At 43.8% G+C, this 71,933-nt stretch overlaps 1 protein-coding gene and 2 long non-coding RNA genes across 4 annotated transcripts; 2 read left to right on the top strand and 1 right to left on the bottom strand.

The window, feature by feature from the left end:
* Nucleotides 1–38,594: 38,594 nt before the first annotated feature.
* On the bottom strand, nucleotides 38,595–39,542 carry LOC135328652 (uncharacterized). The gene is made up of 2 exons (XR_010389610.1): nucleotides 39,506–39,542; nucleotides 38,595–39,232 (listed from the first exon to the last, which is right to left on the bottom strand). It is a non-coding gene; the product is annotated as an uncharacterized LOC135328652 (long non-coding RNA).
* A 1,765-nt stretch (nucleotides 39,543–41,307) lies between these two features.
* FOXG1 (forkhead box G1) lies at nucleotides 41,308–43,703 on the top strand. The gene has a single exon (XM_026100251.2). It carries the CDS (start codon nucleotides 41,347–41,349, stop codon nucleotides 42,736–42,738), a length of 1,392 nt encoding a protein of 463 aa, XP_025956036.1. The 5' UTR covers nucleotides 41,308–41,346; the 3' UTR covers nucleotides 42,739–43,703.
* A 3,740-nt stretch (nucleotides 43,704–47,443) lies between these two features.
* On the top strand, nucleotides 47,444–55,394 carry LOC112983261 (uncharacterized). Of its 2 annotated transcripts, none has more exons than XR_003259189.2 (4): nucleotides 47,444–47,506; nucleotides 47,921–47,997; nucleotides 53,165–53,209; nucleotides 54,365–55,394. It is a non-coding gene; the product is annotated as an uncharacterized LOC112983261 (long non-coding RNA). The 2 variants fall into 2 exon arrangements; XR_003259188.2 differs by lacking the exon at nucleotides 47,444–47,506 and adding an exon at nucleotides 47,510–47,775.
* The last annotated feature ends 16,539 nt before the right edge of the window (nucleotides 55,395–71,933 follow it).

Genomic DNA, 71,933 nt, shown 5'->3' with positions numbered 1-71,933 from the left:
TAATTTACAGTGGGATCCCTAATCAAATGTCAGATTCAACACTGTACTATACTGTATTACACTTAGTAGAAATCAAGGCAGCTCATAGAAGTTTAGTTCATGGAAACTAAAAGCAATGAATGGTGAAGAAAAGAAGTCAGCAATGGAAACTTCAGACTGCTGAAGGGCAAAGGTTATATCCCACAGGAAACCACTCTTCCAGAGCTGCTATGTGCCTGCAAAAAAAAGAAAAAAAAAGAAAAAAGAAAAAAAGAAAAAAAAAGAAAAAAGAAAAAAGAAAGAAAAGAAAAAATACTATTAAGGAAGTCGCCAGGAGAGAACCATATTTGCAGGCAGTAAGAAATCAGCCAGCAGGAATGAAAAACATGAAGTGATCCCAAACAAATGAAGACTGAGCTATATTCATCTGGACTGCACACTTTCTTCCCAAGAAGAAAGAGGCAGTCTTGGAGCAGTCATCAGGGTTTTAATGGAAATGAATGGCTGCAAGATTTTTTGCAATAACCAGAGAAGGATAAACTGAATTTAGACTTTCCAGGCATCTAGGCTTGGTCCAGACTGTCTGAGCTACAGGGTGTTTCCCAGGAGAGATTGCAGTTATGTATGGATCACAATAGCTGCTACATAATTTGTGAATCCTTTGTTCTACTGTATGTAGGATTTCAAGTAACCCCCAGCTTCCCTGACACTTTTGGACCATGTAACTAGCCAGAAAGTGTAGCCAGGGTAGTCAGGGGACATATCCCTGGCACAGATTTTGTAGGAGATAGGAATAGGTATGGGGGAGGAGTGGGGAAGGCTCATATTGGTAAATCTGGCCAGTCTCAGAGTGCCACGCAGTATGCCAAGCACTGGTCCCAGAAGTTACCGGGTTTGCACTCACATTGCAGAACTACCATTCCTTTTCTGCTTCTTTCTTGTCCTGCATACTATTCACTCAATTCAGGAATGAATGATGGCTCTTTCCCTTTCCTTCCTTCCTCTCTCCCACCCACTTTGCCTTCCCTTGCTGGTGGGGAGATGCGCACTCGCTTGAATCATCCGTACCCTGTAAGAACACAGTCAAGGTTCTGTGCACAAAAATAGAACCTTGCAAATTGGGTATGTGTAAGAGGGTGACTGAGTCATCACTGATATCAGCAGATACAGGAACCCCTAGCCTATAAATCCTAATAGCTTCTTCTCAGTCTAGATTTCTTGGTGTTATTCGTGTGCACATGGTTTTTCATTAAAAAGATCTGCTCATTTCAAGCTATTTTTAGGATATGAAGTGACCCACGCACAGCTATACTGCTTGTGATGCATGCAGGTTAATCTTTAGAACTTCTTCAAGATCTCTAAATAGGTGTTTTGCTAGACTTCCAGATCTTTTTTAGATTCTTTATCTCAACACAGTCCGTATACAGTTAGTCTGTGGCTTTTCTGAGGTCCTTAGGTCTCTTTTTCTGTTTCTCAGTCTCTCTGAACTCTCATTTTTACTTCTTTCCAAAATTCTCTCTAGTCTTTCTCTTTTAAAGACCCACTGTGAACACTGACACGCCAATAGAGGGGCATACGGGATTCTTTCAGATTCCAGGATTAGTCACACTGAAATGAAGAGATCGTCATTTGTTAAGTATTGAATTTATTAGAGCCAAGTAGTTCTACACATATGATGGACGCTGGACAACACTAAACAATTAACACCAGACAACCTACGAGTATAACAAAGCTAAAAAGTATAGTAAAGGTAGAAACATAACAGAACTAAAAACAGAATACATAACAGAGCTCTACAGTTAAGCCACAGATGCATGGTACAATGACCATGCTTACCCTTTTCTTGTCCTTATGGGCCACCCCTCCAGTACAGTTTTCCCCAGATTGTTCTCATCACGCTCAAGCTGCACCAAGGCGATTCAGGCTCTCCCTGGCAGTTGGCATCAGGCGCACCCCTGCTGATGGGTGGGTTGTCAGGCCTACAGGCCAGCTGACAGTGAGTCCAAGTCCACACAGAGTTATGCAGCTTACTTTCTTTTATCCTTCCCGGGCTTAGCTCATTAGCCATTCAAACAATGCCAGACCAGTTACACAACAGAACAGATAGCCTCGGCCAATAGCAGTACGTATACCAACAGGGAACAGCACTCATGTTCAACAGATAACACTACACATATCAACAGATATCAATGCGGATGTTCACCAGATAACAGCACACATATTCAACAGATAACCCAGTGCAAAATTCCACAGTACCTAGATGCTTACGGTGTGAGTCTGCAGTGTCACTTCCCCTTTGCTGACTAGGTTTGTTCGGCACTCATGGGGTCATTGGAGAGCTACAGCAAGCCCCAGTGTGGTGACACCAGCCATGGTACACCTGGGTTTCCTAAACTCTTGGGGAGCACCCCAGAACAAAACCCCTCTTCTATGTGCTGTACCATCCTGAGCCCCACGCTCGTCTGTGCAGCACCTAGCAAACATAAAGAAGGCATCCATTAATCTAACATTCTTCTGCTGCTGCTGTGCAGCATCAGACAACCTTAGCACTTCAAAGAACACATTGCCTCACCAGTACACACCTATCCAAAACCTTTGATCAACAAAATGCTTCCAAAATACTTTGATTCTTCCTCATGTCAGTCTCCAATCTAATGATATGATCAGTTTGAGAGGACAATATCAAGTAAGAATACAGGAATTACTACCTAACGTATTAAATTAAAAGAAAAGCCTTATTGCAAAGCACAAAAGGGTATCAGTTATGAATTTCAATCTCTGTTACTGAAAATGTGGTTGGCAGTTAGGAATATTCATTTCAGCAGGATAAACTTCAGAAAGCTCATTTTGGAATTTTTCTCTGTGTGTCCTTCCCACTGCTTTGATTGTCCTGTATAGCAGAAGCCTAAGGTAAACATTCATAATCAGATTACATGGCCCAGTGCTTATGAATATTACCTGATTACTTCGCTTCCCAGACACAATGACATTCTTCAGAATTAATTGAGAAGTACAGATAGACAGTCAATAATGCATGGTTGGGAGAGGGAGAGATTTGGAAAAATCCTGAAAGACAGTTTTCCGAAAGGCATATGAGAATGATATGGTTGCCCCTCAGTAAATGGCATCAAGGAATAAGGCCATCAAACTGACCATCGCTATGCCTTGATGTTGTAACATAACTACAAAATGTGCAACTAATGCGTCCTGGAGCAACACCATGGAACAGAACTAATTCTTATTTTCTGAGCTAATCCATGAGCATTTTCATTGCCCTGTTTATGGCAATATCATACGAGAGTTTTTATGAAAAACGTAAGCTGGAGAAGATGTTCACACATATAAGATACTGGGATGAAATGCTTAAAACATTGTGAGATTCTATTCTCAGCCTTACCTGAAATCTCTTGTGTTACTTTGGACAGTTTGGTGACACACACTATATTGCATTGCAATGAATTTTACGGGAAAGGTCAGTTAAGCTTGTAAATAAACTACATTTCAATAAGAAAAGACAATTGAAAAAAATAATGCAGTGTGCAATTGACTGGAAGGATCAATGGCCTTCAAGTAAAACCAAGAGAAAGTGATATTCTAGAATTAGAATATTAATGAAAAGTTCAACTAAAGTCTAGAAGGGAAATATCTACATCATCAACCTTTAGGGCCTTTCCTGGCTTGTGCTTACAAAACTCCACAAAATAAGCCTTGCTAGTATACTATGCAGGAATAAGAACTAGGTGTAAAAACATTTCTTTCTCAAGGAAAAATACACAGTAATTTCTGTCTCTGTGATTTTGAAATCTACATTTTTGAGAAGTAAGCTACCAGATATCAAGTGTATCTAAATTAGATTAATATCAAAATACAATGTCAAATTCAGGCCTGATGCAAGTAAGTGTGGTTCCACTTTTGCCAATAGACTGTTTTGAAACTGGTGTACTGTTATTATTATATATTATAAAGATAATTTTTTAGCACACTAAGTTAAGTGGTGAATACACTCCTAACAAAATGTTCTTCTCTTTGAAAATCTCCATTGAAATTCAGGGAGTGGGCAGCTCATACTGCTAGGTGAATGTGATATGAATTACTTTAAGATACAGTGACTCTGAAATTATCGTCAATTAAAGTTGCCAAATTAAGTAAGAAAAAATAATGGACAAGATGTGGAGGTGGGAGTTAAGGAGATATAGTTGTTACTAAAAATATATGCAAAGCTGTAAAGGCATCATGACACAGTACCTAATGATTTCCTTATTATTCAGCATCTATTAAAATATCAACTTTTTAAGAACTTATATTCTCTTTGTTTCCTAGAGCTGATGGTTGGTAGATTATTTCTCTACTGGTCCCAGTACTAAATAGCTTCTTATAATGCTAAGATTTTAATGTGATAGTGCTAAAACATTTATTATTTTGACAAAAATTTATCTAACGGATATATATATGCTGACTGCACAAGTTTTATCAGCCTAAAATGATTATTTTAAAATCTGTCCATCTGAGCACCTCTTGAAGAGCTGAAACTAATCAAATTCATCAGGGTCAGTACTTTTACCAGCTGTCTGGATTTCTTCAACAGGATTCATCATGCATTTCCTTATGCCACTGTCTGCTAAAGGCAAACATAAATTTGGACTCTTTTGAATGGCTCTACCATTTCAAGCTATTGCCTCTGCTGCAGAAAATTTCCTCATAAAAAAGCAAATTTTTTCATCAGTTTATTTGCAGAAAGCTCTTTTTTGTTTAACACCACTAGAAATGACTTTAAATTACTTACCTAGAGACTTGAAGTGAAATATATGCCCAAGTTTTTGCAATATCAGGATTCCAAACAGTAAGCTTCTCGGGGCAGAGACCGTTAGAAGATTTTATTTGTACATAGTGTTTAGCACAGTAAGACCCCAGTTTTTGACTGCAGCCCCTGAGTGCTACTATAATTGAAATAACAAATGGTAATAATAAGAAAGACTGCCTATTAACTTAACAGGCAATTTTTGAAATAATGAGTCATCAGGGAAACTAATTTTTTTCCCAATAAGCAATTCAGCCATTTCCTCTCATCACTGATAAAATACATCTGTCCTCTGCGCTGTTTGCAGAAATTCTGTAGATGTGCTGTGTCTTCTTATGAGAAAATTGGTTCATGAAATGGAACAATTTTTCTCAGGCTCATGATTTCTTCTTTACTGAGGGCCAAATTGAGCCTGTGCTCAATTGCCCATGTCTGGGACAGCGAGTAGTTATAGCCCTTCCAGAGCAGTCTGCGGAAGAAGCTGTGACTCAGAGAGTTCCAATTCCTGCCTCGGGCTCAGCTCCCTACTTGCTCCAGAAAGAAAGTAACCTGCAAATGTACAGTATAGACTATTTACCATCCCTGCCAGCTCAGCTCAGCTGGCTGCCGTGTTGAGGGGCCAGAGCCAAGATTACATTCACACCCTGCTCATGTGTGTAGAGGACATAAAAAAGAAAGGAGCTCTAAGTGAAGAGAGTCTATTCTCCATTCTGTGGCAGATTCAAAATCTTTGGAGGCCATGTGGAGACCTACTTATATACTTATTTCTAGTACACCAATAAAGCCAGATAAGCCTAGGCATCAGTCTGACCCTTCATTAACAGTTAAAAGCATGTGATTAAGCAAACAAAAACCCCAAAAGTGGTAAAGCCAAATCCTTTCTCTACCTAATCAAAATAATCTTAAAGGCTTTTTAAGTTTCCCTTTGAGTTGAGACTTCACCTGTTTTAACCCCGGAAAGCATACTAGCTCCAAGCACACAATGTTATGTTGGCATGCTTGACATGTTTCCATGACAATGTTCTATGGTGAAGCACAAATGTTTATAGCCTCTTCTTTCAGAGATTCTAAAGTTGCCAGCGGCAACTGAAGTGCCTCTGATTGCCTTTATTTGTTATGTGGATCCATATTAATGACTAAGTAAAATAGCCAGATGATTTGAGCTCTCTCAAAAAAATCACCTCTGATTTTGGATCAAAGACATGTTTAACAATAACCACAGTCCTCCTGCATCCACACCACACAATTTTACCTACTCATCATCAATCATATGCCTTATGATTAATTTGAGTCGTTATGAGTAATGTCTGTCACCACAATCCTGGCACGAATAATTATTGTTCTGCACCCTGCTGAGATAACTCATTTCTGACAAAGATCTGCAATTTGATATCTGCATAAAAAGAAAGATGAAAGACGAATACTTTATTAGAATGTCCAGAATTCTCATAATAAACTTTTTTACATCCTAGGAATTGATAATTACTTCAAAAAAAATGTGAGATAAACTTCAATAACTTGGAGTTATGGTCTTTGCAATTATCCCTAGATCTTTCCATCAACGTGTGGGATCTGTATAACAAAAATAGTAACAGGAATTTTAGTACCTGCTGGTTTCCTGGAGGCTTGTGCAGCAAATAACAATCACAGTTAGAAACAAAGCCAGGTCATTCTGAGGAAGACAGGATAACACAGGCAGGAAAAGAAGAACAAATCCACTAATGTATAAAGGTTAAGAGGCAGGCTAGAGAAAGAATAGACAACGCAGACACACAGGAGCTGGGAAGCAAGTGAGCAAACCTGGCACCAGCAAACCAAATGGTGGGCCCAGAGAGGTCCAAAGTGTGATCCACACTGGCAAAAGAAAGAAACTTTACCAGCAACCTACTTTGGCCAAAGCTACAGTTTGAATACCACCAAAAGGTTTCAGCCTTGTATGTCATCAACAAGTTGCTCCTCTGGCAAGGTCAGTGGTGCTGCCTTGAGCAGCAGCCCTGGTGAGAGCAATACCCTGGTGCTCTCAAATACTGAGGAGTGAGAGCAAGTGGACACAGACCCTGTTTGTATCTGTCATTAAGTCAAACAGGCCCAAAAACTCAGGTTCTCCATTTTACAGGCAGGTGTTCCAGCCACTAGATAGCTATTTTTGCTCTAACTCGAAGAACATTTAAGTGTGACATGTGAAATGAAAAAGAATTAACAGAAGAGACTGAGAACTTCTCAATTTCAGAATACCCTACAGTCTGGCAATTGAGTTTCTTCTTACCAAGAAAATGGTAAGAATTCATATTTTCTACTCATATATTCTACTCTTCCAACAGCAGAAGAGGGAATTGAGCCCAGGTTTCCCACAGGCTGTATGAGAGCCTTTACTAGTATGCTACTGAGTAAAGCAGACAGTGCCTTCTGCTGTGTGAATCTAGATTTTGAAGCCATAACAAGACATTCTGGCAGTTGGGGCAGGATGTCAGTTTAGTACCATCCTGCCTTCTTTTCACATGAGCATGTAATGAAAGTGGGAAAAATAAGTGGGAAAAGCTTCTTACCTTTGCTATCACATAAATGGCTACTCAAAAAGTCAGCATATGGGCCGCTTGCCCCAGACTTGCAATGGTTTTGCTTTTCTTCTTTTTTTCTCTTTTTTCCCCACCATTTGAAACTGCAGTTCATCAGCTCTTCTAGAACCTGAATAGACCAAGCTGTTTTAAACACATCCTCTAGTGATTCAGTCTTAGTATGATGGCTCTGGTACAAATTCTGCCTACAACTGTTAAGGAAAGACAGTTTCCTTCTTTCTTGGCCTGTCTCTACAACAGCATCCCTTCCCCAGAAAAAACAGTGCCTGCTTCACCCTTCTTCTTTTCTAAGCTAGGAACTTTTTTACTAGATATGACCTTAATTATTTAGTCCTTAATTTCAGGTCTTGTAAAAATAAGCCTGTTACTTTTCAAACAGCCAGTAAGCATCCATTTTGCAATTACTCTTTTCCACAGGTTGTCCCAAAAAAAATCCTGCATATCTCTTGTGGAGACATATTTTCTCTGACACATTTGCAGTTTCTGACTGATTCCCCTAATAATGCCCATCAGTTTAATGTATGTGATATGTATACTATATTTATAGTATATTAGTATTATTTCAAAAAAAAAAAAAGTAGAATCTGCATTATTTTATAGTGCTTTATAGAGATACCTTCCCCTTATTCTCCACAGAATTGTATACCAACATATACCTGTCTCCTTGAGTTTGTAAGGACTCTGAAACAATAGCAAGCAGTAGGGTCTGTCCTTTAGATCTTGGTGGAGCACTAGTTCTCAGGCTTAAAGATGACCTGTCATATTTATATACAGAATACTTTCATTCTTGGGTTTTTAAGAAATATATCTAGAATAAGAATCTATTCCACATTTTAACAGCCTCCCATGGATTCTCAAGTAAGAGACTTCAAAAAAACAGCAAAGTTGTCAATTATATTTTCTAATATATTGGTAGAGTTTAAGGTCAAAAAAAGACCAATAGATCACTTGATCTGTTCTTTCATACCTCACAGCCCAATAAAGGTACATTTGCATTGAGGTAATTACTTTGGTAATTAGACGACTCGCTGGAACAATTTGCATGAATCATCCTTACTGTTAAATATATCTTCTCCTTTCTGACTTGAATTTGTCTGTCTTCAACTTTTAATCACTGATTTTGCCATCCCTTTCTCAGATTTCGCTTCACTCTGTGAAATTACTTACACTAAAAGTCACTGTCCAGTTATCTTACTGGTAAGTACACTCACTAAGTTTTTAAATCCTTCACTGTCCAGCATTTACTCCATCTCTTTAATCCTTCTGGTGCCTCTTTCCTGTATTTAAACAAACTTCTCTGCATAAATGGCACTGATATTTCTATGCTGCTACTGCTAATACTTTAACTGATAAAACTGTGCTTGCCTTTTCACAGCTGCTCAGGCCAGTAGTTACATTGTGGTCAGCCGGGTCTCCCTTATCATCACAATAATCCACCAAATATTAGAATCTAAACCTCATTTTACTGCCTCCCACCCACAAACAGCTGAAAATAGCCTAGATTTGATAAGCTTCTAGGCACCCTGCAAGGACAGGAAGAACTTTTAAACAAAGTTCAAGAAACGCTTGCTAATAAATGCTTGATGAAGGGGTAAAAATTAGTAACTCCAAATGTTTACCTCCATGGGTTTCTGCTGGAATCAGTTACTGATATGGTGATTTTTGTAGAAACAATGTTATTACTGTACAACAGTGAAGTGGTAAGTTATTGTCTTAAATAGTTTTGCTTCCAAGTGAAAATATCAAGATTTACAAAGTATCATTAGGGAATTATTCTTAATCTAAGTAGAGTTATATTTCTTTTATAGCACAGAAATGTCTGATGAATTTTATGCAAAGTAAATGACTTAATTTTTTTTTTAATTCTATATTTTACCTGTGCACATATATCCTTGAGCCTTTGGACCTAAAATTTTCTGTGTCACTTTTCTTTGATATTTGTCCACTACACTGACAAGGGAATGACTATAGTACAGTTAATAAAATATTAAACTCAAATTTTAGGAGATTGAAAAAGTAAACATCTTTCAATTCCCAAATCATGAATATCAACATAGCAGCTTGCTTCACAGTGTCAAGGTTTGAGTTCAAAAAGCAGACAAAGATTCCCATCCCATGAATAACTTATCTAGAACTGAAAAAATAAGAAGAGGCATGATCATTGGGTTATCAGTTCAATCATCCCACATCACCCCATCATGTTTGAATTCAGAAGGTAATAGTGATATCTTTGAAACAGGTATGCAGTTTTGCTGCATAGTCACTAAGTGTTACCGAATTCCGAATATATTTGATAGTTTTAATTAAAAAACAAATAGTTAAGACCAAAAAATAGGAACAACTTCATCACAAGGGTATGCTTTATCCTACATTTTCAGCTATTAGTCAAAAATGCATTTACTTTGTATGGTTTTTGTGCTCTTGTAGCAGTTGCATCTTCAATCTCCTGACTTGTTAACATCTAGTTTCTGGTCACTAGGAAGCACAGGGGGACTGCAGCTGAGAAGCCTGATCAGGCTGAGTGCTGGGGGAGTCTGAACCTCCCTACCACAGACCAGGCATCTGCTTGAGTAGATTCTCCCCTCACTGAAGTGATGCTCCTTTGGCACGAAAATTGTGTGTGTTCATTTGTTTGGGTTTTCTTCATTCCAGAATGGAAATGAAACTAAAAGAAGATCCAGATGTACCCACAGATTTTATCACAGTGAAAGATTTTCTAGTGTTAATTCCATGTTGATCCAGAATCCTAAGTTTCAAAAACTTCAATTAAATGTTTTCTCAAATGATTTCTTACCAGCTCACTGTTGCTGCCTGGCTACTCACTTGCCACTCTTCTCAGCATAGGCAATGACATACCTAGGGTATCTGAAGGAGCAATGGTATGAGCCATATAAAGCCCCAAAGGTGGGTGACTTTCTCTCTTAGGAAGAATATTATGCATATAGAAGTTTCTCTTGAGGTACATACAGGAAAGGAGCAACTAGAACAACAAACCCAACCTAACAGCAAATGCTGTTTCAAGTTTTGTGTTAAAAGGCTAAAGCCTGAACATCCCATCTAATTTTAAGACTCTAAGTGAGCTTCCTAAAAGGAGTTTAGGCTCAGTGTAAGCCTTAAAATTCGGTTGCACCCACCCTCCATACTGCAGGAAGCCCTCTGGAATTCACCATTGCACTCCTTGCGCCTAGATTTGCATGGGAAGGAAAAACGAGCATGCAAGTAGGAGGGAAATGTAGCGCTCTCCAGCCACGGTCCTAAACTGGATGAGTGGAAGATGCTAGGAAGCCTCACAGCATCCATCTGCCTTATAGTTCAGACATAGCCTTACTAGGTTAATAATCTCCCTTCATAGCCAAGACCAGAAAAGGCATTCTGATTTTTTCTGCCTCTGGTTCAGTTCTTAAAAACCTGCAACAGTAAAGAGAACTTGCCCTTTGCCTTTCAAAAGTGATTATCACCTTGATGCAAGAACTGACAGCGGTTTTTCTCATCCAGTATCATAAAATAAAACTAAACAAATAGAAGGGATTTTTGTTTAGCTATTTCAATGACTCTGTATTAAAATACCCTTCATATATATGTATGTATGTACATATATATATATATATATATATAGTACCTTAAATAGTATATAGAAAAGTGTTCAGACATTAGTGCCTTTTAGATAAAACTGTGATGAGGAAACTCTGGAGGTGCCAATGAGAAATAAGTACCTTAAGCTCCTTTGCAAAACCTTACTTATGATAGTATATTCTTTAACATTAAGCATTATTTCATGCAGGCTACAGTTTTATATATTTAAAATATAATTTACATTTATTTTAAAGCTTTTGAGTCATTCTAGTGAGAACTTAACTATTCAACTCATTTTCTGAAAAACTAACCATCCTGAAATTCCAAGCTTTGGTGCAACGTAGACAGCGGCTTTTAAGGGTGCAGACTTTAAATTACAGGAAAGGCAGCTAAGGTTTAGTTTCAGGGGAGTATTGATTTTTCTCACTTCTTGCTATGAACAGGCTAAATGCCATATCTTTCAATAGACATCAGTTTAACAACATAGAAGAAATCATAGATGTTCCTGAACAGTGAAACTTAAAAAACATGTGCAGCAAGATTGGAAGGAAAGAAAATCCAACCCTAATGAATTTAATCTGGGTTTATTTCAAAGAGCAGGAACAAGTTTGCATCACAAGTCTGTAACCTTATGTCTAGCCCAGTCTCTCTGGTCCTGTAGTAGGACCCAGTATCTGGGAGTTCTCTTCTCATGGCCAGCTTTACACCCTACTTTGGTACCCACAAGCTCAAGGGCAAGGAAAGGGTACATTGGGAGCATTTTGCACTCCAGCTATTCAGGACAGCATACATCAGAGCACCTTGGGACTGCTAAGCAACAGATATTCTCAAAGAATGGGGTGAGGTAGAAGAAAAACATTAAATAAAATGAAAGAGGAGATTAAATGAATAAGCACTTATCACCTATACTCTTTCCCTTTACTACTGTATATTTGCTTTAACCTCTCCCTTTCTCCTTTTTTCTGTAAGACGTGTTCACTCCTAATAAAATGCATAATACATGAACATTGAAGAATGTCAGATTTGTTTTTCAAATGAATATTGTGAAGACCCAATGACTGCTGCAAAACAAATCATTATTAATTGATCTATACCACACCACAAGGATTAGCAGTTTCCTTTGCAGATAGTTCTCTTGTTCTGCACCTACAGTTTATTATTTTAAGGTCTCAACACCTACACCTTTTAATTTTGCTATGAAATGTTCTGCAACTTCACTTTTCTGTTATCACTTTGTGTTTCGCAGGCAGAGTATTGATTTAATTTAGAAGCATTCCAGTTTTCTATAGCTGCAGTGCTTCATTTTGTATCCTTTTTATATAAATACATCTGAATCTCTAGAAATGTTACACCGGTAATACTTGCTTCTACTTGATATGTCAAAAATGTACTTTTATAACTGAGCATAAAAAAGACATTCAGATTATTGACATTTAACTGTAAGGAATATGAGACTGCCATTATTTACAAGTGGTTTATTACTTTCTTTTATGAATAGGTTTAAAGAACTTTGTTAATTATATGCTGTATGAGTACAAAAATGCCTCTACTTATACATTTTAAATGCCCCTTTTTCTATATAATTACCTTTAAAGTAAGATGAGCATTGCTGCATTGCATTAAATTTATACTCTGATATGTTCTCTGAATATGCTATAAATGCGGAGGTTCTTTCTTTCTTAATAGAATTTCACTTTTCTCATCTACAGTTTCAATATTTCAGAGGTCTTTTCATTTGATTATACATGCAAATCACCTGGGAGACCTAATACACTGATCTAAAAATTACTCATTCCTGTATAACGAACTTAACAATCTCATCTACAGCGAACAAGACTTTCAAAACCGTTTCCAATTCCTCCACAGAATTTCTCTGCTTCTCTTACATACAGTCCTACTGATCCTGACATCCAGCTAAGCTGTAGCCAGTGCCCTGTAAGGTCACAGGCAGAATGATGTTTATGTAAAGTAATACAAAAAAATACAAAGACTTGAGTTGCCTCTGAGTATTTTGCTCTTCCTGGTTTGGGGGTTCTTGTGTACAGGGCTGATTCCTATCTATGACTGGCTTGTGTTAACCTGGAAACAGTACACCCAGGCAAATATTACCATCAAGGCCTGTCATGGTAGCAGGTTATCACAGCCGTGCCCCCTTGTTCTGCCTCCAACAGAGAGCATGGCGGGGTAGCGAGATGCCCAGACAAGGCAGGCTGCCGTGCGTAGCCTACAAGCAGTGCCGTATCAAGAAGCCATGTCGTGCCTGGGAAAATCACCAGTGTGGTGAGGAAGGCAACCTTCTAGTAGGAGCGCAAAGAAAAGACTTAGGGCACTAAGTAATTTTATCGAAGATTTGGAGATTAATACCATTTCAGATTAAAAGTATTAAGGATAATCATTAACCATCTGCCTTCTTATTATTGCCAGTGTTTAACTGGCCAGGTTCACGTAGGCTAATTTTTTCTACCCTTGTTCTGAGTAGTATTTTCTGCCCCTGGTATCAGTGAACCTACACACTGTGTAAGATGCTCCCCAAAGTAAGCAGAATTATATCACACACCACTGAAACCCAAGCTGTGAGGAAACCATAGGTAACTACAATTAAGATGTGCAAACCCCAGAACAAAAACTAGAAGCAAAGTGCTAAAGAATAAAATATATTAACTTGGAATCCTGGAATTTTTCCAAAATGAAGTAAGCACCTGAAAACTTGAAAAGCAACTCAAAGGTGTCTAATCCAATAGAAATGCAAATTTAAATAGGCAATATGGCTAAATCAAAAATCCGAAGCTAGTTCCAGGCTGCAAAAAGTGTAAGAACTGTCGGATGTAAAAAGCCTGGGGCAGGAAATTATTGGGGGCTCATAAAATATGGGAAAACAGGAGATAATAGCTATCTAATGGGCCTTTCTATATACAATTTTTCTTTGAATCTCACAGAATTATTCTTAAACATCATAGTTCCTAGAGTCCTCAGATTATGTGAGATGTCATTTTATTTATTTGAATTTTTCTTTGGAAAAGTGTTACAAAGTTCAGCATAGTCCAATAAAGAAGGAATTATGCCATTTGGTCTGTTAAACAACCAAACTGTATAACTAGTAGAAACACTATCACCTAGACTATGACCTGGGACAGAACAGAAAAAGTACAGTTGGACATGGAGCTGGTTTCCTCTTGGAGAAGCATCAGTGTGGACTGAAGGGACAATGATACCCATCCAAAACATACTTCAACTATAGCTCTTCCTTCACCTAAAGGAGAACATCAAAACACATTACCATCTTTACGTTTTAGAGAAGTTGCTTTTAATCTTTTTTACATGGAAAAAAATTGTTCCACTTCCTTACAAAGAACTAGGATGAATAGGGCTACTGCATATGGAGGGCTAACTTTACTGTTATGAAAGAATAAAAATCTTTTCTTAAAATCTTCTTCTTTCTTGAAGAGAGTAGAAATATGCCTCAAAATAGAATATTGATTGCAATGGTAACTATGTAGAAATTATTAGACTCTCTGATGAAGGGCTATAACCTGAGAAAGCACATGTTTTCCCCAGGAAAATGACTGTAGTAATTTGCTTATCTTCCAAATTTTATAGTGTTCTTATGCCTCTTTTTTTTTTAATTCTGATGTTATTAAGAATCTCATTACATTTTACAATATGAAATATTTAATTGTTTTTTTTTTTTTCCTTAGGTAGAAAAAAAGATTATTTCTTGGTGACATCTGGATGGTAAAAAAGGGCTATTAATGGGTGAATGAATGTCACTTGGCTGAGGGTAAAACAGATGATCCAATCATTTCTAAACGGACTACTTTCTGTTCTGAGAAAGTGCTAACAGAACTAAATAGAGATGACCGGAAAAAATGAAAGAAGAGTACATATTGGATACTTTCAAATTGCCTACAGCTCATTGTACTTTTGAATTTATGGCAGTTTGTGATAAGCTAGGATCCCTTCACATTAAAAAAGTTAAAATTATCAGTATATTCTAGAAGATACACTTGAAACTTCAACAAGTGAGCAGCAGTCAAAAAGAAGTACAGAAAAGCTGTTGATATTAGAGGAAATGGTACTAAAAAAGGTAAAGATATAGATACACTGAAAGTGTTCAGGACAGGCAAAAAGTTTGATAGTGTATGAGACAAAATTAAAATGACAGATTCTAGTGGAAAAGGGCTAAAATAATTGAGGACTAAAAATAAAATAAAAATGATCAAAATAACTGAAAAATGTGATTGAGTTTAAAGAAATTACAGTAAACAGAGTGGAAGTGCAAAGATTTCACAGTTATAGCCAATTAATTCAATAGATGATTTCAAATATTTTATAAATATTTTATTTGATTGTTTGTTTGTGCTTTTTTACAGCATAAAATTGCTCTCCTCTGTGTTCCATTTCCCTCTATTTGTGGCTAAGAGCTCAAAAGCATTGGCTGATAAATTATGTTCAGTTTAACATGCCTCTAGGGTGTCCTTGAGCACTTTTGTGGGCAACCATGCTTCCTTCCACCTCTCATGCTCCAGGTCACTATATAGGACCTACAGTAGCAGCCACACATTTTCTAAGTTCAGGCTGCTATAGCTGGACCCATCTTTGTACTTAGGTCTCAATGGTCATGCAATTAACTTGGGGGAGACTTTGTTGTTGGTCAGCTGCTCATGCTGCCTATACAGCCTTTTTCAAAGTAAAGAAGCATCTCTGGTGCCAGTTTTCTAGTTGATGCATGTGCCTTGTCTATCAAATCCAGGTTTCATGTCTGCATGACACCAAACAGAGCTTTGTGCCAATTTTTTTATGGAGTTCTTGTAAAATGCAGTCCGAGTTAATAAATCAATACAAAATACCTTTTTTAATGGGACCATTTGGGGGATACAAAATAGTGGTTGTCCCCAGTCATTAAGAAATGCAAGAACTGAAATGTTTTTGGAACTTCATTAGGCATCCTTGTGTCTAAGATTTATGATACAATGCTTAATTAGAAAATCACATCTGTTTTTAATAGGATTCTTGGCTGACCAGTACGCAGTATGGGTAAGCTGGTAAGGCATCTTTGTCTATAAAGCACTTTTTCCTTTGCAGTACTACCTCAGTGACTGAAGAAAAAGTGAAAAGAAAAGAGAGGGTCTTAATGCTAAGGCCACTAAATATTGCCCCCCCCAAACTTTATTTTCTATTCCCGCTAAGGTCAGAAGGTAGAAGAAACACACCTTTTCACATGTTTTATATGTAGGGAAAGTATTTTACTACATCTTTTGGTGCACTTTAATACAAAGTATTTCTGTATTGTGCAGTGGTGTTTGGTGCAAAGATACTACCTTGGGTTCTGAAAGCTGTATGTTCTAGTAGACCTCAGCTAACACTCAACATACACTTGTTCTTGCTGTCATATGTTGGCTACCACTCCTGAGCTAGTAAGTTCCCTACAAACTTGCATGTGTTATTGTCCAAAAGAGATTTTGTTCTGTATTAAAGGTGTAGAAGAATGTTCACTTTCCCTAAGACTACACCACAGGAGCAGGAAACTATCATGTCTGTCAAGCTTTAGCACTGTGAGATACTTCTGCCAATGCATTGCCCTGTTTCTAAATGAAGACTGAGCTATTCACTAAAAATACTTTGTTGTTCTGGTTGTTTTTCCTTTTTTTTTTCTTTTTTTTTTAATTAGTTTGAATCCCTTTTAGAACAACAAAGAGTCCAAGGAAAGCATACTTGAATGTTAAAAAATTACAGGATTTGAGCATCTTTCTTTGTAAGTATTGTTCTACTTCAGTAATGTATTTTAAAATGAATCACTTGAAAAACTGCCTACAGTAGAGTTAATGGATTTAAGTACATATAATACTGTTCTGACCTTTCTCCATCTAGATGTAGACATTGCACTCTCTGGTAACTGCCTTTTTAAAATTCACTGATGACTTATTGTTATTAATAGACAAAAGACCATTGATGATATCCACAGATCTAAAGCTTTTGATTTAATCATCGTGTTCCCTTGATTAAAGAAACTGCTATTCTTTGGTCAATTATTCCTGCTATTAACTTGTGTAGATTTTCTTGGACCATCATATAAATGTTAGAAAGACAAATTCTAATAAGACTGGTATTTGAAAATGTTGATTGACCCTTATTTGTGCTGGAAGAAACAAACCATTCAGTAAGAAACAGTGCTCTGAACTAAACACAGAGGCCCAGGAGTCTCTGTTTCACCCAGCACTGTTCAGTTCAGCAGAACAGCTGTATGTAACCCTGCGTCTCAGCAGAGGTGAGAGGAACCTCAGGGCTGCTCTAAACGATGCCAGGTAATTACATTTCTGAAAGAACTATCCGCTAGCTGAACTTTCTTGCACACAATTTATGCTGACAACATGATGTCTGAGCTACAACTGAATAGCATGAGTCTGTCAGAAGATGGCCTGAGCTTCATCTCAGAAAAAGATCTTTCCACTTGGCCTGAGCACTGCCCGGCAATCCCTGGTCGTGTCTTTACCTCACAAAGCTCTTAGCAAAGCAGCCTAGTGCACCTGACAGGACAAGGTTTTACCTCTCCAAATACCCGCTCAGCTGTGTCCTTCAGGACCAAGAAGTACCACTGCAGGAAGTTTCTACCTCTGTGTTGGCCTGTTTGGGTCACCTGTGCAACACGTCTTCTGTACTAGGAGGTCTCACATGACCAAGCCTATCAGCCCTATTTATTGCCTCAGACAGCAGAGCTCAAAACCCAATCAAAAAAATCTGTCTGCAAATTTCAGAAACTTTCTAAAATCTTCCATGAGCCTCTGTACCCACTAAAGGTAATGACAAATCCAAATGACATCAATGAAGCCAGTATCTGTTGTGTAACTAGTTATGTGACACTATGCCAAGCAACCAACAGGCTGTAATCCCAGCAGAAAGTTACATTTGCATCCTACCTGTTTACGTGAGCCTATTTTCCAGTGAAATCTCTGACAGTGCAAATACATTATTTCTGCTTTGAAAAGCTCAGTAAGATTTTACAAGCTTACTCACTTACCCTTACTGAATTAAACTACATCTGATTCAAAAGTCTTATTTTTCCTGTTATGAACTGACACTCTTCTTCACTTCATGTGCCATGAAAACATTTCTGAATCAAGTGAGTTTAGTCATGTGGATTTGTTTAATATATTGCATGTTTAGAAACCTTCAGTTATATTTTTGCTGCCTTTGTTCCTGCATCTTGCAGCTGACCCTGTACCTTTCCCACAAGAAATCATTTACTTTTAGTTATACTAAATTATCATCTATAATGATAAATCTGAATATAGAGATGTGTATACACATACAGGTGTGTGTGTGTGTGTGCGCGCGCATGCACTCGCATGCAATTTGCGCTTTCAGAAAGATTTCTGAAGAAGCTGGGTTCTTGCACATTTCCCTCGGATGTGTTCACAGCACATCAGGACATAATATTCACAGGCTATAATATAACTCACATTAAATACAGAATTTGAAAAGAAATATACAGACTGTTGTCCTAACAGCAAAATGCTCGGGGGCCAAGAAATGCAAACACTAACCTGACTGCTTCTATCCCATAATACACACACTATATTATATATACAGTCATCTCTCTGCTAGCTAGCTTCAAAAGAGGCAAATGACCTCATCACACAATTCAGTCATAGAATCATACAAATTAGAGCAGTTAATTGCTAATGAGACCATCTAAGCTATCTTGCTCCAAAGCTAAATTACGTCTTAGCATATTATCTTTGGTAATTTAGCCAAACATTTTTCAAATTTCGCAGATGATAAAACTTTTACTGTTATTTTTCAAATTATTTTGCTTTCTAATAGATTCTACCCATTAGCAGTGTTTCAGATACTCAGTTTAAATTTTCACGCATTTTCTTCCTTCATCCTATGGATATATGTGCCTTAAAAACTGCTGACTTAAAAGGGTTACCCTTATATATATATATGTGCAAACTGCCACCATGTCCCCTTAGTCATTGTTTAATCAAACTAGACATATTCAGCTTCAAAATGCTTCCCAGATGATAGTTCCCATTGGTCAAAGTGAATTATATTTTTAGGAGTGGTTTTAAAAACTTGAAAATTTTGCATGAATTTTTCTTTGGTTAATTTGCCACTTACTTCCGTATGGAAAATACTTGTCCAGGTTAGTAGTGAATGAAATGCATTATCATATAATGGCAGCTGGTATTACTACAGATTCCTTTCCCTGTGGCATATGCATTCAATACTGCTATTTATGATACAGCTTGAGTGCTCTAACAGATAGTCAAAATTACGCAGCAAGTGTGCGAGGTTCTGAGCCAGACTCAAATTTAAAACAAAGAAAACATTTCAGTGTCAGTACCATGATTCAAATGCTCTTTTCTCAGCTAAGATGGACTCATAACTAGCATATTTTGTTATCGTGCCTTCAGCAGATGTATCCAAAGTGTTTCTGTCACACTCCACAGGCTAAAAGCTTAGTGGAATTTTCAGGAGTATTTATATGCATTAGGAATATAAGTTCCATTAATTTTCAATTAACATCAATTTTACTTCAGAGTGACAATTTTTTTGCATATTTATATACTCTTGCAAATTAGTTCTTATAGCTACTGCACCACTGATCCATCTGACTCTTTGTCTGTCAGTCCGCCCTCCCCACAATGTCTGAAATTGTTGGCCAATTTCAGCCAAAGATTACAAGAAGGTCAGAGCCTCAACGAGAATTCTCACAACTGTCCATGGAACTGGTGGCTGAGTAGAGGCACGGACCCAGGTTAATGCCCCACTAAGAATAAAACATCAGTCACAGCTCAACAGTTGTCTTTTTTGTCTGACTTCTTGCTAACGAGTCAGCACGTAGTCTGCCAGCACATCAGTGCAAATGTAGCTCTGAGCTACTGACAGCGTATCATCTCTTCTGTGTAGCTAATGTCTGCAGACATGGAAGACTGCTGAGGGGCCTGGAAAGGGAGGTCTAAGGGAGCTGGGCATAAAGTCGAGCATAAATAGGCAAAACTGTCTCCATAGGGCAAAGGAGGAAATGTAAGAATATCAAATACAAATCCTCAAGAGATCACACTTTCTTACCTCTGCTGTTCACAGAACAATTTGTTTTGTCTTTTTCTATTAACACAACAGAAGCCAAAACACAACCAAGCAACTGTGACAATAAAATGACTCCTTATTACAAAGAATTTTGAACAACGATAGGAACGGGAAATAACTTCAGTGCCTAAAAGAAAATGCATTCTCATTTTAGATTGTACAGCTGGAACACGACCAGCTAAGTGATCACACTATAGAATTATGTAGAGCTTGAAGGAGGTCTACAGCTACATGATATTGCTGTTAATGTGATAGCATCTGAGGAGTCTGTCTCACCACCCCAGTGCACTCAGTGCAGTGCATGCACACAAAGAAAACAAATGTTTTCCACTTCCCATGTGATTTTTCACCCATCTTCTTTTATGTCTCCTGAATCTATACATAAGGATAATTCCAGTGGCTGAAGAGGAAAACCTCATTCACCGGAAACACCTAAAGAAATGTACCATTAAGTCAGTTCCCTGTAATAGCTATTCTGGTGACTATTTTACTAGTTTTTTAGTGGTATAGAGATAAGATGACTGTGTGAGGAACCTCGGAGTGGTCCCAGTAGTATTCTGTCAACTTGCTGTCAATTTTCACTCCTTCTTATGCCACCACTGTCAAGCTAGTAAAACCGGATGCTCTGTTACTGATGCGGTGAGATCAAGTTGCTCTGATATTGCAGTGCTAGGTTTGTGAGTAATCAGAGAACACTGGACTGCTGGGCTTCCTGAGTGGTACCATCTCAGGCAGTAAATGCATCTCAGAGCAGAATTAAAACAAAATTGAGTTGGTTTGTTTGTCTCTTCTTAAGAAAAGAAAAAAGTGTTTGTTTCAGGACAGAAAATAAAAAAAAGGAAGACTTAAAAGTTTTAGAAATAAAACCCATAAAAAGCCCACAGGAGTTCACACTACATATTGGTTTTTCAGAATGTAGTAAGACATAAGACAGAGCCACTCAATCAAGAAAAGATTTTGAGAGTTTGGTTTTTTTTTAATTTTGGATAATATGAGAAAACTTAATTTCTATGGACACTAAAAAAGCCTAAATCAGGCATCCTCTCCACTCAAAAATTGTCATGAGATTACTTAAAAACCACTGATTTTTAGGAAACAACATCATTTGAGTCTTCACTTCTGTTTTCTGGGAGTTTCAGAAAACTTTGAGTAGTAAACTAAAAACTTCCTTATAATTCAGTCATAGAGTCCCACGTCCTAAAGGCTTCCAGGGGCCAGAACTGCAGCAAGCAGCACGTATGTCTCAGGCCTGTGGTGAGGTTGTGAGAAATCCATTCCCAGGAATCTTTCAGTGCTGCATTGTTTCACAGGTATCTCATCACTTTCCCTTTGTCCTCTGTGTTTTAAGGGTAGCAGTAATTCGGTAGGAGCCTCTACCTGCAAGACTGAAAGGCTCCTTTATCTGAGAGGTTAGGAAAGCGAACTGTAGAGTAGTCTTCATTAATCTCCTAGTCTCCTCCAACCGCTGTTGCAATGTATTTTGCGAGCAGGTAAACAGTGTCTTACCGCTAAAGCTGAAGCCCAGGCAGCCCTTTCTCACCCTCAGCAATGGCATAACAGTAGATCCTAACCTCCTGCATAGATGTGGGCTGGAACACATCCTTATTCTTACCTAGTACAGAAGAAACATTTTATCCATTTTGTGTCACTTCGATACTATATGAAAAAGAGAAAAAATGGCAGACTAGCTCCAGACAGTATCAAAAAATCGGCACGGTAAGACATTATTCAAAGTACTTCCTTTAAAAACTTCCTGGGAATAAGAACCTTCCACACTCAACAGAAAATAGCTATAGCTTGGTCACAACTGAGGAAACGCAGCGGAGAACTGTTTGTGATAAAGCAAGAGATCTCTTTTTTCCTGCTTTCATGGCCCCTTCCTTTTGTGCTCTGGAGGTTCTTAATGAAAAATGTGCACTCAAAAGATACATATGAGCTTTTTACAGTCTAGCATGAGCAAAGAAGTAGCTATTCATAGAGGCAAATACCCAGCAGCTTATTTGAAATACTGTTCCTGCTGATAGCAGAGTGGCATTCAGAACAGGGAGTTTGTGTTTGGACAAAGCATTTTCTATAGTTACTGTGTGATATGGCAAGAAGAGAATACAAAGGCAAGCAATGAGAGGAAGGCAAGGACAGAGCTGATGTGGTTCCATCAGAATTACTGTAATTACCAAAGTTTTCAGGAGTACTGTGTAGATTAGTGCACTATTCTTGACTGAATACTTGAAATATATCACCGACACCCCTAATAATGCTGACAGCAAATTCAGTACTGGCAGGAAGGTATGGGGACCTGATGTCATTGCAAAGCAGGCTGTGATACTTTCTTGATCATCATGGTTTCTTCTGCTGCTCTTATGCACCATGTTCCAGGTCTCTAAGTGGAGTCAAGCCTTCCAAAGCCACTTTCAAAAATGTGTCTGTAGCAAAGCAATTAAGTCTCAGCAATAGCCTTGCTGGCTCTGGAAGACGTAAAGGTGGGTAGGTGTTTCACTGCTCTCTGAATCCAGACCAGTCGAGTACTCTCATCTTCATGCATAAAGATGCCACAAAACATTTCCAGTGAACACTTGTCTATTTTTAAAAAAATGTGTTTAGCCAAAGAAACATAATAAGGAAACCATATTTGGACTTTAGTTAGTTTTCAGCCAGATTTCAAGGAAAACCAAGCTATATAATTTTTCCAAGTCCGGAGCAATAGAGCCAGAGGAAACCATATTATGACATTCTCACAATTCAGTACTGCCCCTAAACATCCAGAAAAGGGGGCAATTCCATTCACTAAAATGCTGTTCTTTCTTGCTTAAATGAGCATGTGTTTAAGTATACTGTAAAGTGTGACACTGGAGTGGCCTTATTTGCGTTCTGTTTTTTAAGGAAGGGACACAGCTTTCTTAACTTGTCATCTTGACTTGTCATAGCAGCTAACAGAGGAGTCATCTCTGTAGTCAGCTCACTTGATTTTGTCTTGGGTAAGTCATACAACCAGCTAGTAACATGTCATTTCAAAAATGTACCACGGAATAATTTTTTCAAAATAATTATAACTTCTTTTTTTTCTCTCTGTCCAAGCACTAAGGGTCTTGTATGCTGGTTCGATTAATGTAGCTACTTATGCCGTGCAACACTACTGAAATCAATGGGACTATTTATGGAGTCATTTACTATTCAAAGGGCTTGATTCTCGGATTATTTATTCTGGTTTTTCACTAGTGTTACTCTGCTTAGCTGAACAGAGTTACTTCTATTTAAGCTGACACAAAAAGACTACACTCAAAAGGTGATAGAGTCTGGCATGAAACTGCTGTGTAAATAGTTGCTTCAAAATAAAGAAAAATAATGTCTTTGGATAACTGCAAATCACAGTTTAGCAAAAGAGCCCAATCTTGATTTTGCAAGTTCAGTGGGATATTCCAAACAAAAATCAGTGCTCAAAGTTAGCATTATTTTTGAAGCTCGAACAGTTTCTACATTTGACAAATAGCATCTGTCTGGAATTAAGTCTTGCCTAGTTGATGTCATTAAGGGACCTCAAACAGAGATCAGATTTCTTTCCGGGGAAGCAGTCTTACTGAGGCATTTGTTAACAAAGTTCTTCATTTCATAATGCAGGGGTGCCCATCTCAGCCTACTTAAATTATTTAACCGAGTCCACAGTCTACCCCAGCTACTTCCTTTCCCAAGGACCTCTCGGATGTGGGTGGAGACCAAGCAGCAGGCAAGGTGGATAATTCTGACAGTAGCAGCCTCCTGTTTCACAGCCTTCCTAACAGTTTGGTCCCCTGCCCAAAACGCAGGTGTCCTGACTGCCTGGCAGCTACGGAGCTTGTCCCCTTGCAGGGTGAGGGTGCAAAAGCTCCCCTCTTGGCAGGTTCCTTTCAGAGGCAGGCGGAGAACAAGAGGCGATCTAGAACTGCCTCTCTGTGAACAGTGCAGAAAACAAAAAGGTTTCTAAGAAGCACCGGATTTAGTATGTGTGCCTTGCACAGTCCCTGTGTGAATATGTGCATACTTCCAGCATTTTCTGCACATGTGAAGATCAGCTCTCCTGGGCATGCATGGTGGGTGGCAGGCTGTGGCAGGAAGACTGGGCTCCACGGTCGTAATTGGTAAGCTTCTGACGAGCTGACTGAGCACAGTACACATCATGTAGCACTTTTCACATTGCCAAGTTAACAGCTATCACCAGAGGTAGAATTTAAACTGCTGGAATAAACAAAGTCAAGGGGAAGTATCTAGCTGAAATGTCACCTCCCACAGAGCTTGTGGAAATCCATTACTATTGTAAAGATGCATATATGGGATTTCAAAATGTATATTATGCCTTAAAAGATATACTCCAAGAATGCAAAATATACAGCAAGGGCAAACAATCATCTTTCCTGGAGTTTAAATAAGATTGCCATTTTCTATAGGTTGAAAACTTCTCGGTAGCTTTCAGATGGTTTATTATTATACAAAGTAAGCTGTCTACCTCAACTAAAATTTGAGGAATTTTCTCACTCGAGAAAAAAAAATGAAGTAATTTGTGGTTATAAACTTTATAGAGGTTTAACTTGTCTGCCTCACTTTGTCTGAAAGGTAGGGCTATAATCTCAGACAGCTACCAGGAGAATTAACAGGCTCACCAACTGGAAGCACTTTTATCTAAGTGCCAGGTATAACATTGCTGGAGGTAGGGCTTCTCTAGCAATAACCCTGCAGCAGACCCTGCACCCCAGAACTGTGGGTCTCAAGAACAAGCATCTTCCTTCTCTGTTCTTCCCTGCTTTCAGGACTGTAAACGGAAAGATATGGTTGCCTCCAGACACCACACTTTTGTTACGGCCCATCTTTCCTGAGAGGATGGAGGACTCCTCCAGCCAGCCCAGCTGGCTCCGATGGGCTTTGGAAAGGTGGACTCAATGGCAGAGCAGGGAACGGAGCGCCCTGTGCAACCTCAGCCCTGCGGGTTGCCTGGGGCTGCCCGGTGCCAGGCTGTGCTGCAGGGGGGATGCGAAGCCGCACAGAGGGAGCTGCAGGGCTGCGACGGTGGCCCGTGCAGAGCTGCCCTACTCCCCGCCACAGCACGCTTCGCTCCAGGCACCTCCTGGGTTGGTGGGACCTTTGGGGTAGCCCCGACCACACAACAAGGAGGAAGATGTTGAAGACTCTGACTTCAGCTAATGCTGGCTGCTTCACTGTCTATGGGCACTGAACAAAGACTAGGTAAATAGGGAAAGGGGAAGGACAGTGCTATTCCAGAAAAAAGAAAAAGCCCGGAGGGTGCATGTTTCATGGAGGATGATACAAAAAACATATTTCCAGAAAACTCAACCATAGTGACTGATCAGCTGCCCTGTCCTCAGGATATTTTGCTCGTGCCCTGACAGAGCCAGGAGTGAGGTGCTTCAGCCCAAAAGAGGTGTCGGTTTCATCTGAGCAGCAGCCAGAGGGGGACCGCTGCAGAAGGGTGGCTGCTGCTCAGCGAGCTCCCGGCCCTGCAGCCCGCCCGAGGGGCACTGGCTGCTCCGTGCGAATGGGACAGATTGAGCCGTTGTGCAACTCGCTTACAAGCCAATTTGGGGCTATGTGTGTTTGCTGGCAATCTTGGCCCTGCCAAGAGCCTTTTTTCTTTTTCCTTGCCCATTGCTAGCGCAGGTTACTTAACCCGTGGCACAATCGTCGGCGATAAAATAAATAACTGGGAAGTGGGAAGTGAAGCACTTCAGGGGAGACCAAGGGCCGGCACTGAGAAAATGTTACCTTGGAACCACTACTCTACTTGAAATCCCTGACACACATGCAGGGGCGTTTCATAGTCCCCCCCTCCACCGCTGCCCCATCCCTGCGGTGACGCTGCCGGCTGCGATGTGTGACACCAGGATGCGAAGCGCAGTTACCGCCCCTGCGGGCTTCTCCCGGGTGCGCGTATCGCCCTGGTCCTGGCACTGTTTTTTCCCCGCACTGGGGCGTGTGGGGGGGCAACCGAAGTGAGGCCGGCAAATTAGGGAAGCAAGCGGCCGACGGCAGGGCGGGAGGGGTTAGAGCGGGCGCAGCCCTGCGCCGGGGGGAGGCGAGATCCGGCGAGGCGGGCGGCAGGGGGAGAGCGGCGCCCGCGGGGCCGGGAGAGCGGGGAGCCGGGGCCGCACCCTCGTGCGACCCGGCGGGGTTCCTGCCCTCCTGGCTGCTCTGCTCTTCAGCCGTTCTGCATCCCCGGTTTGACGAAAAAAAAGTATTCTTTTACGAAGGGGCCAGACAAGTAAATGATTATTTCGCCGTTTGTTTTTGCCTTGAGGGCTAGAGACTAGACTTTCATTAGTTTGAATTAACGTCAGGAGGAAGAAACTCACCCGGGAAAATTAGGCAGGAGAAGGATCTCCTTTTGCTAAAAACATATTTTCGTTACTTTAATTTATTTGTGCCTATTTTTTCCCAGGTCGGTTCTCCGATTGTAAGGAAATATACCAAGTGTGAAATAAACGCTTCGACAGGGCAAATAACTGTTATTACTTCTCCCCGTCCATAAATATGGTATAAAAATAATAATTGATCGCATTACTTTTCATTTCCCTGCTCCCACTTGCTGAAGGACACCGTGCAACGGATGCCGCCGAGAGCGCGGAAGAAACGCAGGGCGCGCTGCCGCGAGGGCGGCCCTGCTCCCGGGCCGGGCTCCCGGGGCGGGGGAGCGGCCGGACCCGCGGAGGTGCAGCAGCGGGACACGCGAAGGGGCGCGGGGAAGAGGAGGAAGAAGAGCAGGAGAGCTGCGGGCGTGAGCTGGGAAACGCCGCCGCCGGGGAGCCGCGGGGGAGCCGAGGCCGCCGGGCCGCTGCCGGGGCCCGCGGACCCCCCGACGGCGGCGCGGCCCTCCCGGGCTCAGCCCGGCCGGGCCGCTGCGGCGGGGCCCGCGGGGAGGCCGGCGGACTCTGCCCAGCCTCGCCAGGCGCCGGGCGTCTAAGGCCGGCTGTCTGGGAGCGCGTCGGGGTACTCCCTCGGGGACACGGGAATACGTGGCCTTCTGTGGTAGCCCCTCTATATTTTATTCCCCTTCTCTCCAAAGTACTCGAGGACAAGGATTTGTTTCCTTATAGTCCTAGTAAAAGCAGACATACTGGCTCGCTCTTCACACTCCTGCAGAGGGAGAAGCTGGCACGACGGCTGGGGTATGCCGTCCAGTGCAGACCCCTCCCCTTGCGAGGGACCAGTGCTCTCGTCCTCCTCCCGTCCGCGGTTGCAGCACGAGGCTGCCGAAGCGGTTTGTCATCTGGGGAAACAGGCACGCAAGTCTACCTGGTTCTGCGGGAAGCGGGGACCCGGAGGGGATAGCCAAAAAGAAAAGAAAGAAAGAAAGAAGAAAGAAGAAAAAGAGGAGGAGAGATTACAGGTCTCAAGTTTTCCTTAGTGCATCTGCCAACGCTTCTACGCAGCGGGAAATAGGAGCCTTTGGTTTTTTCCTAGAGGAATCTCTATACATTCCCACCCAGAAAGAGGTCTCTGTGCCGCCAAACACTTGTCTTTCGAATATGTTCACATTAGGTATGATGATCATAATAATAACAACAACCCCGAGAATTATGAGACAAGAGCACGTTTGACAGTATTTGAGAAATTCAAATACAGCTGCATCGGCTTTGTCTTTGGTTCAGTCACATTTATTTCCTTACGCTAGGCAGACAGCCTGAGTGAAGCATGACAATGAGTTTTGTAAATAGCAAATGGAAGGGTTTGCTGGGCTGCTGGTTTTGTGGGCTTTTTTTTCCTCCCCTCCCTGTTTGGTTTTACTAGCAATCCAAATAACCTTCCTCAGTGAGTATTTCAAACAAGAGAACGTGAGCGGGAGGGGACGAGGGGGGGCTCATAATTGCCGGTTCCCTTTGGAGCTGGAATTAAAACGCTGACGGCGTGTGTTGCAGAGGAGAGGTGCAGAGGCAGCCTCCGCTCTGACTGCAGGACGGCTGTGTTGTTATTTCCATAGCGTTTATTTACTGCCAAGCCCTGGAGAGCAACCGCCGCCTCCAAAGCGGGAAAGTTTGGGGCTCCGCTCGCACGGCCGAGGCGCCGCTGCCCCGGCGGCAGGGCCCTGCCCTCCGCGCTGCGGCGCAGCAGCCGGACTCCGCAGCCGCGCAGCGAGCGCCTCCGGGCGCGGTGCTGGCTCCGGCTGGCTCACAGGCGTGCGGGCCCTCTCGAGACCCGCAAGGAACAAAGCGGGGGGGAAAATATAGTGGTCAGCTTATGACTTAAAAACATGTAGGTCGAGTAGAGCAAACAGGTGAGTATTAGGACAGCTCGTCTCGATCGTTCACTCTTGTCAGCTTCAGGCGTCCTGTGCGCGGAGCTGCGTGCAGAGCCGTGCCGAGCCGTGCCGAGCCGTGCCCTGGCAGGGCCGCCGAGGCAGGGGGAAACGAATCGGTGCTCTTCCTGCACCGCAATCCTCTCCCTTATTCAGGGCAGGTCGCCGCCCCTGCGGACCGCTCCTGCTTTCGCTGGGTGAGAAATGTATTCCCCCCTTTTATAGAGCTGTTACTCTCACCATCCCCCCTCCATTGTCTCAAGAAAAAAGCTTATTCTGCAGAGACAAGTTAAAATGTATTTGCAAGAGCATCTGCAGCTTTTCAAAACTTTCTCTGCTTCCTTTTCCTGCCACCTTCCCGGTGGGAGAGTGGGGCGAGCTTGTTTGTTTGTTTGGGGTTGGCTCGAAACTCTCAGTCTGTTGCTGGTTATTGCCTGGCGCGCTCGTCCCCTCACGGCCGGCTTCCCCGAGCCATGCCGTGGTCCTAGCAGTTAGATCCGAGCAGCTGAGCACTTCACCTGACGCACAAATAACCCCCAAAGTTCCCCGCAGAGACTATTGTGCTTTGCTAAGTTTGGCTGAACATGCGAGTAACTATTTTTCTTGGACTCTTGTAGCCTCCGCGTTTTCAGTCAAAGCCTTCCCTTCTGGCTGCCACCGCAGCTCCTATTCATGAGGCAGGACAGGAGACGGACGCCGGATTTCTTCACTTTTCTTGGGAGGGCAGCGGGAGGAGCAAGGAGAAGCGCTCTCGCCTGGGAAAGCCCATCACCATGCAGGCGAAGTCTGCCCTGCTTTTCGCAAGGCAGCGATCGAGATTGCAATAATAGAGTACAAACATGTGTTTTGTTTTCTATTAAGTCGATAGACCAGACAAGGTCTGCCCGGGGGAAAAGATGACTTGAGCTGTTAATGAGAGCTGACACTAAGATTTAGATAGTATGGGCTCTTTTCGCCCCTGGTGTCTCAACAATATCGCTTCCTCCCCCCCCTCCCCCCCCCCCCAGCTCCAGGGAGGGCCGCGCTGGGCTGGGGCGCTGGGTGCAGGCAGACGGCAGGCCCGGCGTCACACCTTGAAACGGGAGGAATCGCCCCTGCCAGGCTTCTGGTTTGTTTTCGTGGAGGTCTTTTGTGGGGAGAAGGGAAGGAGAAAGCGTTTAATTTTTTTTCTCAGGGCCTGGGGGCGTAAATGCGCAAATACGACGCCCGGAAAAGGGCACACGCGTTTCGCACCGATTTTAACCTTGCGCCGAAAGCTTTGGGGCGTTTGTGCACGGTGCCCGAGCCTTAGCAAATCAGCGGGGAAATCGCGTGCTGTGCCGGGGCGGGGGGAGAGCCGTGCCGCCGTGCACGCGCGGCCGTGAAACACCAGGCCCCTCCGCGGGGCGCGGGGCAGCGGCGCGCTGCAGCGGAGCGGAGCGGCGCGGAGCGGCGGTGGCGGCCCGCGGCCGCTAGATGTCGCCGGCGCTGTGCGCATCGCCCCGCCGCGGCTGCGCCCGCCGCCCGGCCCGGCCGGGCCGCGGTGCCGGCGCCGCCGCGGCCCCGCGCCCCCCGGCGCTGGTCTGGGACCCTCGGTCCCGTGGTCAAGCGGGGATTTGAGGAGTCCGTGTTTCGGGCGGCTTGCGCGGAGGCCGGGGGACGGCGAGGCACCGGGGGTGCTCAGCCCCCGGGGGGGTCAGGGCTCCCGTGGCCGCCCCCCCGCAGCCCCGCGTCCTCCAGCGACAGAGGCGACGCACGAAGTCCGCGGCGGGCCCCGGGAGAGGCTGCAGAGATGAGCATTTCTGTTGTGTGAAGCGGCCCGCATTAGCAGCCCGAACACGTAGAGAAAGGCTGACATCTGCGGTTTCGTAAAAGGCACCCGAGAAATGATAGACCTTCTGGTTCAGATGGGAGCCGTCGCCTCGGCTCCTGGCAGAGAGACCCGCCGGGCTCTCCACTGTGTCTGCGGGGAGCGGCGGCGGGCGGGGAGGGGGGCGGGAGGGCGGGGAGGGAGAAGCCTCCCCTCTCAAGACTTTACGAAGTTTAGAAGCGGGGATATGACACAGCCTCTTGGTTTGGGACCTCCAGTGCCCAGAAGCAGGCGATGGAGGAGACCTTCGGTAAAACTTTGAGTCTGGTTGCATTGCGAGCACAGATAATAATAAAGTTTCCAGGCTTTTATCCCCGTGTTTCAAAATAACGTATCCAGCTAACCAGTATCAGGGGCGCACCGTGGGGGACTCTCCTCAGCCTTTATGTCATCGCCTCGTTGCCTTTGACTCCTCGTTGCATAGTTTAATCCACACCTGCACTTTCCAAGCCCATCCAGATCTGTGGCCTGAGTAAAAGAGAAAGAAGCCCGAGCCCCAAGCCACTGTGTTTGTAAACCCGCATGCGAAGCAGGGACACCTTTGGGAGCCGGCTGTAACCGCGCGGTCAGGCGGCGGTGCGCTCCGCCGACGCGGGAGTCCAGAGCTCCGCGAGTCGGTGTGGGATCGGCCCGCTTACTGACACACATTAAAAAAAAGAGCAGAAATGTGGGAAATGGTCGAGAGTGGAAGGTAAATAAGAAATAGAAAAAGAAAAAGAAATATCCGTTCGGAATTAAAACAAAACTCGGGGGGGGGGGGGAAGAAAAAGCAGAAGCAGGAGTTTTGGAAGTTTTCTCTCGCTTTCCTTGTATTTTCTATAGTTTGAGCAGGGGTGCTGGCATCACGGAGGGTATAAACTGTCTCCACAGGTTTGTATTTGTACGATCAAAATATTAAGCAGCACTCTTTCGTCTTCGATGGGCTTCTCAGCAAGGGCTCGGAAAGGAGCGACACAGCTAAATGGTACCTATAAGTACCAAGCTCTGGAGCAAACGATGTATTGTATGAACAGGTGAGAGTGTGCTTGGGATAGCTGATATTTATTGACATTATCCAAAAGAGAACTGGCTAAATTAAAGATAACGAAATGTTAGTTTTTCCATGACCCAATTGTTGCACGAACCGCTTGCAATCAAGTTGTTCCGTTGTTCCAGGGCTCTTTGCAAGCATCTTCCACACACTTGGTTTGAAGGGAGAGAGCTCACGGGCTACTCTGCATTTTCAGGAACGATCAAGTCAATCGTGAGGGAAAAGAGCTTGCTTTAGGAGGAGAAAAAGTGATTCTCCGTGGCGTTTAATTTATCTTTTCAACACCGTGTTTCCAAGAAAAGGTATCTTGTAACAGATTCTTAGATCGTGTCAAATTATAACACACTGTATCGCAAGAAGCAATTACAAAGCAAATATTGTGATCGGTGTTGTGGTTAAAATCGGAGCCGGGTTTATAGAGGAATATTAACTCCGATTTTTTTTTTTTAATCAACAGTGATTAGATTTGTGTTAAGCCTAACGACCTTTTCCTGTAGATGGCGTCCTTTGGGTACTGAGTAATCAATAATAATACAGTCATACTCAGGAGACTTTACTAAGCCTTGGATAGTAAAACAATTAATAATCTCTTTTAGATATGTATTTATTGAAAGGGAAAAGTCATTGATTTCTCGTAGGCAAAAGTGTGTTTCTCCTTCACGTGGATGCAAATAAAAACTGTTTGAATAAATAAGTTCTTTCTGAACATTTTGTTGTCAAAGTGTTAAATGTCCCCGTCATTTTTATTCAAACACTAACATGATTACAGCCAATTATATATTCACCAGTGTTCTTTATTTTAGAGTAATTGTACTTGTCACTAATAAAACAGAGACATAATGGATCGCTACTGTTCTGAATTTTAAGGCAATTTTCTGTAATTTGATTGAATTATACATCGTCTCCGCTACTTTTTTTATTTCTATATTTTGAAATCCTATTTTCTTGAAAATTGCAGCTCTATTCCTGTTTTGTTGTTCCTGAAGTAACGAAACCTTCTGTAACATTTATAAATAGAGCCTCGTCCCTTTTGAAATGTGGAAAATCATAATTTCATCCCGTACATACTGAAAGCTTTAGACTTAAAATCTGGAAGTCCAGAGAAGCGCTTAAACCAGAACACTTGGCTCAACGAGATGTCCTTTGAGATGAGCAGCCGAACATAAACAGAGAAAACAAAGCCCCGTGCCATGCATAATAAAGTTCGATCACTTTATTGTAATGATTTGGTGTGCTTCTTGGGGTATAAAAGCAGGAACACGTCAAGACAAGGAGTTCAATTGCTAATATTTACCACGGCAGAATAGGTATAGACACAGAAAAATATGACGCCGATTACATTCCTCCAAGCAATTAGAGCAATTATCTATATAATGTTCATATGGTCTTTTGCGCGTCGGTTATAGGCAACAAGTTCAAGAGTTACTTGAATATCTTTAGGCATAGACATTGGAGAGGCAAATGATACAGAAGCATATGCAGGTATCTTACACACACGAAAATATTGCGCTATGATACTACACGGTTCTTTGGGTTATTTTGCTGAAGATGAGCTCTCAGAGGGTTGTTTTTGTTGTTGTTTTTCAAACCTGAAAGCATGCCTTTAATTTGGCAATTGTATCCACCACCACCAACATGATATGATCCACGTTGTCGCCAAACACAAATCAAAAAATGATACAAAGGCTTTCACAAGTTAATTTCATATGACAAAACACGTGCCCACCACAACAGAAAAAGTTAAGTATCATTTGCAAACTGTGCGATTGCTTGAAAAGGTAGCTGCTAGGGACATTTAGCATAGACAGACCCGAATGGTCTTTCGCAATTCTTTGTATCATAAGGTAGAAATAAGCTAAGGCACCGCAATCCAAGTGGCTCACTGTGAACGCCTTTTAATGAAGTCTCACTAAGCAATGGCGGTAAACCTGAGTGTGAAAATGTTTCTTCTTTTTGCGGATCCACTATATTATAATACCATAAAAATTAACTTGCAGTCGCCCCGGAGAAAAAAAATATATATGATCTATTTCTAAAGGAATATCGCTCTATCCATTCCACCGTGGACAAGGATGTGCGACACATTTCTCTACATCTCTTTTATTGACGTTTTGAAATGAGCATGAGAATAGAGTAATGCCTTCCTCTGCTAGTATTTTGCTAGCAGGCAAATGGGGAATATTTATTTGCTGGAGTTCCCGAAGCTACAGCATGATTTCATTATTTAGGTGGAGTTTATAGTTCGATGATAAGCATTGTTTCCCAAAAACTCCCTAGGAAACATAACCTCTGTGTGTGTGTGCGTGTGTGTGTGTGTGCGCGTGTGTGTGCGTGCGTGTGTGTGCACGCGTGCCTATGCGAGCGCCCCATCCGAAAGATGGAGAGAAGAAAACACACAAAGGAGACGCATCCCGGGAGAACTGCTTCCTTCAACATTTTTCTCTCTACATTGTCACTGCACGGAGTCTGTCTGCAGCCGCTTCGCTTTCTTGGACAAATTACTGTTGAGGCAAAACTACACACTCCGGGCTTTAGCGAGACACCGTCCGTGCTCGGTGGGAGGGACGCAAATAGGATTTAACTTGTTGCCAGTCATTTTTGTGTGTTTGTTTGTTTGTGCTGGTGCTTTAAAAGCGAAACAAATTCCAGAAACAAAGCGGGGGGGCTGGGAAAGGAGGGAGGAGGAAAACAAGCTCTGTATAAAAGACATATCATATTAAATTAATACATGAGCACACCCACTGTTATCAAGGGTAGGATATCAGCCCTTCCCCAAGAAAATTCTTTATAAGTGGTAGCAGTTCTAATCATCCAACAAGCCCCCTTACCATCACTCCCCACTCCCTCCGAGAAAGAAAGAAAGAAAGAAAGAAAGAAAGAAAGAAAGAAAGAAAGAAAGAAAGAAAGAAAGAGAGAAAGAGAGAAAGAGAGAAAGAAAGAAAGAAAGAAAGAAAGAAAGAAAGAAAGAAAGAAAGAAAGAAAGAAAGAAAGAAAGAAAGAAACATGGAGACCACACTGTCTGAGATGTGTTCAGAACAGCCTACAGAAAGAGCCTGCTCCTGCGAGCCTTACTCGTGCGAGGAGACCCAGGAGCAAGCAAGCTCTGCTTCCCAGACAGCCTCATTGGAGCTAGAGCAAGTCCCATCCCGGCACTCGCCAAGTGCAGGTCCCACCGCGACCGTGCGGCGCCCGAAACGGGCACCAGCACCTCGCTCAGGCACCTCCGCCTCCCGCCCGAGCCCCGGGCACGGAGCAAGCTGAAATCGGCTTTGCCCCGAGGTTCGCCAAACGCCTGCTCCTAGGCGGGTGTATGGGTTTTTGCGCCTTTTGTGCTATCTCGAGTATTTTGCTATGGTTACACGGCCTGGGGGGGGGGGAGAAAGAGAGGGGAGGATGTTGCGCTTCTCTAGGCCCTAAAAATGGGGTCCACGGCTGATCTTGCCGCGCGGGACTGCGCTGAGCAGAGGGCGGCGGCGGCGCGGCCAGGTAGGACGGGCCCCCCAGGCGTCGGTGCTCCCTGCGCCCGCCCGGCCACTGCGGAGCGCCGCGGTGAAACAGCACCCGCACAAAGCATGTATCCGTCCCTGTGCTGGGGGAAGGGGAGAAGGCGCGGGGGGGTCGTCTTTTCTCTCGAGTTACCAAAAAAACCTGCCAAAACAGATACATTTGTCATTCTCAAAAGATTACGTTTTTAGGAAGCTCAGGAGCTTTAGAGCGACACCGCGAAAATATTCCAGCAGCGGCTTCTGAGGAGTCAGAGAGCAGCTACAAGTCTCTTCAAGCACTATTTGTTTCTCAGGTCCTTCTCTTGCCCTCTATTTTCTTCCCTATTATTTAATTCAACCTGGTAACTCTGGCAAAAGCACTGTCTTGGCCAAGAATGTTTTAACAGTGAACGCAAAAGAAAAAAAAATGGTGTCTTCAAACGCCGAGAACAGCACACGACTTTCAGCTTGCCCATATTTTCCCTGCATTTTATTATTATCGTTTGCATAACTCTGTGGAAAATTCCTAAGGGATATTTTTATTCCCGTACTGATTCCTAAATTAGGAAGAGCTTTTGTTACACAGTGACACGTATAACACAGGCAGGTGTGGGGGTTTTTTAATATAAATACTGGTATATAAAAATAATGGCGAGATTTAGGATTTTAAAAATACACATCTTAACGTTCAAGTTCTTAGCGAATGTAAAAATACTCTGTTTTGAAAAATGCTGGTAGTGGCAAACGAACACAAAATCCAATGGATGTTTTACATGCTACGGATGAGTATTCTATAGATACACACGTACAGAGATACATATATAAAATCCTCAGCTTTTCCTTAGGGTGATTTGATTCAGACCTCTCCACCCAGGGTAACCGCCATGGGAAATGTATACGCCAGTGTTTACTCGGATCTCTTTCTGTCACTGCTCTACCTTGTCTCACGCTTAAGACATCGATAAACGCTTCTGTCCCCTACAGCAATTGTTTCCCGTTTGCACGTTCCCTGTCCAGCCCCAGCATGTCCAAGAAACTTCCTTAAGTTCAGCGTTAGGGGAACTCTCTACACCTCGTTGATTAATGTCATTGTTTCAACGCTATCTCCCCTCGAGCTGCAGAGGCTTCGCAGAGGTATACAGTGCCCCGCTGGCTGGTCTTTATGGTACAGTGCAGTTTCTCAAAAGATCATCGGATGCAGAAATTTAGCTCTTCTTGAAACATTTAAGCAACAGATCAATTAGTTCTGAATGGGGGGGGGGGGGTGGAGGGAGGACTGGAGAGCTTAGAGGAGGGGGGAAGAGGAGATGCAACACAACTAGCCCGAAAACAACAGGGGTGGGGAGGCATGGGAGGGGGACTTAAAATGTTTGTATTTAAAGGGTGCTTGCAAGGTCTTCAGCACAATATGTGCTGCTCTCCTTAAAGGGGCACCGAGTGCCAATAACCATTAGTCATCCAGTAGGGACTTTTCATTACAGATCTATCTTTAGGGGGAGTTTCCCGAAGTCTCCGAAAGGAACATAGCTGCGGATTTCAAAATGGTCCAGTTCGACTCGCACAGTGCCGACGTACCTGCTTCAGTAGAAGGGAGAGATACTCACCCGGGTTTCAGCAGTGTGTGGATAGCCCACAGGTCTCTGCAGCACTCGTTTCCTCTGTGGAATACTATCTTGCATCCGAGGCAGCTCCCAGTCTATATTTGATGTTAACATTTATGCTATCTCAGATACGAGGCTCTCCCATAGACATTTTTTCCAGGGTTTTCAAGCAAATTTCTCGGTGCCACAATGTTATGATGGAAGGATGCTGAAATGACAGGCCTCGTAGACGCTTGTCTTAATCATCGGCTTCTTAATTTAGTTTTAGTGCTGTGGTTTTGTGTGTGTGCGCGTGTGTGTCTGCGCGTGTGTGCGCGTAAGAGAAGCCTCTGACAACCTGCAGCTTCCTAATGACTGACGAGGCAGGGCTGCTGCAGCAAAGTAACACTTCCCTGGTGTGAAGACCTCTTACTGAGAAGTTTAGTTCACTACTGTTCTCGCAATCCTAATCGTATAACCTGTAACCAAAACCCACGGAAGAAGGATACAGCACGCTAAATAGAGTAACTTCTAATCACCAAACGTTAGCACCACGACCAGCTGTTAAGGATTAGCTGGAAGTTGGCTAGGAAAAGACACCTAAACTTCAATGCACGAATGTGGTCATGACGGCGGACTGCTGCGTACTCGTCCCTCTCTGCCTCCATCCCTCCATCCGCCTCCCATCCCATGCGCCCATCTTCAAAACGTTTGACTACCTCTTTCTCTTTGTTAGCGCACTGCTCCGTCCCTATTCGCCATGCCTCAGCAGCAGGGTATAAGTGTCTGCTGAGCCGTCCTTACCTTAATTGCCCAGGTAACCTGAAATAAATAAGGGAAGCTGAGAGTCAAGGGGGAATAGAATTAGATATGCGTACATCTAGGCATTTACTGTACCGAACGTGATATTACTGACGGTTAAACCAAAGTGTCCTGACTCGTTTCATGGAAGCATGATGCCATCGAAGCGTGGTTATTAAATACCCTTTCTTCATGGCTGAAAAAAACCCTCACTCATTTCTTAAGCTGTCAGTACATTTTAGCAGCTTAACCCCTTGAAAGAGCCTGAGAGTACAGGGCTGCTACGCCTGTGTGAAGGGGGACTGAAGGCTGGAGCTGGGGAGTGGCGGGGGGTACACTGTATCTGTATCCACCGAGGTGACGGGAGGAGGGTCTGTTTTTCCTTTAGCCTTTAATATTTAAAAAATATAAAGGAAGAAAAGCGTGCGGTGGTAACACCATCTTTGCGAGTTACACCCGAGCCCTGCGCGGAGATTGCTGCTAACCGGCACTTCGGCAGCTCCGAGGCGCACCCCCGCGCCGGCCCCGAGCGGGGCACCGCCGGCCCGCCGCTGCCGCCCGGTGCGGAGGGTCCGCCCGGCCCGGCGGGTCCGCTCGGCGGGCGGCGGCGGCGGCGCCTCCGCCCCCTGCGCGGGGCCGGGCCGGGCCCCCTCCGCGCACCTGGTCGTGCTCCGCGGGGCGGGTCCGCGCCCTCCCCACGCCTTTGCTCCAGACTTCCCGCGAAAAACTTCCCTCCCGGCAAATGCGGCCACCCTGCACCCTCTTACAAGACCTCGAGGCTGGGCAGAGCCGAGGGGCCAAATCAGCCGCTTACTCCATGCTGCAGTACGTAAAGCTCCCACCGAAGTGAACGGGTGTTGTGGCTAGGTCGGAGCTAAGAAAGCGGAGGATTTGGCATTAGAGCAAGGCTCCCGCATTTCCAAAGTAAATATCTTCAGTTTTATAAACGGAGAATTTTCTGCGGAGGAAAAAATTAGACAGACTCAAAAGTTAAAGTCCAGCAGAAATAATAATTGACGTGGTTTCTCTTATGGCTTTCCTGTCCTGTAAACAGTGAATTAATCTTCAAGGGCTTAGAAAGAAATGTACTACATTTTGGACGCAACATTTCCTTTTTTGGTAGAACTGTATATCCACGGCATTAAAAAAATAACATAATATAAATCCTAAGTTTGTGCACAATGCTTTATTCTGCAGCCATGACAAATGACTGAACATTAAATCTAGATTTTCAGACGTTTTAGAAGCACGTTTCTTTCGGTATTAGACCTTTGTTCAGAAATGCAAAAGGATGAAACGTTTATTTTCTTCCCTGCTACATTTTCATCCCTGATCACAACGCAGAGTAAACTCAGCTTTGACCTAAGAAACACCTCAGAGCATTAAAATTTCAACAGGCAATGTCAATGCTACATTAAACGAGAGAACTCCAGTTTGCTGCAGAGCTGGGATTTGAATAAAACGTTCAATGTTAACAAACAATACACACGTTTGGCACTTTGTGTATTAAATGGATCAAAGAGATTTGATAAGGCACAATACACCATTTGTACAGACCTGATTGAGTTAATATAATATCAGCAAATTTTACAGCGAAATGAATCTGTTTCTTTTCTTTGTGTTTAAAACCAGCACAGATTACAAATTTTAATGATCTGAAAATGTTTGGTATACAAAATCATGCTTATTTCAGTATTAGCAAAAACACAAGAAATTTTTCAACACAAACACCCAGCTGTGTCTATTTTAAAAGCAGTTCAATGACAGCTTGCACTTATGAGCATGCAATCAGCTAATTTCGCTTTTTTTTCTTCTGTGTTAATCAACACTTTCCTTCCTGCATATCAGAGTACAAATAGTATAGTTACTCCACATCAGTAAATGTTTACGTAACCTGTCCTTTCTCAAGAATCCGGTTACACCGAATCATTACATGCTAGACCGAGTAGGAAAACGCACTGGGCCCAGCCACCCTAATGGGATCCTAGTGCACCATAATGATACATATTAGTTAATCATCGTCATAATCATAATAATATGCAGGGATCTTACCTTTCCTCTTACCCCTTGCCATTGTAGACTCGAGTCAGATCCTTCACACCGTATTCTTCCTCAAGAATTCCCATACATTGCCTTCGGTGTTGTGCAATGATATAATTACAAACTGACACGATTTTTTAAACAACCGCGTTTCTGAAAAAATAAAAAACAGACGTGGTCTATCATTGACTTTTATCTCTTTTTTTGTCAGTAGCGACCTGTTATGAAATTGGATAAATAAATACAATGGTGGTGAGGTCATTCGAGGTTAATCCAATGCACAGAGTTCATGGCATTCCCAATTGCAATTGTTTATTACTGGTCTATTGTAATTGTACTTGTTATTTACTCTCGCATTCTCACTCTCTCTCTCTCGCACACACATACAGACACACAAACAAGTATATAAAACGCACACCGACGCACCGCCGTGCTGCACTGCGGTCTAACCGGAGTTTCCTTGGGACAAATTGGTTAGCGGGGCTCGAGCTGGAGGTGCGGTTGGTGCGGAACATTTTCCCTACGGAGCAGACACAAACGTTAGGCGCCTTAACGCAGCGACCGGTATAGGATATAGGCTGCCTTTGCGTACCACTGCGGCTTTAGTGTGATCAACACGCTTTCTGCCAGTAACAGTTCCCGGGTAAAAACGCTGCGAGATCTGTTCTCGCTTTGTTTCGAGGCTGAGTTTCCCCTCCGTGCTCACAGTCAGACGCGGTTTGACGCGGGCGATTAACGCGGAGCTCCGCGGCCCCGGGGCGCCCGGCCGCGAGCGGCCTCCCCGCACCGCGCTCGTTCAAGGGGCGCCAGGGCGAGAGCGGCTCCGCCTGGGCGCTTCGCTGCGCCCGGCGGGGCCCCGGCCTGCCCCGGCCCCGGCCCGACCCCCGCGGCAGCGCCCGCGGGGCGGCGGCTGCCCCCGGCAGCGCCCGGTGCCGAGGGGCGGCGGGGCGGGCGCCGCGGCGGAGGGGGAGGGAGCGGCGCCACTCGTCTGCTTTCCGTTGGCACTCACATTTCGGAGGGCAACGGGCACAGGCAGCGCGGCCCCACGGCGGCAAGCGGCAAGTGCGCCACGGCGGGCGGCCCCGCCGCGGCCGGGAGCGGCGAGGGGGCCGCGGGCGCCTCACGGGCCGCGGCGGCGCCGCGCGGCAGCGAGCCGCTCCGGTGAGAGGCCCGCGGCGGCTGCCGCCCAGCTCGGCGGGCCGCCCAGCCACATTTGTCCCTTCCAACTGGTTTTTCTTGGTAAAATAAATAAAAATAACCGACAGCGGGGCCTAAAAAAATAAACGCCACCGAGAGACACCGGCTGCCTCCGCAAAGTAGTGCCTGTGGGCTGCGGTACCGCCATCGCCCTCCCGCCGGCCCGCCCGCCTCCGGAGCGGGGGCGAAGAGGGACGGGGCAACTTTGACCCGCCGGAGAAATGACGAAGCACAAAACGGGCACAGCGCGGAGCGGCGGGACGGGGTCGCTCGTGCGGAGCGGGGCAAGGGCGCTGGGCCGGGGGGGGGGGGGGGGTGCGCTGCCGCGGTGATGCGCCCGCGCGGCGGTATCCCTGCGCGGCGGGAGCCGCGGCGGCGGGGGGCGGGGCGGCGGCGGCGGGGCGAGGGGCCGAGGCGGAGAGGCGCGCGCCCATTGGCCGGCGGGCGGGGAGACGCGCCCGCACGCCGCGCGCGCTGATTGGGCGGCCGGTGGGAAAGGTTAAACCAAAAAATTTTTTACAGCCCCGGTGCGTGTCTGTAGCTCTGAAATTAATTGTGGCTAACGCTGTCTGTATAGCCTGTCTCCGCTGCTCTCCGCGCCGACCCGCCCGGCTGCTGCTTCTCTCTTCCTTCCCCCCACCCCCCCGTGCGCTGGTTTACCGGGGGGAACCAGGCACCATGAAGTAGTTCTTTTTTTTGTGTGTGTGTGTGTGTTGTTTTTTGTTGGGCTTTTAGAGGGTTTTTCCCCCCTTTTTTCCTCCTCCTTTTTTTTTTTCCTCCGCTCCGACTCGGTTTGATTTTATCTGATTGGTGATTATCATTGCTATTATTTTTTTCCCTCCCCGGCGGTTCCCGTCCTTGCTACATGACTTGCCAGCGCTTGAGACTGCGGTCCAACTGCGCTGCCGCCGCCGCCGCTGCCGCCGGTGGTGCCGCCGCCGCCGCCTCAGCCGCCGCCGCCGCCGCCTCAGCCCGCGCCGCCGCCTCAGCCCGCGCCGCCGCCCCGGTCGCCGCCGCGCCGCGCGCTGCTCCCTCGGCCGCTGCAACTTTCCCCCTCAGACTAGTGTGTGATGTTGGACATGGGAGATAGGAAGGAAGTGAAAATGCTGCCGAAATCCTCCTTCAGCATAAACAGCCTGGTGCCCGAAGCCGTGCAGAGCGACAACAACCACAACAGCCACAGCCACCACAACAGCCACCACCCCCACCACCACCACCACCACCACCACCACCACCACCACCCGCAGCAGCAGCAGCAGCCGCAGAGAGCCGCCCCGGCCGAGGAGGAGGAGGAGGAGAAGGGCCAGCTCCTGCTGCCGCCCCCGGTGGCCGCCGCCGCCGCCGCCACCAGCTCGGGCGCCCTGGAGGTGGCCAAGGCGGACATGCTGGCCGGCAAAGGTGAGGCGGGCGCGGCGGCGGCGGCGGAGCTGGAGGAGAAGGAGAAGGCGGCGGAGGAGAAGAAGGGGGCGGCGGAGGGGGCCAAGGACGGGGAGAGCGGGAAGGAGGGCGAGAAGAAGAACGGCAAGTACGAGAAGCCGCCGTTCAGCTACAACGCGCTCATCATGATGGCCATCCGGCAGAGCCCCGAGAAGCGCCTCACGCTCAACGGCATCTACGAGTTCATCATGAAGAACTTCCCCTACTACCGGGAGAACAAGCAGGGCTGGCAGAACTCCATCCGCCACAACCTCTCGCTCAATAAGTGCTTCGTCAAGGTGCCCCGCCACTACGACGACCCGGGCAAAGGGAACTACTGGATGTTGGACCCCTCCAGCGACGACGTCTTCATCGGGGGCACCACGGGCAAGCTCCGCCGGCGCTCCACCACCTCGCGGGCCAAGCTGGCCTTCAAGCGCGGCGCCCGCCTCACCTCCACCGGACTGACATTCATGGATAGGGCAGGATCCTTGTACTGGCCTATGTCCCCCTTCCTCTCCCTGCACCACCCCCGGGCCAGCAGCACTTTGAGTTACAACGGGACCACGTCCGCCTACCCCAGCCACCCCATGCCCTACAGCTCAGTGTTGACTCAAAACTCCTTGGGAAACAACCACTCCTTTTCCACGTCTAATGGGTTAAGTGTTGATAGACTAGTCAATGGAGAGATACCTTACGCCACTCATCACCTCACAGCTGCAGCTCTGGCCGCCTCAGTGCCGTGTGGCTTGTCAGTTCCCTGCTCTGGCACCTATTCCCTAAACCCCTGCTCTGTAAACCTCCTAGCAGGACAGACGAGTTACTTTTTCCCCCATGTTCCTCACCCTTCAATGACTTCTCAAAGCAGCACTTCAATGACGGCCAGGGCAGCCTCCTCCTCCACGTCGCCGCAGGCGCCCTCCACTCTCCCCTGTGAGTCCTTAAGACCTTCTTTGCCAAGTTTTACAACGGGACTTTCCGGAGGACTTTCTGATTATTTCACACATCAAAATCAGGGGTCTTCTTCAAACCCTTTAATACATTAACATCCATGGGATCAGACTGTAAGTGAACATTTTACACACATTTGCATTGTAAATGATAATTAAAAGGAAAAAAAAAAACAAAAAAGTCCAGGTATTTTTTATTAAGTCCCCCATTTTCTGTACGTTTGTTCAGTCTTTAGGGTTGTTTATTATTCCACCAAGGTGAGGAGTGTCAGCAAGGTGCAATGTGGGGAGATTACATTGTAGACTATGAAGTTTGGAAGTCAAAATTATAGTAGAATGTGTATCTAAATAGTGACTGCTTTTGCAAGTTTTATTCAGATATGATAAGTCTATCACTTAAAGCCGCCAGATTCTCCATGTTTGCAGTATTATAAGTTATCATGGATATGTCGGTGGGTGCAGACCTTGAAAATAAACCACTAAATTTATGAAAAACATTAAAACCTTAAAATGTAATTTGTATTTAAGCAGAATTCATAGTAAAAAAAAATGCCCAAGAACTACATTTTGGCCATTTATTATTTTGTCCTTTTCTTTAATGGACTGCTTTTCTGGGTTTCTTTTTTTTTTTTTTTTTTGTTCGTTTGTTTGTTTACTTTTAGACCAAAGATTGGGTTTTAGAAAATGCACTCGATGTACGAAGTAATTCAAAAACAGCAACATTATTTCAGTTTGCAGCACTGCCCGTTCAAATGAATCAGAAGGGGACAAAATTAATGATTGCCTTCAGTTTGTGTTGTGTATATTTTGATGTATGTGGTCACTAACAGGTCACCTTTATTTTTTTTCTAAATGTAGTGAAATGTTAATACCTATTGTACTTATAGGTAAACCTTGCAAATATGTAACCTGTGTTGCGCAAATGCCGCATAAATTTGAGTGATTGTTAATGTCGTCTTAAAATTTCTTGATTGTGATACTGTGGTCATATGCCCGTGTTTGTCACTTACAAAAATGTTTACTATGAACACACAGAAATAAAAAAAAATAGGCTAAATTCATATATACTTGATAATTTTTTTGTCTCTTTCATTAACTAAAATTAATATGTCAGAGGCTTTAAAGTTATAGGGAGATCAGAGCACAACTTATTACAGTAGACCACCATTTTTCACATGCTCCTCCCCCCCTTTAATTCACATTGTATTTAAGAACCATATTTAATGAAACAGCACGGCCACTACTGTGATGTCCGTTTTGGGGCAGAACGCTCCTTCAAGTCTGCTTAAAAACTGTTAGTACAAGATAGGGCGTCTTCCTAAAACCTATGTCTTAAATTAAAGATGCTTAAAATTGCGTACACACACACACATATATATGCATATGTATATGTACACACATGAGAAAAGGTGAATGTACATAGTCATGTAAATACATGTTACTCTTTCAATCTTTGAAATTGATTCAAAAATAGTTCTTCTGAAATAAGTTGCTTTTGACTGTATGATAATTGAAGATCTACCAGTTATAAATGTGTGTGTGTGTATATACATACCTGCAGTCCTATAATTACTTGATCAAGTTTAGTCAGCTATGATAAGTGCGTACCTAAAATGTGATCCCTTTCTCGAGGAAGCACTGTTCTGGAAGTGTCGATGCTATCTACATTTATATACTTTTCAGGCTGCAAACACTGCTGCGAGGGCGGGGTAGCCGGCAGCTAGAGCCCGTGCCCCGCGCCCCGGCCCTCCGGGCGAGCCCGGCGCCGAGCAGGGCCAGGCCGAGGGGCGCGCGGCAGCCCGCGGCGGGGTCACGTGACGCGGTGCCCTGCATAGCGGGGTTCAAACGCTTCCGAGGGAAAAACATGTGGGGATGCACTTAAACTTCAAGTTTTGAAGTGAACCTCTTTTTCACTCCGTGTTTTGCGATGGCAGTGCTTACCCGAGGCCACTAATCCATACGAACGTGCGTAAGTATTTTTCGCTGCCCGGAGAATCAACCCATTAGCTTTAGGGGGGCCATGCTACGACTAATTTTAAGAAGCATTTAATCCTAAAAAGAATTAGTTTCTTGATGAGTTTAGGAAACCTTATAAAAGCCACAACTCTTTACAATAATTAGAAAACTTGTGCAGAAGATTTAAGAACTAATTGGATCCCGCAGTGAGTCCGCAGAGGACAAGTTGCTCATTTGTTACATTTGTATAGTCTGAACTGTGCTCTGCAGCAATGCAATAAGCCGGCGACTGCTCACAATAGGCCCAATGAAAAATAATCTCCAGCCCGGAGATGTTATCGCAAACACTTTAAAGAGCTGATCTTAGAAAGACAGAAAAGAGGAAGAAAAAGAAAAAAAATAATGCCGAGGGTGAAAAGAGAAGCAATAGCAAATCTGAATTCCTGCAAGCAGGATATTTACCATGCTCAAAAAATAAGGGGAGGGAGGGGGAATCTTCCGAAAATAAGTAATAAATAAACAGATGCAAGCAAATCTGCAGGGAAGAGAGAGGAGTGAAAGGTTATGTATGAGAGTTGGGACACCCAGCTCTGCAGTATGTGGGGGAGAAGGAGAGAAATCTCTGATATTCTTGGCTTTCACTCTCACTTCTGCAATTCAAAATTAATCATCACTATGAGAAAAAGGTTGCTTTGTTTGGAGCTGAAGAGATGATACACCACTTGGAAGCGGCTGCCCTCCCCCAGACTCTCCGCTCCATTGTCATTAAAACAAGTGATCGCAAGAACTAAAAAAATAAAACTCCACTGATACAAACCCATCGGAAATAATAAAATAGGTGTGATTTAACCTCTTAAAGTGTCGAGTCCCCGTTCTGTATACTTGTACCTAAGAAAATTAACAGAATGGCATCTGCTGCAGCTGACAAAGGAAATGATTTATTCTTTACCATTTGCAATTGGCTGTATAGTGTGGGAAATCCAATAGTGTATACTTAAAGTATTATTTAGTTTGCAATGTAAAAAAAAAAAAAAAAAACGCTGACAGTGTACAAAGAAGGAGAAAGAGAAGTCAGGTTGGAGGAAAGCACAATCTCGCCATGTCAGAGTTTTGCTTTGGCTAATAAGCATTAATTAGGTAAGCGTGATGCATAATAATTCCTGAAAAGGGTAGCCCTGATGCATATCTCTCCAGACTGGCAGACAACGTTTAAGCGAGCACTCGCTACTAATGCTCTCCTTCAGGTTCAGTATAGCAAAGCGCTGCCTAAGTAATTCAGGTGCCACAGACTTTTCCCTCTTTCCCTTACACTGGGGGAAGGGATGGCTGTTGAGCTGGTAATTTATTCACGATTCACATTTCCATACGCATATTACCTGCAATGAGGCTGTCTTTAGGGGAGAAAAAAAAAGGTTAAAGTTGTCATGGATTGTAACAGGACTAAGGGTCCAAATATGTCTACCTCTGCCTGCTACCCAGCCAGAGAAACCCTTTTGTTCACTGAGGATGGCTTTTAGGCTAGTCTTTACATGGGCTGGTTTGGTACAGAATGTAAGGGTTTTTTTTTTTTTAGTCGAGCAATAATTATGTTATCTGACATTTGTTTCCACAGTGTTTTATATGTAAAATCCTCAAGCAAAGCTTTTAGGAAATTTAATGAATTTTAATATATATTTTTAGTGTATCTGAGTGTCATTTCTCTAGAACTTAGAGTGTTTGGGGGGGGCGGGTGGTCTTTATGAAATTAAGAAGCTATTGTTATTTTCCTGGTTGATGTTCGAGATGATTAACTTTGCTCGCATAGATCGTAGGAGAAGAAATCTGTTCATCAAGAAACTTACAATTACGATTTTAAGTTTGCCTTACAAAAATTTTTGAGCAGTAATAAACTGTAACTCGAATCCACAATCGGATATTTACACAACTTTTTTATTGGACATATTTTAAATGTTTTTCATTTGTTTAGTAAAACGATACTCGTTGTGTGAAAGGCATTCTTATGAAAGGATTTAAAATAAAATGAGTAATAATATATTTTGCCTTAAATGGCACAAAATACTGTTTGGGGGAGTGATTTTTTTTAAATCCGATACTTCAAAAAACAGTTTTACTGAGACGTCATTTTGCTCTTTATAACTTCTTTTGAAGATTATTAAGATTTATGTCAGAAATTGTGATTCAGGTATACACCCCCTCACCACTTGTGTTAATACGAGGTCTCAATCACCACGTATTCACTACTCGCTCAGGCAAAACTCCCACTGAACTCCGGTTACGCCTTGAGTGAACCACATAAGAGTTTTGCTTGGGAAAGAGTGTTGAATAAGACTCCCTGTTACTTTTAGTGATTATATCCTTTTACTGTTCGCAAGTTACCTTCTGACGGAAAAATGTCTGCCTGTAGATATTCGCTGCTATATACTTAATCGTGAAATCGTGAGTAACACACACTCGCCCAAGAAAGAAAAAAATATATCCACAGACATATTACATGGCTACAGAATTCAAGGAATGGGAACATACACATTCATATACACACACACAACCCCGTAGAGTGGCCTATTCGTGCACCACTTTCCGTAGTAGCTTCTCGGGAGATCTGTTCATAGAATTGCTCTTGTTTTGAATACTTCTCTTTTCTCCCTGCGGTGAAGGTGCCTCGCTAAATGGGTCAAAAAGTGGTGGAGAACTGGGTTAGCAAGAGGTGAAGGTGAAGATCATTAGAGGTTTTAGGGCTGGCTGTGGCTGTTTTGCTGGGTTTGTGTGACTGTGCCCAGAGGGCGGAGTTCCTGCACATTCCTACCTCACCGGAGAACCTGCCCTCAACTCCACTGCAGCTACTCCAGAGAGATGGGACCCTCCAGAAGAAACCTGCCCAGCAATCCCAGCAAGCCTGCCCGCCAGCAGGGTAGGTGCACTTCAAGAAAACCTTCACTACTTCTCTCCACAGGCAGACCCATGTGATGTGAATGAACAGAGATGACAGACTTCTGTCTAAACGTACAGTTTCCCCGTGCCCCCGATAAACAGATCGCCCGTGCATCTGAAGCAGAGTTTCAAAGCACCAGTTACACTAGGACTGTGTGTACCTAACGTTAGGATTTTTTTCTTGTCTCTTCCTTAAAGTGTTCCCTCCCCCGGCCTCCCCCTCCCCCTCGGGCTCTTTCGTGGGAATCGGTAAGTTGGAAGTTTCTTCGCCGGTGTGTCTGTTCTCACGGTTTATCTCTAGATTTTAATTTTTTAAACGTTCGTTTTGTTTTCCAGTTTCACGCTAAAGCCCGAGAAAGTCACATGGGTCCGATATTGTGTTTGTCTTTTTAAGATGCCGGGAGAAACTGCTTCTACCTGCAAGAAAGGCGCCGCTGGCACTTGGGGACGGGAGAGCTCCGCCGGCACCGGGTGAGTGCGGATTTTATTCCTCTTTTACACCCGGTAACTGTCAGGTGGCTGCACTCGTTGTTTCTGCCCGCTGGTGCCAGGAGGGGAGGGAGCGGTGTTCCCGCAGGTTCGTGAGCATGGTGTGTCTTTTCGGTCACGGCTGAGCACAGAAATATTATGGGGAGGGCTAAAAAGACTCCCCGCCACTACCTATTTCGGAATGAAATTCACTGCTTGTTCGCTCTCCGTTATATGAGAGACGACTTCAGTGTGGCGGGTAGGTGTGCGGCATAGGCACGTCCGAAAAATATTGTTGTTTTTATCTAAAGCTGCCTTTGAGAAAACGGCACAGGTTCTGGGTGTTGTGTAAACAGCGCTGGTTTTCCTAAGCTCTCAGGAAAGCCACCACTGCCTCAAATTCTGGGAGAGCGAGGACAAAGCCCTTGCAAAGAGCCGGGCCCGGAGGGCTGGCCCCGGGCTGGCTGCGAGGGCGCCGCGGGCTCCCCGCGTCCCCGGGCGCGCGGCCGGGCGCGGGCGCGGCTCGGCGCCCCGAAGGGCCAGGCGCTTCCTTCGCCTCCCCCGCGAGGGCCCTGGCCGTGTCCCAGCTGCATGGAGATTTACGTGCCGCAAACCGAAACCTGGGGGTAGGAGCGGAAGTTTAAGCCGGAGATTTGCTGAACTTGCTGGTGCTTTGGGGGAGGGGGGGGGGTCGGCGTGCGGGTGCGTGGGCGGCACCCGCGGCCGCGGCCCTCCGCGGACAGGCTTGCGCTGGTTTGCGCGCCCCCGACGTGGCCGGGGGCGTGTGAATCGGGCCCCGCTCGGTGACCGCGTCCAACTCCCTTGCTGCGGCGACTGTAAGCTCACGAAAATAATTTATTTTTAATGCACCAGCCTAAGTTTTCCAAAATGCTGTGAAACACCCCGACGCAGCCGGGGCAAGCGGCAGTGCCGTCCGGAGCGGCTGGCTGCGACCTGCACCGCTCGCTGCAGCGCGCTGCTCTCTCCCGGGGCGCAGGCCGCGCTCGCGCGCAGAGCGCACGGGCAGCGAGCTTGGGCGCCGCGTCGCCCCTCCGGCGCAAACCTGCCAGGGCCCCGCCGGTGCGGGGGGCACGGCTGCCTCCTGCCCGCCCCGCCCAGCGGCACCCCCCGCGTCCGCGGCACGAGCGTGGCCCCGCTCCGCCGCACCCCGGCGGCCACGCGCCCGGCCGCGGAGCGGAGGCTGCGGGGCGCAGCGGGGCCGGGGCGGCGGCGCTGCGCGGCCCGCGGGCTGGGGGCGCTCTTGCCTCGCGGGAGAGGCGCCGCTGCCGGCCGCGGGGAAACGCGCTCCGCGGCGCCGAGGCGCCGTGCGAAAGTCGGTGCTCGGCGTTTGCACAGGGCGCCTTGCAGGTCTCGGCGCTCACCTGCCGGCGCGTAACGCTGCGCTCCGCGGGCGGCAGGCAGCGGTGTTCGAGCGACGTGGGTCGCCCCCCGCGCCCCCTGCAGAAAGGGGGAGCAGGTTGAAAAGTGTCCCCCGCGCGGGCTCGCGTTTGCGTCGTGGTGGCCGCCGAGAGACGCCTGCTGCGGCAGGGGGACACGTTCAGAGCCCGCGTCCTCCTTCTGCGACCCGGGCCAGGATGCTCCCACCCGGGAACGGTATAGCAGAACTCGCCTCCCCTCCACGGAGGAAAAATAAAACAGCGAAATCAGTAAAACCAAAAACAAACAAAAGAGAAAAGAAAAACAAACCGCCAGAACAAATTTTTAAAAAAGAAACAACCCACAACTTTCTTTTTTGTTTTTCTTTGCTCCTTCGCAAGGCCGTGTAACAGAATACAGCGTCAGGCTAGTGAATTAGACTTCAGGCAAGCGGATTTACTATTCCCGGGGAAATGAATGCAAAGTCCATTTCAAAGAATTATCTCTAGGGAGTCCTCCAAGTTTATTTGGGGTTATCCGTGATTTGAGAGGAAAGACTAAGCGAGAGAGAGTCTGAGAAAAGCTTGCCATTGTCACCCTACCCCAAGGTGAGTAAAGCATCCCTGTAAAGTTAGCTGCAAAGAACTGCTTAACCTAAGACGGAGAGGTGAAAGCTCTCCTCGCACGAAGCCGCCTGGCTGGAGAGCCTGAATTTCGAGCTACAAAGGCGGCATGAAGCCCGGACTCTCTTGGGTTTATTTTCCGGAGTGGGGGTTTCAGGCCGCTTTACGACTGATTTCGCAGGGGCAGCTTTTCCGCGGAAGCAGGAACATGTGAAAGGAGCCCTTCTTCCCCTGCGGGGCTCTCCCGGCGCGCTGCGGCAGGAGCCGGCGGCGCGCAGCGCCCGGCTCGGGAGCGGGGCCGAGCGCCGGCCCTGGCGCGGCCCACCGGGGGCACCTCGCCGAGCTCCCCGCTCGCTTGGAGGCCCTCCAAGACAAGTCTTCGCCCTGCACTCTTCGTTAGTGGAAGGAGGAGATCTCGCACCCCCCTCCCCTTGCCTAGTTTCCACCCAGAAATGATCTGACTGCAAGAATTTAAGATTAGATTGCCTGTTAAATTAATCATATCCAAGAGCAGAGAGGTATCTGCCAAAAAATCTGGCTAAAGTCTGGCTATCGAGTAAAAAAGCTGAATTATTTGTCAGCTAGGGTAGACAGTCTTAAAAAAATGAAAATGTTGCATTCTCGTACAAATAAGCAAAACTCTGTTCTAAAGCACTGCGCTTCCCAGAAGGCTACAGTACTTTTGAGAGTTTAATACGTGGATTATTCACTAGTCACCAGACTGTTCTTTTGAGGCAAAAATCCCAGGGATCTTATAAGACAGTTTGCTTTTTCCTCCTTCCCTCACCGTGCAAACAAACACAAGCGCATCCCCACACAACCGTATGTGCAAAGGGGGGTCTCGGCTCCGACACGGCTTTTCGCTAGACCCAGAGGAAGCAAAGCTGGGGCAGAACACCCTGTTAGAGCGGTCGCTGGAGGGATATGGCTAAAAGCATCAAATAAGCGCTAGTATTTGTGACATGCCGTGGCTCAGAGCTGATTTTCAAACGCTCTGGCAATAAGTAAGCCTCCTTTTAGCTTTCTGAACTACACCTCCGGTGGCGAGTGCATCGGGACGTGAGAATCACGGTGGTGTTCAACGGCAAGTGTGTTCTTGTTAGGGTACATTGTACGCACTTGTATGGGTCTGCGAGGAAGCAGATGTGAAGTATGGAAATAAAAATTGCATTTTTATTTTATCAATGGACTTTTCCCCTATATATGTATTCTCTCTCTAAATATATACGCATATATACATTTCGTGATCTTTTCGGGACTTGTAAGTGACCTTCTCTGTCATTCGTCTGAAAAGGCAGCGTGTTCCTGTTCATGTTTGCTTGTTTACTGAGCAAAGTTGTTTGTTTCTCTGTGAAGCATAAGTTACCGCTAGTCATGTCATCAATATCATTTGCATTTAGGTGGAAGGGTAGGAATTATTCGTTCTATTTTTATTATTAAATTAGCGAAGGTAAAAGTACTAATAATTAAATACAGATCTCTCTGACTGCAGGTTGGAACAGCAAAATCGATTGTCTCTTCATCAATCAGACAAGTGTTGGCTAGCTTGCTATTGATCAGTGTGTTTATTTATGCAGAGCTTTAGGTATTTGCTTACATATTTCGGTTTCTTTGTCTGCTAATTATTATACCAGGTTGGTCTGAAAGAAAGCGCTTAGACTGGGAAACACACTTGACAGATCCATTCTTAGCTAACCTGATAGTGGATTATTGCAATCCAATAAGTTTAACAAATTACTTATACGTGCTTGCCTTTTGAGCAATTAGGAAACCGTTTCAGATTAAAACCCCTCGTTACATTCGGGGTCGGCTCGCTTAAATAAAGGGGCATTCTGTTTAGATATTTTCAAAATGAAAAATGATTTTCTGGATGTGCGGAGTTTGCGCGGGAGCCGGTGTTTGTTGCGCCTTGCGGGCTCTCGGCTTCCTTCGTACGCGTAAAACCCTTCTCAGCAACGCAGCGGCCCCTGGGATTTTCTCATAGCTGGAATTTCAGAATCGGCTGCGATCTGGATATGCAAACCGGGAACCAGTTCATTAAGATAAGGATTGGCATCCAAATATCCGAGTGCTCCGAAGGGCACGCTGTTTTAAATTGCTTTCTGGCTTGTTAATTTAATGCGCTCAAAGCGGATCGCCCCAACCACGCTTGCCAAGAAGAGCTGGTTTCCAGCCGTCCCCTCCGCGGTCCGCGTAAGGCTGGCTGTTCACTGTATTTTAACGCACTTTTTCCTCCAGCACCGGCCCTTTCTCTTGCGCCCGTTGCGAGAGGGCTCTGCCTTTCACTACTTTCCCCCCTCCGCCTGGCAGCGCGGGCGCAGGCGCCTCCGCGCAGGAGAGGCAGCCGGGGCCGGGCGGCGGGCGGCGGTGCCCGGCCGGGCGCGGAGCGGGAAGGCCGCGGGGCCCCGGCGGCGGCGGGGGTCCGGGCGGCCGGCGGGGGCGGCAGCGGGGGCGGCAGCGGGGCGACGAGGTGTCGAGGCCGGCTCTGCGGCGAGGAGCGCTCGCCAGCTCCTGCCTGACTTTCTGCTTTCCGCAGGTTTTTTTTGGGGGGGGGTGGGGTTCCCCCCCTTTACCTCGAGCAACTGCTCTCTTGCAACCCGTCGAGCTAGGACGGCCTCGCATCAGATGATCACAGAGATAAGTAATCTCTCCCCTCGGTCCGTGGTATAGTTGACCGTATGCGCTTGAATCTTAGAGCGCTAAGTCTTTCCTGTGAATGAACGAGAAAACACTCGACAGGTCGTGAATAATCGTTTTAATGAGTGTGTTAAACTGCGACGGGGTGCACGGAGCTGTCGGGTTAAACAAACAACTTGTACCCTGACGAAATCCGATTGTTAAAGTGCAAAGTGGTGTCAGTCCAATTTCCATCCCAGTTCTAAAAACCACAGATCTAAGTCGCGGGAGTCCAATTTTCCCCATTAAAGAAAAATAACAATATTTTCTGAACGTAAGTGCGATTGTCCCTAATGTTAGCCTTTGCTAAACCAAAAGGCCGGCTGAATAACCCAAGATATCGAACTTGCTTCTGTTCTTTTTTTTGACTTATTTTTAACAACTGAGTATAAAAGTGTGCATCTGACATTTTCCTAAATATTATCAGATCAATGAGGTAAATATTTTCTTTTTTCTCTCTCCCCCTCTTCCCCCGTGTGTATGTTTTTTCACAGATCACTGGAGGTAAACATCGAATTAATTGGATCTGAATGACTGAGGTTGGTAACTTTGTATTGAACTGAGGTTATCTCTGTCAAAATGTCCAGGTGCTTACATTTCAGCCCGAAATTTCAGGCAATTCTGGAAAAGGCAGATCTAAAGAACACATAGGATTACATTGAAACGGGGTTGCAATATTTCCAGTACTGTAAACTCAAAGTTCAAGTTATCTTACCCCCGTGTGCGCAGGTAACACAGTACACTCTGCTACAATCTATAGACAAATATAGACCGCGCAAATTCCGGAGAAAAAAAATCTGGACGAGTTATCTTTAGAAAACCTGCAATCAGAACAGCCAGGTCTGCTTCCTTTACAACTAGAGTGCCTTGTAGTATTTTGCAAATGCAAAAACCACTCCTTTAAATCAACCCCTTCTTTTGGGGGGTGAGGGGTAGCTGATTATTTAGTGAGCTATATTACTAATATTTATTGTTGCTGAAGACTTCCGGACCAACTACAAGTCTCGTCCTCTCTGTGGAAACTCCTTTTCAGACGTGTCCTCCCTTTCTTTGAAAAAACCAGTTTGAGCAAAGTGAAGCAAGGCAATTCAAGCCGAAAACCAATGCTTTAAAAAAAATTTCATAGCGTGGTTTCGTTTAATACTCAGATTTTCAGAAATAATATAAGACAGTAGAAAATAAGCGATATGACAAAATATTTTACTAGGCTATTGAAGTAATGGGGACCCAATACTGTTTCCAATGACACAAATGGGAAATTTACCTTTGATACTAGTGGGAGTCGGATCTGGCCCTTCTTGGATTGAATTTACAGATGACTTTATTCTCAAGTCGATATCCAGTATTTATAACATTTCGATCTGAACCCCGGAGCTTTCCCACCCGCGCCGTTCCGGCCTGCGCATTGGGAACAATGTCGGCTTTGAGACTCAGCATCGCTCAGCTTCGTGTTCCCAAGCGCAGCAGAAAACCCTTTTGGACATGTTCCTCTGAAAGCGGTGTTAAAAAAAAGGGAAAAGAAAAAAAAGAAAAGAGAGGGAAAAAGAAGAAAAGGGGGGAGGAGAGGGAGAGATTGAAAAAGAGAGAGAAGGAAAAAAGAGAAAACAGCCCTGGTGGATCTGGTAGCAGATCTATAACTAATGAGCCACACGATCATACAGCAGTATTTAACGAGCATCTGAATAACGTTTTAGGCAGGACAGCGCTTTCAACCGGGGCTTTGTTCGAACTGTCTGGCTTGAAACACTGTTGCCCGGACCAGTCTGAAGGCGGAAGATTGTCCAGACCGCGCTGGTGCCCGTCCCCTGGGGCAGGGCGCCTTTCCCTGCGGGTGGAGAAGGATGCAGGGTCAGCTCCACAGAGGGAAGAGAGAGGAGACCGAAAGACAAAGCGCACGGACATGTGCCTTCCAAGCACAACAGGACAGAGGAGCGCATCCTGAGAGCTAGGAAACATTTCTCATCCAAATGAAAAAATAATGCCCTCCTACTGCATCTGCAATTTCCTTTGCAACAAAAACATGCGTAAAATGGGCACGGTAGATAGCAAAGACCTATCAATTTCTTTCTCTAGTTCTGCTAATAAATAAACTTCTAAATGTTTGAAACACTCTATCTGTCACATTCACAAGATAGGTACTGTAAATTCCTGTTGCAAATATACAAACAGAGATCCAAGAGGTTGCCTCTGTTTTTGTATATATTTCTCTCAAGAAATGCACTATCAAAACATTAATTATATTTGAAAGGGAGCAGATTATTTGTTTGAGAAAGAATTACATTCTTGAATTTATATTCCACGCAGATCTCTCCTCCTATCTGCCGAGAGGGTTGAACTGTAAATCTGTCTCAAATGATGTACCCCTAAAATGTAGGTAGGTGTGTCACATTAGAGTTGTAGAGAGATGGGAGATAATCTGTAGGTGCTTTTAGACACCTCTGTAGGATGGATCGTTAGGGAATGTCGAAATCAACATGAAATTGCAGATCTTACATGTGAAGAACATACACCCTTATTCTTTGACAATGGAAATACAAACACACATAGGCACTCAGGGATGATCCTAGCTAGTTATTAAACACTGTGACTCACGGGAGTTTGGGCCTACAGTTCCTGTTTATTTTTAAAATGCCACATGCACATCTTGCGGTAGCTGATAGCTGAAAAGCTACCAGCCATGTGAGTCATCAACCATCATTTAAAGATTTTGTCTTATTTCCTGCTCTTTAAAAGATTAATAAAAGGGTTAAACAGATGCCCTCATATGTCTGCCTTTCTTCTGAGAAAAAGGGCGATCTAATGGGTGCTTATTAGGAGCTCCTGAAATATTCTCTTTGGAATCTTTTCTTTTTCCACTCTCCATTAGCGGTTTAGTATTTCCTAGCATACCTCCAGAAGCCGTTAGATACCTCAACATAATCGTTTTTCGGCATCGCAAGCATTTTGACGGCGATTGACGTGAGCAGTGCATCCAGAGAGGTGTCTGTGGCTATCCTTCCACACCGGGAGAGGCTGGGCAATAGGTCGGTACCCTTCGCTGGGGTCCGCGGGCGGGCGCAGCGAGGGCGGGGGCGCGCTGCTCGCCCGCGCGGTGCCCATGGCGCGCTCTCTCCCTCTCTCTCTCCCTCTCTCCCTCCCTCTCTCTCTCTCCCCCCCTGATTAGGTATCTGTGGAGGAAGAAGGTGAGGTGCCGAGAAAAGCCTGACAGCCAAAGTGGGGAACTGTCCGGGAGAAGGATACGTGATGAATGAGGTCTGCGTGGTCGTGATGCAGAAGCAGAATAGGGCAGTGTGCTGGCACCAAATGCGTTTTTTGTTCCCTAGAACCAAAAAGAAAAAGGGAGGGGGGGGGAGGAGGAGGAGGGAAGGCAGTGGGGGTTGGGAGAGAGATCGGAGAAGTTAGTGGCTGTCTGGAGTGTAAACACGAGTCCATCATCTCCTCGGGAGCAGGGGAGGCTGCGCTTGTCAAACCTGCTAGAGGCTGGGAGAGAGGCAGAGGCTCCACTGGACCGCTCCGAGAGCCCGCCCTGAAATCTGCACCCGGGCCGCCTCGAAGCACAGTGTTTCGCAATGGCAGCAAATAGCCCTAAAATCTCCCAGGCAGCTGTCCGAGGTTAAGCCAGGCTTTGTTGCTTGCCGTGCGGTCGTGCTCCGGTGTAGGAGATGGTGCTGGGGGGCAGAAGGCAAGACACCCCCCCCCCCCCCCCCGGATTGCACACACCGCCCCATTTCTTGAGCAACTTGCTGCAGCTCTCGGACTTCCCCCTCGGGCCTGGCGCAGCGGCTGCCGCGGCTGCCCCCCGACTTCTCGCGTCGCTCTGACACGCCCTGTACCGCCGTAATGCCAATAAACGCTTCAAACCCGACTAACCAGCGGCGAGCACATGCTCAGGCCGGGACTAACCAAGCGCCTGGCCGGGGCTGCGGGTCGGTCCCTGCCGCCGTGGGGAGACGCGGGGGCAGGGGAGGGGGCGGCTGCCGGCACCGGCCCCCCCCACGTCCGAACCTCCGCCGCCGAGGTCGGCGCCTTGGCGGGGGCAGCCTGGGCTTGCGGGTGGCACAGGCAGCGCTCGCTCCTTCGGTGCGGTCAGGATTTTAGGAGTGTTAGTGCAGCGCACGGAAGACGGCAGCCAGGCTTTTGCCTGACTTCGTGGCTCCCTGCGAGGCTTTTCAGAGGAGAAGGGGCTGTCCGGGGATGATCTCCGCGGCAGAGGACAGCGGAGTGGGCCATGCCTCGCATGGCTCTGCCCATGAGCGATCTCCCTTCCAGCAAATGCCCGCAAATGGATGCAATTAGATCAACTTTTCCTCCCCGCCCGGACACCGGCACACGGCGCGGGGGGTTGGCCACTCTCGGCTGCCTGTGGTCTGGGTTCACCCCGGCAGCCGCGGCGGGGACGAGGAGGGAACCGTGGGTGCCCCCAGCTTCTGCGGCCCAGGGCGAGAGCAGCCCGGCGACCCCCAGAAGTTCATGGGAGAAAAGGCCAGGAAATGAGAAGTAAACCCACACACGTGTCGGCAGCGTTCAGATCTCGGTGTAATATTAATAATAATAATCAAATCCTAGGAAAACAACGGCTCTCTCATAGAGGAAATCTGAGGAGCGCAGCGAGCTAAGTGGAAGCTCTGTTTCCAAGGCAAGGCAGGATTAGTTCATTGCACATAATAGCCAGTGTATAGGAATTGCAAATGAACATCACCAGCAGAGCTGGAGTTATCCTTCTCAAATTAATATCGAGCTGGCTTCTCTGCACAGCGTGTAAATACCAGACACCTCTTAGCTTTCGAGGGGAACGAAGATTTAAATAAATGAAAGATTTAAATAATTTTCCCCCTAATTTTAACTACGAAACTCCTTTGCCGGCGTGGCCCTATTTTGGCGGCCCCGGGCAAGCATCCTTTGCCGACAGAGTTGCAGGAGAGGCAGCCGGCAATGCAGGAATTTGGGATAAAGCCCCCGACATACGGTTTTGTGGGTTTAAAAAAAAAAAAAAAGACAGCCGCACACACCCAGGGCAAGCCCGGTCCCAGGCCACAGACGGTGCCCAGCCGCGCCTGGGGGCTGGCGGCGGGCGGCCTCTGCACGGCTGCGCCAGGGCTGCGCGGCCGGGGTGCCCCTGCGCTTGCCCTCACCGGGGCTTCTGGGCGGCGCGCGGTGCCGCTGCCGGCTCTGGGCAGCGGGAGCTGCCCGCTCCCCGCGGGTCGCTGTGGACGCGGCCCGCAACCCTCGGCTCAGCCAACGTTTCTATCCCGTCATCAGACACGCGAAGGGGAAAAGTAATACGTCTGATCTTCCGCTGCGAATTGGGGAGAGAGAGACTGGAGGCTCCAGAGCGCTTTCAGACACTTCAGGAATTAACGGGGGGGGGAGGGAGGATAGATGCATTAAAAATGGTAAAATAAAAACATGATATGAAGTTATATTTACTGTCAGTTCAGAGCCAAAACATTTACGCTCCCACGCTTTTTTTTTTAAAGCAAATAGGAACTTAAGTGATGCATTTTAATTATTTTAGGAAAATAAGCAAGAGGGCTTTTTTCAGAGTCTAAATACATAACAGAGTGTTCTGCACTGATGATGTCTCTCGCTCGCGATGGCCTCGTCTCCGCACTCACTACAGTGGGCTCTCGGAACCTGGGAGGAATGGGGTGTTACTGGCAATTTCTGAAAGGAAATCCATTATTTGTGGGGTTTGCTGAAACAAAACACGAAAAGACTTCTCTGACAGTCTGAGAGGTTAAAAGGGGTCCAATGTTTTCCTAAAGCTTCAGCCCAGGATGATGAGTGTCTAATCTCACCATCGTTTTAAACCTGAGGTGAGGAGCGATTTTTCTTTCGTTTTTTTTTTCTTTTTTTTCCAAGTCGTTATTTCAACTCCTTTTAGGTAGTGGGGAAAGGGTAGACGTTTCCTTGATACACAAGGAGCTGGATGTCTTGCAGTCTCTCAGATCAGCTTTTTTGTTTTGTTTTGTTTTGTTTTGTTTTGTTTTGTTTTTTCCACCGCCTGATCTACCCCCTGACAACTTTCATCCTGCATACAACGTGTCCCTAATCTCCAGCAGTTTGCGGGGACCTTCCTGAAGGAGAGTGATACTCAGAAGGGCCACTTTTTATTCCAGGGAGAGGAGAAGAGTGAAACCTTCCCTTCACCTAGAAATAGAACATACTTGAGTGTAGTCAGAAAAAAAGAAAAAAGCAACTGAACACAGCAGAAGAGAATTTAAAGAAAATCATGAAATATCAATCACATTTAAAAATCAAACATATTTAAAGAAAATCATCAAATAGTATACAATAATTGCAGGAAACACAAACACACACACACACACACACATGCACTCATGCACTGGCAACTTCATAACAGAAAACATTCATCATAATCTTCCCGTGCAAAGAAATCAAATCAATAATGGATTTCTGTTCCCTGTTTGCAGAAACACCCAAAGCATTTAAGGCCATCAGAGGTTTAACCCACAATTTTTCCCCCAAAGAGGACCCTCTCCTTCAGTGAAGATTTTCCTTATGTCCCAGATGCTCTTCACCCCTGCCCTGACTTGCATTTTGGATAGCGATAAGTTGTGTCACTCAAACACTGCAGCCAGATTCTGTCAGCTTTAAACGAGCTCAGTAAAAAGTATCTATAGGCAAACTCCTTTCTTTCCCTTTGCAGTGTATTTATACTGTGTCTGCAAGATTTGCCAAATCGAGGGCCAAAGCTGTGACTTTGGGGGCTGTGCTGTCAGTCTGAGAAATGCAGAAACTGCAAGAAAGTGGATATCTAGAAAAAGCTGGATGTTTTCAGTTCCTGATTCAAGCAGCATTAGCGACAGCAACATTAGGACTATATCGAGAGAGAGAATGAAGAGGAAAGGAATCTAACAGCCGCAAAGGCAAGTAGAAGTGTTTGACAGAGCAGGGCAGTACTACTGAATTCCAGGCTATGTAATTTCTACCCCAAGATGCAGCAGGCCATGGTGTGTAGTACCTGGACAGATGACAGCAGGAAATGATGCTGGTCCATAGGGATCTGAGCTCTGGCTCTGATCTGGCCCTCCAGAAGCATGTGAAGTCACCTCTGTATATGTTTTTGAGAATTTCTTTGGCACTTCTGTGCCCCTACAAGCAGAAAAGTACTCACTGCCCTCTTTTCATTTAGGTCCTGAAGATGTCCTGGTCTTTCCTGTACTTCTCCATCATGACTTGTCTTGAAACTAGAAGTGGAGTGTCATTGGTTCACAGGAAGATTTTTGGACATCAAGAGTTCCATAAGGAGTCATGGGAGTGTGTGTGCATGAGAAATGTGTGTATGAAGGAAGTGTCCTAGCTGCTGTATCCTCTCTGAAGAGCTTTCCTGTCTTCTCCTGCTGCAGCACAATGGAGCTCCCGGCTCTTCCATTGTCTTTCCTGCTTCTCCAGAGCCTACTGAATCTTTGTCTCCTTGCCTGATGGTCCTGGAATATCACTGGGAGAAGTGGAGTACCACTAAGAAAAAACAAAATCAGGTTTCAATGTTCCTGATTGGTGGGAGGAATTTGGTGGAAAAGACTCTTCAAGTAAGTTCTGGAAGTCATTTGATACCAACTTTGCCGAAAATCTATAGAATAATGTAATCTGAGGAATGACCTTTCATTGACAGGGTGAAGACAGCATAACAGCATCTTCCATCTGTACGTTCTCAGAATCTATATAGTCACAAAAACAGGACCCCAATTATCTTGGGATATTAATGTAAAAGAAATCAGATTTTATCTCAGATTATTGGGGCACCAAATGTAGCTGAAGCTGAAATATAAGCAGCAGTAAACAATGTTGACTATGTTGAACAATGTTGACTTAGAGTGTTATCATCACACTTCAGGAATAAAGCAATATTGCCAAGAAACTGAGTGTTTCAATCACCTTTTAGGGCTATTGATTAAGAATGACTTTGAAACTTCCTTCTGGAACCTAGAGTAGGACCTTGCATTCATTTCCATCGAAAAACTCTCTTCGTGTTCAGAGGGGTATACATGTAACTTTTAATTATTTACTTAGTACTAGACTGGTAAGATTTATATAAACTGCTGAAGTCATAGGAGAAATGACCTATTCCATTTCTCTTCTAGATCTTCATCTATTACTGCAATAGCACAAAATCACTGTTCCTCTTGCTCGTCTTCAGCTTCATGAAAATAAACCTCCAGTCTCGACATATGTATTTGCTTTTTTTCTCTACAGAGAGTATTCCTCTTGCCAATTGAATTATTTTCTTTTCATTCGTTCACTGATAATGTTAAGTCTTCAGGGGCAGTTTATACAGGACATTTAGATTCTAACATGGAGATCAGCACCTTGTGGGGTTTTCAAATGTTATCCAGATAGTTTAGGTGCCTAAAGGGAACTGGGTTTATGTCCTGGATAATAAGTACACTTGAATAATTCAGCCAATGATTTAGAGACTGCTTTGTCTAATGCCACATTTCTCCGCAGGCAGTAGGACCTCCATTCCATGTGAGGACCTCAGTATCACACCTGCTGCGCAGAATGGACAATCTGTCATAAGAAACTATGGACATTCCTGTGCATGGACAAAGAAAGAAAGGCTGCTCCTGAAATGTGCTGGTGCTTTAGGATGGTGTGTTTTTTTAGGAAGAGAAAGATTGTGTGTTGTGTTTTTGCAACATCTGAAATGAGGCTGCTGCAAACACCAAGTGGGCCATGCTGTGCAAAGGCTTGACGCTGTGGCTGTTCTCCGGCTTACTGTTTTGCCTTTCTGCCCCCGCTACTGTCAAGCTGGTCCCTTTGCTCAGTGACCTCATGCAGAGAAGTAGCTGTTCTGAGACAGGTACTCTTGGTGCACAAGGCCTGAATTAGCTTTCAGAGGAGACAGTTCAGAAGCCACGTGACAAGGTAGAATTTCCAGCTCTGGGCTTTACTGACTTTTCTCCTCGCAAAGACATGAGCAGAAAAAGACTATTGTAACCTTGCAAATCCTGAATTTTCTTCTCTTGCAATGAACTATATTGTATAAATGATAGTGTGTCATAAGGGCAAGGAAACAAGAGGGGAATCTGTCATTACAGCTCTTGGAAACAGAGGAGGATGGCTCACCTTCAGTGAGATGTCCCAAGTTGCATTCCTTGCCAGCACTAGCTGTTATTTCAGGTTTTAATGTTTTGCATGGTAAGTTCCTTACATATAGGCATGAGCATATATGCACTCAAAAAGACTCTTAAAGGTAAGTCTTTCTTCTGGATCCCAAAAGTACCTACTATATTCATTTTTCTTTTATTTATGAGTGCACTAACTTCAGTCACATCTGGCATATTTCAAACCCCGGTTCTGGATTGAATGTACACACTGAAATGTGAAGTGCCAAAGAACTGTCATCTCATTCTAATAGTTATTTCAAAGTGCACAAGATATTATTGGCCTAATGGACACACAAACGACTCTGTCCAGGACTTACATAAAAGTGGGTGAGACAGGCTGCTTTAGGCCACCACATATTTTAAAGCTTAAGTTGAAAGATACACCTTCTAATTTAATTTAAAAGTGCCTTGAAAATTACCAAGCAACTTCTGGAAAGCTGCTTTTTAAGAAGCTAATTTGTTTGTTTAATTTCAGAAAAAGATTGCATATTATTATGTGTGTTGCATAAATCAACAGAGAAATGTATCCTGGAAATGCAATAGGACATTTCAACACTTCCTTTGCTTTTTTTTTTTTTTTTTTTTTTTTCAATTAAAACCCCTTTAATTGTCTTGTGGAGTTTCATCAGCTATTCAACAAATGTTATTTATGTATAAAACTTCAACAGATTATTGAGTACACAAAGAACCAAAGGAAAAAAATTAAGCAGGTTTGTCATATGGTATGTGTTTATCTTAACCTTTCTTCTTCAAAAATCTTATCTACTAAGTAATTTTATCAGACACTAATTATATTCTTTCTGAAAAGAATTTCTCCAGCACCCTTCAGTGCCTACACCCTTTAATCATATCTCATTACATCTACCTAATCCATCTCTTTTTTGCATTGCCAGGGCTCATTAACAGTTTTAGAAGCCAATCTCGGACATTATCATTCCCTTCTATAGAAATACAAATAACACCAATAGTTTTTACTCTTAGTTTTCATTTGCATTTGTAATTAGTTCACAGATTATTTGGCAATATTGAAAGGTGCTTTAAAAATAACTTTAAAATAAGTAATCGATTAACAGTACAAAGTTGTAGGCCTTTTCCAGAATGGTTGTTTTTATAAGCTGTTTTAACAGCATATCAATAATCACTTTGAAGGGAAACTATCCTTGACTAACATTTAGCAGATATGGTGCTCCACAGGTATTTTATAGGTGATACAGGTGCCACCTTGTAAACAGAATGGATAATCCAAAGAATCACATGGTTGTGAGTGCAAAAATAAAAGACGGGGCCAGCAAATGGCCTTCCTTCATTCCTATGCTATGTGCATGCCTGACATCATTGCAGTATGAAAAGCTTACAGAAAATGTCTCTGCTGTGGTATTAACTAAAGTGAAGTGATCAATGCACAATGAATAATTGATGTGACAATTTTTGTCTTTTTTTCCTGTTCTCAAAGTGTCTGCAAACAGGCTGCAAAATTCTCTACTTTCATCCTTGAAAATTATTTGTAAATGGCTTCAGTGAATAATCCTGAGTCTATAGACGCTTCCTGTTTGTTGTGAATTTTGGCAATTTGCAATTTGCATTGTATTAGTTAATTATGTAAGCTATGTGAATTTATTTGTGCTTTTGTTTTCAGGATGGATAGGTCTACATTATGCTAGTTTACCTCAGCTGAGAAACTGAGTAATGACATACAAAAGCATGCTGTATTGGTTAGTTCTGAAAAGTCATAACATGTCATGCTCTTGAATTTAAAGTAAAGCCAGTTGCCAAATTTGGACTAGGAAGATTGTTTTTCCACAGGTCTAATTAGAGAGACCTCTGCATAGTTTTTGTTTCCTTTTGTAATTAGGAATATGATCGTAGTCCATGGATTATCTGGGAGTTTTATTTAATATATTAAAATTATTACTACAGGGACCTATAACATTTGTTCTCAACCTCTGACACATCATAGTTCTAGCTTTTGACCTTCTGCTGTTAATTCTAAGTAAGTTACAGATTTGGTGAATTAGTTTTTGACATACCTTCACAGAAAGCATAAATGATCCATGGACCTTTAGTGATTTTGATCATTGGGAAGAAACAGGGACTCAGTTTGCAGTAACAGCTATTCATACTGTAGTTCTCTAAAGGCAGGAAGAGCATCCACAATTTGCTGAATTGCAGGGAACTTGGGATCACCAAGGAAAATTCATATTGTCCCTGCATCTATTTAATGGTTCGCTAAAATTATAGGGCACTTCATGCAATGCCTTATGGGTCCTTTCAGTCCCATCTTCTTATCCAGTAATGGAAAATTAAAAATCCTTAATTAAAAATGGATTTTTTTAATCCTTAAAACAAAGGCATCTGAAGAAGCCAGTATAAATGTGAAATTGAAATATATTTTGAATGCAATGTAACTGATACCTGACATACATAGATATATGTATAACTGACATATTATTTGAAATGTAATTGCATATAATCCTCAGAGTCTTCAGTTTATGAGGTACTGGCTAGTTTTGTATATCTATCTATCTATCTATCTATAGATACAGATATAGATATCTATATCTCTGCTTTTCTCTGAGGAATTGATTTATATAGGCCAATACAACATATATTACAAACTGTAGGTATAAAAGTCACAGGCAGCTAGAATTTGCTTTTCTGACTATTAATGAATTCAGGCTGAAAAGGGATTTTCTGAAGTGTTCTTTGTCACAGACCTACTGTATTGTTTGCAGTAAGCCAACGCAGAATGTCATACCTAGAGCTAACCTAAGGGCAAATGTTATTTCCCATTTTGTGAAAATACATAAGGTTTGAGATGACTTTTTGTTCAACACTGGAAATAAAACAAAAATACTTTGGACATTTTTATGTCATAAAATTGCATATGTCTGTTTTGGGGCCAAAAAAACTAGAGTTTCTTTTTTATATATTTCTCTTTTTCTCCCTTTCTTTGTTTCACTTTCTCATTAGGAAATGACTAAACAGACAAGCCAGGATATTTAGAACATGCCCTTTGAAAACTTCATTAAAAATGACACATTTTTATGAAACATTTTGGCTTCAATGGAAAGACATATTTACATGAGAAAAAAAGTCAAAAAAAAGTCTGACTGGTTATCAGTGCAGTCAAACTGATATTCATATTCAAATTTGAACTAATATTTACATGACATTTTTTTCTAGAGATTGTTCAGACCAAATCAGTTGAATAGGCCTGAGTAATGCCAACAGCTCTTTATCTGACAACCAAAGCTAGTGGAAGACAAACATGTTCCACTGCAATAAGGAAGGTCTGAGATCCATGGGAAAATGGAAGTTGTGGAGGTTGCCTGTGTAACCTTCTACCTAGACATTCTCTGCCCTTGGGTCCGCTGCATATGTTCCGCCTGCAGTTATTCCAGTTATTTCATGGACTGTCTTTACATTTTGTTCTTTACCTTTAAGCAGGGCAGAATTCCTTCACCAGCTCCATCAATGCTTTCCTTTCTTTGGTCATCAGTTCTTGGATTTTTTTTTTTTTTTTTTTTTTTTTTTTTGTATAGCTCAGCCTCATGTTAGCACTGTGCTTCAAATAGATGGGAAACTGTTTTTCTTGTAGTCCTGCCTTTGCTATTGTTTTGCAGAGCTTAGCATCTACCGTTGACTAGAGGGCCAGTAAGATTGTTTAATGGCCACAGGATTCCTATAGACTTGATTATCTTCAGAAATCAATGCAGAATGTCTTCAGACAGTTTTACATTTTCTTTAGATTTACATTTTCTTCAGATAGTATTACATTTACATTCTTGAGATAGTTTACATTTACATTACCTGCAAACATGGGACACAGAAAATGGCTAATGCAGGAATAATACAGTGTTGTGAGATCTTGTCTTTCTAAGCTGTTCATGGCACTAGAAGTCGGTGTAAGATAAAGGAAAATACTGACTTGTAATAAGAAACCCATATATTTCCGATAGGGAACATCTTACCCTCTTCATAATTAGAGACCAAAACCAAGTCCTGCCCTCAGGAGAGCATGCTCTACTAATGTGAATTGAATCTTGCATGTGGGGTAGCACAACTGTATAAAAATATAATGAACATCTTTTATATTCAGTTCTTGTAACTTCAAAATGACCAGCTGCTCTTTTAGAAGCCCAGATTTCTAAGGGATAGTATAAAACATTAGAACTCAAGCAGGAAGCTAAGCGCTGAGTTTGAATTAAAGTTACAATGTTACTCCAGGGATCTGATTCTACAATTATTCTGCATTTAAAGCTGCCATTTATCTCCTGGCTCTTCACGTCCAGGATGAGTCAGCATAAGGCCTTGAGGAATGGATGCTTTATACTTGTGAGTGTTGCAGACCATCAGAAAAGATGTGCACAGCTTTTGAGCATCTACATATATTTAAATAGAAGGAGGTTCTTCTGTTTTACAATATGGGTTACAACAGAGGTAGGACTTATCATACATCCTGGAACACACTCCTCAGACTTATTAACATTTGGCTTCTATTTTGGAATCATATATTTTGGTTTATTATCCCAAGATTGCTTTAGTGTAAGCAGATGGGAAAGACAAAAGCCACACTGAGAAAAGGTCCTGATAGTGGAATGTTTTTCAAACATATTTGTAAGGGGCAAACAACAAGAGTAAGTCCTTGTGAAACTGGAAAAACAGACTTTGAAAAATGGGTCCAAAAAGGAGGCTGGCACCATGGGATAGATACAGAGTCCTAGGCAGCATCAGCAGTGTCAGAAAATTGTGGGAGAACTGATCCAGCAAGAAGTGTGACTGGGGAGAGGCATAGCGTGGGATTACAGTTGCAGGTGGGATGCTGCTTGGAAAAGCCTTAAAGCAGAGGACAGGTGGCTTTAATTTTATATGGAAAGTTGGAGTGAAGGAATACAAAGGAAGGAAACATGTTCCCAACAGATGGTGGAAAAGATGACTTAAACTGTTCTAATGTGAAGGAGTTTGAGTGTATGGAATAGCAACCCAGATGAAGTAGGTTGTAATCAGTGAAATGAAACATAACCGAGGTATTAACATATTTCTCACTGTAGAGGTGGAGTGTAAAAGGCAAGGCAAGAGAATTACTTGGATTAATCAACTGTATTGATTTGCAAGGAGAAAAAGGGACAAGAATGAAAGGCCAAAGTGGGGTCTGTGGCTGAGTGCAGAATAAGAATAGTCCTTTCAAGTGCATCAGAGAAATGGAAAATAAGCAGTTTTCTCTGTGTTCTGCTGCAGCTGCTTATAAGACACCTAGAACCCCGCTGAGGAACATGGATGTTGACTTAGGCACTGTAAAATGCCAAGAAGATATGGCCTTTTTTTCTGAAGCTCTTATGATCCAGACTGAAAAAATAGGTGGTTAGAAAAAGATTCAAAATTGCTGGTGATGTCCTGAAGGTCTGAGAAAACTCCCTTCATGAAAATGTTTGTAGTTTGGAAGACTGGCTCTGTATCAGTAATGCTTATTTACTTTTCCAAATTACGGAGCTGAGGGACAGAAGATACGAGGCCATCTAATTATACAAGATGTATGGTGTGTGAAAGGAAGTGGCTGCTACCTATGCTCACTTGAATTCAAGGTCTGCTCAGGATCAGTGACTTTGACCATTGGGAGGAAACAGGGATGCGGTTTGCAGCAAACATCTGCTCATACCACAGTTCCTTAAAAGTAGGAAGAAGAGCCACAATATGCTGAATCACGGAGAACTTGGGATGACCAAGGCAAATTCATATGGCCCTGTAAAGATCAGTGATTTACAGTATCTTAGTTTAAACAGAAGAAGTACAGAGAAGGCTTTTGGGGTCAGAGGCACAAAAGCCTGTGGCTGACTATCCCTGTCTTGTCAAAAACCTCATGTAGGCAGAGGGTCACGGGGGTTAATGGAGGTTATTTCCTTTCTCAAAGGAGAAGGAGGTAATGCTTGACTCAGGCAACAGCTACAAAATTCAGCTGAGTATACACATAGAGAGAGGGAGCAAAGGGCTGAAAAAAGAGGAGAGAAAAAGTCTGAGATGATAGTGGCACAAGTAAAGAAGACTCATTAGTTAAAGGTGTAGCTCGAATCAGCAAAGGGTTTTACAGACTGACTGGAAGGACTTCAGGACTAGAGAGATACATTGCAGAGTAATATTAGAGGGTGGCTATCAAAAGCTTAGCTGTTAGTTTTGTTATCTCTTTCATCTCCTGAAAACCAGTTAGTTGTTTTCATTTGTTTGGTGCTGACAGTCTGCTCAGCCTGGTACAGCAACACAAAAATAAAGACTGCTCTCATTTCCAGTGAACAGGATTTAGAGGAGATATTCGAAAACATGAATGCTTGCTTTTTGATTTCTTTGTATCCTTTTCAGAATAATGAATACGAGAAATGTCATGGAAGACTCTAAGGAAATCGACTATTATCAGGAAAATGAAAATTCATCTTTGTTAACGCATATACATTTTTCCCCGAAAGTAAATTAACAATTCAAAATCTTGCACTAAACTTCATTAACTTTCTTCATGAATAATTCCACTGACATCTAAGCAATTTCTGTGTGAGCGAATGAGAAGGCTTGTCCTTTTATACTGCAGTTGCTTGTATGAAGATAAATAAATTAGGGTGAACTAGTCTACGGTCCACATTTGAAAAATGAACATTGCTATACAAAATACTTTTGCGAAGTACTTTTGACATTTATTGATGTTTTTAGACTACTTAAAGAATGTCCATGTTTAACTTAATTGTGACTGGAAATATTCCTAATGAGCATCCTACAAAGTGCTGAATATGTTGGAGGATGATACAGGGAACTAGTTGTGTAAGATGTTCATCTTAAGTCCCCTAGAAGTCTCACCAGTGACAGCAGAAATAAAATACGAAGGTATTTTTTTAATAAAAAGAGGAACATTCTAGTCTCAGTCAATTTAGCATTTTTATGCATTTCAGTATGAGCTTTATTTTAAGTCAGCTGTTAAGAAAAAAAGCACAACTTTAATGATCATAATTTGCTTGCGAACATTACTTACCCTTTGGCTTCATTTCTAGCTAGCATTGGAGCAACCATCCCAAATACCAATAAAACTTTACCTACAGATATTTGTCAGAACTGTATCTGTTCATTTTCATTCTTTGGTCATACACCAGCCAAACCAGCAAATGTTTTCTTTAGCATTTGAAGTCATGTCATGGTGTAACTTTAAAGCTAATTAACATTCACTGGCAAGTCATTTAAGACTGTATGTAGGTTGACTTAGAGACATTTCTTCCAAAACAGTTGTTACATTTTTTCCATGTTGCTGCATGGTGGATTTTGTGCTTAGCATCTGACATGTTTTCTCAACTACTGCGTTTTAACGAAAACATGAAAGTACTCGGGGGAATGTGATAAAAGCAAAAATTCAATGATCTCTGCAAGGTAAATGACAGCATGGAAATTGTCACATCTGGATCAAAAATATTTCACCTATTTACCTAAATAAACAAATCTAAACAAGGATAATTAGGATCATAACTCAGTGTATGTTTCTTATAACAGCTTCTTCTTTTTCATTAATTGTTTCATTTGGTCATGAGCATTTATATTGTGAATGCCTTGCATTCCTTTATTTCAAGAAAATAAAAATTATGCAATTTTTGTGTTTTTTAATTTCTCATCCCTTTTCCTATTAACACCTTCATTGGAAAACATGGTCATTTAAATTTATTTATAATATACATGTAGGAAATGACAGAAACTGCTTTTAAGATACCATAATAAAAAAAATCAACAACATTGTTACTGCTGTTACTTTTCTACTAATGTTTGTTAATCAGTTAGATCAAATCTTGCTCCTTTACTCACACTTGTGAAATCACTTATATCAAAGGGACTTACGTGCGCAAGTCATGCATGCTTAAGCCTTGTTTTTTTGTCTATCTGGAAAAATAAGCTAATAAAATATGGAGAAGATTTGCTGTCATGCATTTGTAGAAATACAGTATTTGAAGTCAAAAGTACCAGTAAACATTAAAATTGCAGTTGTTCAGTTAAAATACTCTTCATCATAGAAAACAATTGCTGTAAGACTTTTATTTAACTCATTTTAATCTGTTAGCCAATTTGTGATTTGAAGAGTTATAATGGGAAGGTATATTTTTAAAATTCCATTTATTCACTATTTTTACAAAGAAAATATTTTTTTAATAATTGTAAAGACAGAGACTCAAATATTTTGTTTCAATTCTAGTCACATGTCTTGCTTTGAAATTAAGATAATCATACCTCCTTGTTGAGCTGAAAATGTTTTCTTTAAATTTGGTCACAGGTCCTACTATTCAATTAATATAATCATACCCTCTTGTTCTGCTGAAAATAAAGTAGTTGTTTAATTAAACATGCCAGTTGTTTATAATATAATGTTTCAGAAATACTTGTTTGAAAGAAAGGCTAAAGATTTATATCAAACATTTCAATCTGACAAGTAAATTACATTTCCTCTACCATAAAGAAAGGTAAGGCAGGAAAATGGTTGCAATATAAGAGTAACTAAGGTTTGTGCACTGAGGAAAAGCACACTTGTTCTCATTACTCAGAGATATGATATGCATCGGTCTACAAAGGTGACCTTTTACACTCTGGAGATTAAAGCAGAACATTTTACCTGCTTAAAATAGGGAAATAGACATTATTTGGTGAAATCATAACTGTTTTTTAATAGCTAATCAATTCAGAAATGAGGGAAAAAGGGTTAGATTTTCAATTTAAAATATGAACAGAGCATAGTATCTCTACTAGCATGCATTAGAACATCTTTAATGAAAGCAAGAATAATGCATTCCCTAAGTGCCCCAAAAGATCTTATCCTCACCTTCTTCCCGAAAATCAGGTTGTGGTACTGTGCATCTAATACAAAAGGACATAAGCTGCATGAATTGTCTCTCATGCACCAAAACTGACATGATTTGCACATTCTCCCCTCCTATAGGCAGGTTTCCCCATGATAAGTACTGGTGCTGGAGGTGAAGTACTTCATGGTTTCCTACAAAATCCCTTTTCTGTTTCTGGTAGCTGCAGTCCAGATTATCCAGCTGGTGGTCTTCAAGAGTTTGCTGAAGTAGTCAGCTGGTTCCTTTAAACTCAACACTTTTTTTCCCTTTTTTTTGACATGCTTGGAATTAAAACATATTTTTGAAGGGGAAAGGGCTTTAACTGATCTATGATATCAGGATGTGTAGTCAGAGCATCTTGATGTCTCCGTGTCTCAAATCACAAAACATCACTGATAATAAAACAGATCATTTGAAGGGACAGGAGGGAATAGTAACAGCTTGTCATATGAATCTTTTTCAAACCCTGCAAGACTACTGTAGTGTGCTTTGATAACGCAGCCTAGGCAAAAGGCACGGACTTGTAGTTAGTAACAGAAGAAACTGAAAACTTAACTGCTTTCATCACGTATTTACATAATACAATAAAAAATATTAGCTGCAATGTTGTTCTATGCCTACACTTCAGTGTGATTTTACATGGGCATGCAGGCTTTTATTTTTCCCTCGTGAACCACAAGAATGAAGATGGGTATGATTTTTGCAGGGGTGAAATAGGTTGTCTGTCAGTTGGGTTTAGGCGACAGTCTGTCTGCAGGCCGTAAGATGATCTGCATAGTGCCAGAGGAAAGCAGGCAGAATTCCTGGCTTGCAAGCACAGATATTGATCTACCTTAGCCACCTAAACAATGCCTCACCTGTTTGCCTTGTCCATACCTTATTTTACGCAGTCTAATGCTTGTTTTGTTTGACTTTTCTTTTATTTCTGTGGATCTGAGCTTTGATACACTTTGGGGAGTACATAAACACAGTGTTGTACTTGAACATCACCATCCTGCGGAGTACTCTAGTGGCTCTAGACCACCCCTCCCTGTATGAGAACAGCACTGTTATTGAAAATTATGAGCAAGCAACTAAATAAGTAGGCCACATACGCAAGCGTTTGATCTATCAGACTAGTGTCCAATGACACCGAATGTGAGATGCTACTAATTACTGCACTATGTACTCCCAGTTAAAATTTCTTAAATTGGAGCTAGTAAAAGGCTCTATTTTTATAAATTCTTCTTTTTTGTGGGGGCAGCTGAAGGTTAGAAGATAAGTTACTATAGCATTTAGAATGC

The sequence above is a fragment of the Dromaius novaehollandiae genome, chromosome 5, assembly GCF_036370855.1.
Source record: "Dromaius novaehollandiae isolate bDroNov1 chromosome 5, bDroNov1.hap1, whole genome shotgun sequence".
Classification (NCBI taxonomy): domain Eukaryota; kingdom Metazoa; phylum Chordata; class Aves; order Casuariiformes; family Dromaiidae; genus Dromaius; species Dromaius novaehollandiae.
Note: the sequence above shows the minus strand (reverse complement) of the source record. Positions and strands in the feature narration are given on the sequence as shown.

Bases quoted from the DNA above. Each gene is read 5' to 3' on its own strand.
- FOXG1 (XM_026100251.2), top strand. From the start codon at position 41,347: ATGTTGGACATGGGAGATAGGAAGGAAGTGAAAATGCTGCCGAAATCC.